Here is a 71,500-nt window from a genome sequence, read left to right on the forward strand (position 1 = left end):
CGAAGTCATCCCGCACATGCCTGCAGCGGGGCTCGAAGTAGGGTACCCCCAGTCTTGGTGTGGTGCACTGAAGTCCCATCGGACTAAAATCGGACACCCGGCCTATTTCTTACACACAGTCAGTAAAACCAGCCCACATTAATACGCGAGGAAGAGCCACCCGCTAGTCTAACGTAGTAAGATACCGCCGCAACAGTTGCCTCCGTTAATTTTACAACAACTGCAACTACCTCCTGATACGAGGTGCACCAAGTTTCCAGAGAGAAGCATAGATTAGGGAAACGCGTGTCAACGTACACCGCCGGTTTTCCTGGAGAGGAATCAGTGTACACACGCTGGTCGTTCATCGATGGTGACGCGTAACCACTGAAGCCCGGAATTGCTGGCAACACATTGGTCTCCTGCAGTAGCATGGCCCACACCTTGAGCTTGTGCAAGCGAAGACGGGTTTTTATTTCACCCACTTTAGTGGAGAGGCCTCTACAGTTCCACTGGAGCACACCAGAAAAGCCGAAACGCGCCATCTTTGGTTAGTAGCCCAAGCGTTGCAAGAAAACAGATGTCAGGTTGGATAACTTGGTAACCATGAAGCGGAACAGGGATGATGTAGAGTTACCTGGCAATGTAACAGGCACTCTGGGAGGAGCGTTGAACGAAGCTGGTGGGCGGGACATGCTCGGTGCTTATTCATCATGTCTAGTGGCGGTGCCAGATCCCGGTGCATGTCTACGGCGCGCAAGAAGTTCACAGTGTTTGTCGGAGCCTTAGACCTTTGCCAAAACGCGTGCGATTTGGTCACCAACTGCTACCATGTCATCGTTCGGAGGTTCCGAGATGCTAAGCGGTTTTGTAGCCTGCTGGTTCCGGCGATCCTTACGCACTTTATCGCTATAAGTCTGCTGGGTAGCAGTTTCTTGCGTGTGCAGCACGGGCCACTCGTCATCATCCGACTGGAGAGCTAAAAACCGGTTGGAGGTCTGCACAAGGGGTGTATTCACATTCTAAGTCATTTGCTTAGAAAACGCACGACGAGTCTCTTCTGTTGCCTTCTGCTTTGTGGAGCAATTGCGCGATGTGATGTAGTGGTAGTCGGTTTTGCAGAAGCCACAACTGCACACCGCTGTGGCTCCCGGCGCAGGTTCCACTTGATTTGCGAAAGGGCAACATCTAAGCATATGGCCACGTCTGAAGCAAGTCTAGCAGCAGACAGCGGTTGGTTTGTATAGCCGAGGCCTTAAAAGGCACCCATAAAATGCACCCATAGGCTGGCGATGTCGGTGAGCCTTGCAGGGTGACGATGCAAGAGCGCCCATTTCCCTTATAACGTGGTGGGACCACTCGGTGGGTGGAACAATAAAGCTTACGCTGAACGGTCAGTAACATCGACGTTGTAGACATCATAACGTTGCAAGTCGGATCAATTAGCAAGATACACCTGTACCGGCACTGAGACCTCGCTGGTAACTGTAATGCACTGTAGCGTATGCAGACGTTCCATGGCAGCCAAGGTCGGGAGCCACACAGCAATGGTATTGGACTTCTTTCTGGCCGTAAAGTCTTTTTCCTTTAGTTCTGAGACACGCATCCAGATTTGCCTACAGAATCCTGGTCGGCATATCTGTAACGTTTTTCGTTTCCAGAGATTTGATAGTGGCTTTGTAACTCACTGAGCCGTAGTTAGACACAACTGGGCGGTCTGTGGTACGGCAGGAACGTTCGCCTTGTGAGCCGCCGCTGGCCGAAGAGGAACCCGTTGCAGCGTGTTCCGAAGGGCGCTTTTGAGAAGAGTGTAAGGAAGGTGGCACAATTAGTGGTGCTGATGACAGGTCTATTGGAGTGCTCGGCGTCTCCTGTAGTACTGGTAGAGGTCGATCCAAAAGTACACGCTTAGCAGCCGTATCAGTGTTCCGTTCAGTGGGTAAATCACTCACGAGCTGTTGTACATCTCGAGAAGGAAAGGCAGGCGCCGTATCCGATGAAACAAAGGCACTATTTTGGAGGTCTGGCCCATGCTCAGGGGGCAGTTTTACTGCCGGGAATGCTAATGAGGCAACCGGCGCAGGCGGGACTGCCCCTGCCAGCACGCCACCGGAGGCACTAGGCCTAGAGTAGATGCGCAGTTCACGTCCAGGAATAACTGCGTGACATTTGCTCTATGCCACGCAACTAGGCGGCGACTGGGCGTCCTCTTTAAATGCCGAAAAGGTTTAAATCCTGAAAATGATTTAAATGCTTTTAAATGCTCTACAAATCTCTTTAAATGCTGAAAACGTTTAACATGGCGCTTCGCACCAAGAGAAATAAAGCGTAAAATTGGCGAGAAGGGGGGGAAGATGATCGTAACGAAACAAGTGCGCAACATCAAATTGCGTTGGTTGTTCTTTTGCTTTGAATCAAATGCTTGCTTCTTAACCCAGATGTCTTGTACACATAAGAATCTCAAGTTTGCCGCAACGCACTTCATTGCGTTGATCCTGAAAGGCAGCACGCACTACGATTGCGATATACTAGGTGTTTCAGGGAAGCCAGCCGCTAAAAATAAAAACAGGTTTTAGCGGCCATTCCTCGCATTTAGCCGTTGCGTGTTTTTTGCTTCCTTATTTGTGTGAAGCCTGCTTGGTTGCGGGCTGGTGTGTGGGCAGTCTGCCCAGGGTCGTAAACACACACACATAAACCGGGTGCCCCAGCTAAATGTAACCGAGCTTTTGAAAGGACGAAGTCTACTATACTCGTGGACAGCTTTTTGTGGCTAAGCTGTGGAATCTACGGGCGCCGCCGCCAGCTGAAACGGCTCCCTCTCTCCCTCAGGAGGGCGTGATAAAAGCACGCTTGCGAAAGCCTTGCTCCTCGCCCACGTAGCTGCCACTGCACAGCCACAAAAAGTTGTCCGCGAGTATAGCCGCGTGAATCCAACTGAGGGTTTTTCAGAGTCGCGTGGCTTATTCTGCAGTATTTTTCTCTTTCTTCAAAGTTAAATAGGTATCTCTAATAAGCAATTTTTTAATTATAGACTTGAGGAACAAAGCGTCAATGCAAATGTTGTAAATAGTCTTGAAACCACGCCGCCGGATCCCACCGGCGGCATGGTTGTTTTTTCTGCTGCTTTATAAGTAATTTTCTTTAAGCGATTTATTAATTTAAGGATCCCACCGGCGGCATGGTTGTTTTTTCTGCTGCTTTATAAGTAATTTTCATTAAGCGATTTATTAAAATAAGTAATATTATCCCACTGATAAGCACAACACATTAAAAAAAAATAAAGTTCCCCTATGCACCTTCGTTTCGGTGACTGTTTGCTCCCTTCATAAGTTTGTCAAACGGGCCCCTCATTTACTTTACCTTCTCTGCTAATATATATATATATATATATATATATATATATATATATATATATATATATATATATATATATATATATATATATATATATATATATATATATATATATATGGTGACGGCAGTCGAAGCAGCGATGAAGACGGACAAAAGGTCTTCTAAATGAAAACTTTATTGGGCTGACTTGCACCCAAAATGGACTGAATCCCTCGGCGGCGGCGAAAGGACAAGCGTGCTCGGCAGAATGCCCGCCGCTCTCGGCCGTGCTCAATTTAAAGCTTATAGCGAACTTTCGAGATAAAGCGTGCAAAGTTACTAGAACATTCCAGAACAACGTATAACTTGCGATGAACTTGTGTGGTGCGGTAGATTTTAAGAATGAATAAACACTGCAAATGTTCGCGGCAAAACTCCCCTCTCAAAGAAGCATCGACCCTATGCATTACAACAACTAGTGCGACTAGTAAGAGATAAAATGGATCTAGCGAAATTAGAGCATGGAAATGCTGCGTCCTTTAGCGCGCATAATACGGTTTCAGACGGACTACATGGACAACTTCTGGTCGCAGGCGGCGTCGCTGGGATGCAGTCATTGTGTCAGGGATGACATCATAATCCAGTTCACTTAGCCGACGAAGAACCTTGTACGGGCCGAAATAGCGGCGCAAAAGCTTTCCACTGAATCCACGGCGGCGAATGGGTGTCCAAACCCACACTTGGTCTCTCGGCTTGTATTCCGCGTTGCGTCTTCGTAGGTTGTAGCGTCTGGCATCGAACCGCTGCTGATCTTTGATCCGTAATCGGGCAAGCATTCGAGCTGCTTCTGCGCGTTCAAGGTAGGCGGCAACGTCAACGTTCTCTTCTTCTGTAACGTTGGGCAGCATGGCGTCTAGCGTGGTCGTGACCTCCCTGCCATGGACGTGCCTAAAAGGCGTCATCTGAGTGGTCTCCTGCACTGCGGTGTTGTAGGCGAAGACAACGTAACGCAGACTGACATCCCAGTTAATGTGTTCGGCATCGACATACATGGCGAGCATATCGGCGATGGTTTTGTTCAGGCGCTCGGTCAGTCCGTTGGTGTGCGGGTGGTTAGCAGTTGTCCTCCTGTGGCTGGTTTGGCTGTAACGCAGGATGGCTTGCGTTAGTTCCGCCATGAACGCTGTTCCTCTGTCTGTGATGCCTGTTATACTCAGTGGCACAGGCAGGGGCGTATTAGTTTACATTCTTTTTTGGCTGCCCCACCATAATTTTTGTCCATGATGAGCACATCGGGGGTGCCGTGTCTAAGAAGAATGCACCCCACGAAAAATTTGGCGAATTGTGCTGCTGTTCCGCCTGGTAGGGCTTTCGCCTCAGCGTAGCGGGTGGGGTAGTCGGTCGCTATGATGATCCACTTATTTCCAGACGTTGCCGTTGGAAAAGGTCGCAGCAAGTCCATGCCGAAACGCTGAAAGGGCCTTGAAGGCGTTTCAATGGGGTTCAGAAATCCTGGTAGACGTGAGGGAGGGGACTTTTGTCGCTGATAATCTCGGCAGGTTTCGGAGAGGGCGAAGGAGTCTCGTACGTCGGATATTTCGTCGAAGAAAGCAATCGTCCTTCGTCTGTTAATGTCCCGGTATTCTTCGCTGAAGTTAGTCAGCGGAACTTCAGCCTGAACATTGCGGAAATGTGCGATGCCTCTGGCGATGCTGATTCCACGGTCTAGAAGCAACTGCATGTTCCCCTCGATGATGGCTTCAGCGTTAATGGCTTTCGTGGCGCGTACGGTCACAATAACGCTTGAACGGGGTGGGATGCTCACTTCTTCCTCCAGGAGACTCAGGGCAACATGATTTTCTCGAGTTTTCATCGAAGCGATGGCTTCGTCCGTCGAAATTGTGATCAGCTTGGGTCCCAGGTCGATGATCGCCTGATGTTTATTAAAAAAATGCATACCCAGGATCACTTCGCGGGAGCATTGCGGCAGCACAACAAAGGTCGCAGGATAGGTATGTCCTTTGACAGTCACTCGCGCTGTGCATCGTCCTGATGGCGTAATGAGGTGGCGCCCCGCGGTGCGAATTTTTGGGCCGTCCCAAGCCGTTGTGACTTTTCTCAGATGCGCAGCGTATGATCCATTCATCACCGAGTAATCGGCTCCTGTGTCGACTAGAGCAGTAACTTTCCGGCCGTGGATAGTCACTTCTAAGTCGGAGGTCCTGGCTCTTGCATTGGATGTCGCTCTCGGCGTCTGGTCACGGCTTCGTCGCGTATGCGAGTCGCGGGTTGGGCGTGTCGTCGAAGCTTTTCTTTCTGGCGGCGTCGTTTTGACGGCCGTTTGCGTCGTGGTTGGGGTTGTCATTTTTTGCGGCGTCGGTGCAGCGAGTGTCGGTTCTTCATGCGGCGTCGCGGGAGCAGCGTCTTCATGAAGCATGGTCGGTGGAAGGTCTTCGGCGTTTCGCTCGTGAGCAACCTCACCTCGAGAGGTTGCTGCCTTTAGTTTCGCCTACGGGGGCTGGGAGTCCTTCCTCGTACCGCGTCTGCGTAGTTGTGGCGTGGCAACGCAAAGCGCGAGGTTGATAGCGATGGTGAGAACCCAAAAGCGATTCGGCGTGTGCTCCTCTCGGCGCAGGAACTCGTCGATTTCCTACGGACGTTGGCCGAAGCTTGGTCGTGAGTCGTTAACGGCAAATCCTCGAAGATTGATACGTCGGTACGGGCAGTGACGAAGAATATGGCCGGTCTCACCACAATGGAAGCACAACGGCCGGTTGTCGGAAGTCCTCCAGGCGTCACATTTCCTAGGGCTTGAGCGTCTACCGTAGGCTGGGCGGGCGGGGGGAGAGAGGTGCCGATCGGGAACAAGTTGTTCATGTCGGGCAGAATGCAGGGGTTGTCTTTGGGTCTGAGGAGCCCTTACTGCAGCGGCGTAGGTCATGGCCTGGGGTCCTGTGGCCTTCGGAGTGCCAAGTGCCTGTTGCACTTCTTCCTGTACCACATCCATCACTGTCGCTGCTTGTGGCTGTGGGGAGGATGGCAGTAATCGGCGTAGCTCCTATCAGACGATTTCGCCGATAACTTCCCGCAAGCTGTCCTTTGTGGTGGCCGTGGTGTCCGAGCGGATTGCACAGGCCGAGGAAGGGCGATTGTACTGCCTAGCTCGGACGTCGAGGGTCTTCTCAACCGTGCAGGCTTCTTGCATGAATTCTTCCACTGTTTTTGGCGGCTGGCAAACGAGGCTGCCAAAGGATGGTTCTATTACGCCGCGCATTAAAAACTGAACTTTCTTTTCCTCGGTCACCTGGGGTCGGCGCGGCGAAATAGGTGCTTCATCTTCTCGACGTAACCGCGGACGAGCTCATTCGGAAGCTGGATCCTGGGCTCGAGGAGTCGTTCGGCTCTTTTTTTCCTCACGACACTGGTGAATAGCTATAATCGTTCTCTCTTGAATAGCTTACCTGTCGTTAGGGACGACTCGTAGTTTTCGTACCACGTGCTGCGGAGCCATCCAATGAGAAAAACACGTGTCCAATTTTTTCCGCATCATCCAACTTGTTGAATGACGCCACGCGCTCAAATTGGTCCAACCATTCTTCAGGGTCTTCGCCTAGGGATCCATTGAAAGTTGGCGACACCCGCGGCTGCTGCAGCATGATCGGTGTCGACATATTCAGCGAGGTTGCGGTTCTCGTAGCAGCGTCTTTTCGCTGTCTGCTGCGTTCCGGCAGGGTCCCGAACTCAGGCTCTTCTCCCTGGAGATGTTGGCTGGCTCGCTCAGCTGCTGGCTTGTCCTCGGGGGCGAAGCGCTGAGGGCTGGCTTCACGACTTTAAGGGGGCATCCGGAACATGGAAGGCTACCCCGCACTCCAAAAGATGTCACGTAGTGGTGACGGCAGTCGAAGCAGCGATGAACACAGACAACAGGTCTTCTAAAAGAAAACTGCTTATTGGGCTGGTTTGCGCCCAAAATGGACGGAATCACTCTGCGGCGGCGAAGCGACAAGCGCGCTCGGCGGTCGTCGAACGGAATGCCCGCCGCTGTCGGCCGTGCTCAATTTAAAGCTGATAGCGAACTTTCGAAATAAAGCATGCAAAGTAACTAGAACATTCCGGAACAACGTATAATAAGCTCTGCCTGGCTGCGATCAATCGAGATAAATCTAGTCGCAAACAAAGCGATAATGTTGTGTAGCGGCAGATTTGAAGAATGAACAAACACTGCAAATGTTCGCGGCAATATTTTCTTTTGTCACATTGAATGGTGCACCTGACTTGTCGTAGGTGCGATTTAAGCATTATGAAGTGTTATTAAATTCAACTAATGTGTTGAAGCTTGAAAGGCTACAGAAAAAAATAGTACGAATATTTGGAAACGTTGAATACACAGAACCTTCTTCACATATCTTTGCTTCGGTTAATTTATTGAAAGTAAGAAATATATGCGAATACAAATTATGCAGGCAGTATCGATTAAGTGTCCAACTAGACAGTAGAGTATTTACGGAAATGGCAGAATTAAGACCCAATTATCCCACCTACAACACCAGAACTCCAGAACGATGGAAAGTTCCAAAATGTCGCACTGCCTGTGGACAACAAGCGCTCCGGTATAATCTTCCGCGATTATTGAATGCTGCAGAAAAAAAGGTGCTGATATATTCAATATGTCTCTTCCAAATATGTACAAATATTTTGCTACTCATACTCTTTTTTGTGAATGAATGCAAAGTTCTATCCTTATATTCAATTACATTACGTTGTTTCATTTTCGAAAAAACATTTTTCCAGGCGTCCAAATCCAGTTCTCGATTGAAACTCTTATTTAGGCTTATTTTATTGTCTGATGCGATACAGTGCTATTTTTCTTTTCTCTTTGCAACAAAAAATGTGACTGTCTACTGCCCCACTCTGCTGCTGTATACACTGTAAGGGGGCGGAGGATTTTTCAAGCCGCAAATGTACGGCTTTTCCCTCCACCTCCTTCCACTTCTTGGTGGAGAATAAAACTTGTATGTATGTATGTATGTATGTATGTATGTATGTATGTATGTATGTATGTATGTATGTATGTACGTATGTATGTATGTATGTATGTATGTATGTATGTATGTATGTATGTATGTATGTATGTATGTATGTATGTATGTATGTATGTATGTATGTATGTATGTATGTATGTATGTACGTACGTACGTACGTACGTACGTACGTACGTACGTATGTATGTATGTATGTATGTATGTATGTATGTATGTCAGTGAGTTATATTTTCGTCTGTTGTCGTGGTGTTTTGGGATTTTTTTTTGTAAGTTCACTCTCTAGCATGGCAACTGATTTGCACTGATTTGCATGAAATCAATTCATGCAGAATTGATTTCATCGCCTGACCACTTTCACTCCATTTCCTAACATGTAGCTTTCTAGCTCAGTGTTTTTATAATGCCGTTTAGAGATATTTTCTCTGAAACCACAATGGCGTCATTGGAATGGTTTAGGGAATAACAGATGGCGCTTGCTCGCCATATTGGTAGATTTTATTCTCTGTTACCGTTAGCATGCATGATATCACACATCATTAATGAGAAGTATGTTGGCATTTTATAAGGATCATTCAGCAATGTAAACTGATATGAAATGTACTGTTTTTGTGTGAAGTGCACACTCGCACAATGCATGCCGTTCTGAGAAGGAAATCCTGAGGTGGCTGAGAACCTGTTCGTCGAGGGAGGATGACTACTCAGCAGGCTCACCACTGCGGTTCACTCTACAATGGTCCTACTGTCAAGATTATGGATGTTCAGCTTAAGCTGCCGTATGCTTGCGTACAAGCTATTCCTAGGAGTTAGTGTCGCTGTCCGAGCCTTCCTCAAACTGGTTTATAGTGATTCGCAGGCATGAATTTTTGATTGTTTCCTCTGAACATTTAGGAGGTAGATGTAACTGCAACTGAATCTTATTTCTGCAGCACCATAACACCAATAAGGCAGGCATGGTGCAGTCGTTCTTTGGATGGTAGTAAGGATTTCATTGCCGAAGCTTCTCGCACTTTGTGGATGTCTTTGTTCTGACAATAAAATTGTTTCACATTTCTACAGTATTGTGTTTTTCGAGTCAATAAATATTTTTTGTTGACGCACAGCCTGTCTACTGCTATGAAGAGCTCCAGTAATACAGGTAGGGGTGTAAGAAGCGCCAAAACGCCAATGGCTCGGCGGTAATAGCGTGCAAGTCGCCTCCACACCTTTAGGTCACTTTTTTTCATTTTCGGGACGGTTCTTTCGCGAAACACTCCGCGTGCAAGGTGTATGAAAACACCAAGACTCCCTTCTGGGCCGGGTGCAAGGGTGCGGGTTATAGACACCTGAAAACTGCTTTAAAGGTGTATTATTTTTTCAGTGTAGTTCCTTCTTTACTGATTGTTGGCTACCTCTGTGCTTTAAAGCAAGATTCTCTCCATATTGAACTTCCTTATATTGGCTACCTTGCACTTGTGCGTTAACTTTGACGGATCTGCAAGTTCTGTTCGGTCTGTACGGCTAGACTCTTTTATGCTTTGGCGTTTCTTAATCGGATCTCGTGCTTCGATTGCTTGCCGGTATCTTATCGAACCATTTTACCACCTACGTCTGCTGTGCACTCCATAATGATAGCTATCAGATTATCGTTCATTTCTCCATAAAGTCAGCAGTAAAATTCCAGTAAGCAAGGATGTCAGGCAGGGTGTCACAATCTCGCCAATGCTATTTACCGCCTTTTTGCTGGAGGTGTTCCAAGACCTGGAGTAAGAACAGTTGGGGATAGGAGTTAATGGCGAATAATTAAATAATTTGCGATTCGCTGATGACAATGCCTTGCGGAGTCAATTAGGCGATGAACTGCAAAGCATGATCAATGAGTTAGAGAGGCAGAGCAAAACGGTGTGTCCAAAAATTAACATTCATAAAACCAAAGTAATGTTCAACAGTCTCGCAAGCGAATAGCAGTTCGCAATTCGTAGGAATGCGTCGGAAGTGGTAAAGAAATACGTCTACTTAAGGCAGGTAGTGACCGATGATCCGGATCATGAGAGGGAAATAACCAGAAGGATAAGATTGGGATGGAACATGCGGCAGGTTCTCTCAGATCATGATTCCCAGTTTACAAATATCTATCTAGAGAAAAGTATACAAAAGCTGTATCTTACCGGTACTCGCCTATTAGCAGAAACAGAGGCTAATGAAAAAGGGTCAGCTTAAGTTAAGGCCAACGCAGCGAGCTATGTAAAGAAAAAAATATAGGTTTAACGTTAAGACACCGGAAACGGGCAGAGTGGGTGAGAGAAGAATGGCGAAATAATGGCATCCAAGTCGAAATCAAGAAGAAGAAATGGGTTTGGGCAGGGCATGTAATGCGAAGGCAAAATAACCGCTGTTCCTTAAGGGTAACGGAGTGTATTTCAAGAGAACGCAAGTGTAGCATGGGGGCGGCAGAAGGTTAGGTAGGTGGATGAGATTAATAAATTTGCGCGGATACAGTGGCCGCATCTGCCAAATAACAGGGTTAAATGGAGGGGCATGGAAGAGGCATTTGCCCTGCTGTGGGCGCAGCCACGCTGATTATGGTGTAATTGTTATTAGATGTTGGTACAGTGAGCGCTACAAATAAAAAGCGCAGAAACTCTGACGAGCGCAAAGGCGAACGCGAACAGTTGTTGAAGCTGTAGTTCATGTTCAGGATTATTTCCCTTCGTTTTCGCGGTTCTATTATCGTATAGAAGCCGGTTTGAAAGAAAGGAGGCGAAAGACGGGAGTTGCGTGCTAGCTGTTTTTTGTCACTACAGGAAGGATGAAGAGGATGACGCAGAGGCCAGGCCACCGGTTCCAGTTGAGCCACAATCACTGCCACGTGCAAAGAGACGAAAGTTTTAACATATGTAGGAGGAAAGATTCAAAGAACAGACTGTCGTCGCAGCAACCTCGCCCACCGAAGCGTCGCTGATTTGCCGAGCACCCAGAGTCATAAACAGCAGTGCCGTCTTCTCCTTCGTTCTACGGTTGTTACCGGGCGAATTTCCGATAGGCTGGCCCCGGGAAATGGTCGAGTCTTTAGAAATTAGCAGTACGGAAGGCTGCGTGAGTAAGGCATCGATAGCCCATCTCAAAAAAACAATAACTTCATATTCTTCGCATTGGATAACCCGCTTTTGTTCTTCCTGGTTTCTATTCTATTCCACTAAGTTCTGATATGACTCTGCTTGTGGCTATCTTTGATGCAATATTTACTGTACCTATGTGACGCTCTTTTTTTCCCACACGTGTTGCTCTGGATATTGTACGCTTGCGCCCTTTCTCCTTTTTTTAAATCCGAAAAGTGTGCCATGAGGCTTAAGCCGAAAAAAGGGGAAGGAATGCGGGAGATAGAAAGTTAAAAGGAGTGAAGACTGGTTGCGTTTAGGTAGTCGCAGAGGCTGCCGATGAAATGATTGTTCATAGTCCACTTCACATCGTCACGTTCGCGGTTCCACCTGAGGCCCACCTCCCAGAGGAGCCATTTTCTAATAGCAGCCGTCGCTGGGCACGTTCACAACAAGTGCCGCACATCCAAAATGTCTGGTGCAGCGCCACCGTGAGAGCACCTGTCAGTAGCTGGCAGATCTTTTGCACGCCACTGATAACGGACAGATGGTGTCAGAGCTGCCCCTGCTCGAATCCGGTGCACGGATACCTCCTCCTGCCGAGTAAGACTACGGGGGAGAGGGTGCGAACACGGAGGAATTAGAGCGCATATTCGCTGGCACAGAACTTCGGAATTGGGAACAAAAGACAGGAACGGATCTGGGGGAAGAGGGGAAGGTAGCGGGTCGTCTGATGGTTCAACGTGAGTCATAACATGCGCTTGAATGTTAAATGGCTTGAAGTTCCAATGCCAGGGGAGTGCATGTATGCGCGGTATTTGGATCCAAAGCATGGCCGCGAACCCAGTCTATGCGCAGAGTACATGAGTACTTTTCCCAGAGCACATGAATTCATCGTGTAATCTGGAATGTGCGTCGAACAGCCTTAAGACTTTTAAGGGCGGTGAGGGAGTCGGTGTAATTATGAACTGTATTGAATGTGGGAACGAGTGGAAGGGAAGCAATGACATTGTAAATGGCTTGAAGTTCCAATGCCAGGGGAGTGCGCGTATCCGCGGTATACGTCGCGCGAGTGTTGAGATGTGGATGGGAGAGACTATACCCCCCATAGCAGTAACTCCCCTCTCTGCAGTACGTGATGCATCTGTGTACAATATGCACCCTTCACGCAGATGCGCGGCTGATACCGACGAGGAAACAGTGGGGCGATTGTCGGTGAGCTGAGAGTACGAGCACGGAGGAAGTGTCTTTAAACGATGAAGTTGGAGAGACTGTTTTCGAGCTTTGATTGCCACCCGTTGGTCGACGAGTTCACTTAGCGTATTAAGTTCGGCGAACTCCTGTAGCACAGGTATGGGTGTTAAACGATCCATATATGTTATGGCGCGCATAGCATCACGATTAATATCTTCAAGGCTATTATTCCTATGCTATTAAGCCTATTATTAAGTCGCACTGTCTGTGGGTTAGACGTTGAAATTGTGTCTGATTTTCTATCCGTGGTTGAAAGATAGAGCGCACACGCTGGCCGGTCGTATAAGCAAGCGCGCCACCAGAGCGCATAGTTATGCGACGAATCAGTTTACGGGTGGCTGTCAGCCACTTCGGATCTTAAGGTGGTGTATCGTTTCTGAAAATACAGATCCAATTTCGCACTCGTGTGTGTGTGCGTGTTTCTCCCTCCCGTCCTGTGTTAATCTGTGCAAAGTTTTCCTGCATATGTCGCTATACCAACTGGTCCAACGTTCTGCTCTACAACAGTATACTTCCGCACAGCTCTGGTTCATGACAAAAATGGCGCGGCTGTTCTCCGCTCGGTGCTAGTGTTCGCGTCGTTAGGTACTTGCCCCGAGTGCATCTTATGCTTCCCTAATAACATTTTTGGCTCACAATATTACTTTTTTTCTTGACGGTCACTGGGAACGATGGCTAAAGCATACAAATTATTAGCAGTGAAACTGAAATGCTACTAGACTGCTCTATTTAACCCCGTTTCCGTCAGCTCTCGCTGAGCGATGGTGAAAAAAACGAAAAGCTTAAGACAACGATGTTTAATGCCACAGTTGAAGTAGGCAGGGAAGGAAAATTACTTTTGTTGATTTTATTTCTTGGTATAAATATTAATTCTGAAATACCAGCTTGTTTTACACCACGCTGACACGAAAGGAGCACATTAAACGCTATATGTGAATATGATTTCGACGAAGATGTCATTTAGCGGGAGTACAAATTTGTCGTTGAAGCGAAGTGGCAGTGACCGCGGGCAGTCTATATCTTAGCATGCGAAGCCTCCGGTTCTCGTCTGATTCTCCGAAATGATTTGCATATTTTCGCCTAAAGACACCTCCACTAGCTCCGAGAGTGTGAGGAAACATAGGCGAATCGGGCAGACTCCGCCTAGTTCTTTACCGCAAATCGATCCTCAGGCATGGATGGATCGAATGTGTGTAGTGTAAGACCAGCTAACAAACCGCGTCATCATGCCTCAGTCTATAACAAGACCTCAATTCACTGCTGGTCAAGACCCCTTCCTTGACCGGATCCTTAACGCTGTCGCATTAACATCTCCATCAGGCGCGGGCTTGAGTGCAGTGGCACCTGTTCTATTTTCGGTATTAGGGTTTAAAAGCCCTCCCGTGCTCGTGATTTACTTTAACTTCTTTTAGGCTATTTTTTCTTGAATTGTAAGTTTATATTCGATCCGTCGGTATTTTTTGATTTTCGAGGTCCCTGCTCTTCATGAATATGCACTAAGCGTGCATTCTGCTAAAATGCATGGCACACTGGCACACGATGGTGCAGAAATATCGTGAAGAAACTAGGAATAAGTACCGTAATGTGACGATGTTGCACGCAGGGGAAGGTAAGGTATCGCTCTTATAGCTGCCTAGTTGAACTGGAGTTGACGGCTGGTAAGGCGAACCATGCGGCGAAGTCACCAGCGCAGTGAGTGCTAGGTGGGACAGGTGGTGCAGGAATGGTAATTGCTTGAGGTGAGCAACATGTATCATTTAAAAAGAAGGTGTGGCGGACGGGATTTAGGGATGGAGCGTGGCGATCTCTTATGTCACGTCGGTCACTTAGCGTAAAATGCGGTAAGGGCCCGTGTAACGATGCAGAAATTTTTCGCACAGCCCCACACTACTCGACGGGAGCCAGCGTAGGACGAGGGAGCCTGGAGAATAGGCAGCGTCATGGTGGTTACTTTCGCCGCGCCTTGGGAGGAAGGCAATCTGTAGGGAGCAACCTGGCGGGCGGCGTCTTAACGGGTAATGATATCACGAGCATAAGTGATGAAGGATTGGGCAGCGGGCAGTAAGGTACTGAAGGGCAGTAAGAGGTATTCATCTTTAAGCAGCTCGAAACACAGGACAAGAGGAAGAAACATGAGACGACACGAGCGCTTTTCTAACAACTGAACTTTTATTTTAGAAAGTTTAGATATATAGGCACCAAAACAATAACCGAAAAACACAAAAAACCCAGAACATAAAATCGCGATAGTCCGTAAACCGTACGTGTACGCAGTGGGAGGTTAATCGCCTCATTTTAACAAAGCACAACAGCAATCTAAACACAAGACATGCACTCAGCTATCACCCTGTCGCCACACATTTCCCAAGAGCGTGAATCTCTTTTTCCACCAGATTGATAGAAGGCGAAGCGACACAAGATTCAGACTCGTGCCTTATCAGAAATGCTTCAACTAAATCCCTGCAGGTGCGGTCTGGGTGACTAAACAAGATATTTGTCCTGTCCAAATGGGGGAAACAGTCTTTACATTTTCAGCAGTGCACACCTAGGTTAGACGAAACTGCCCCTTTTACTGAACTTCGATGTTCTAACAGCCGCTCGTTTATACAGCGGCCTGTCTGGCCGATGTACATCTTGCCACAGGAAAGCGGGACAGAATAAACCACTCCAGTGTCGCAGTCGACGAGCGGTTTTTTATGTGTAACGGTGCACCTGGTCCTCCCTCGGTCATCACGGCCCCCAAGCTTCTTTCTTACTGCACTGCAGACTGTGCTCAGTTTATTCTTAGCTGTGAAAACTACTTTTACCCCGTATCTTGGCCCTACCTTCTTCAACCGGTGTGACAATCCATGTAGGTACGGAATCCCGACTATTCTTGTCAGCGCACCGTCTTTTCCTTTTTCTTTTGCGAGACTATCGACCCTAGTAAATATTCTTTCCGATATTTGAGCCAGAGCCACATCAGGAAAACCAGCGTCCCTAAGCCTCTGAACCTGGCCCTGGAAGCTAGTCTCAACCCTGTGGGAGCACGATTTACGCAATGAAGCCTTGAGACACGAAGTCGCTTTCCCCGCCTTGACTAATTTTGAGTGCTCTGAATTGTAACTTAGGAGCGGCTTAGCTGTTCTAGGGTTATATTCCCAACACGTTCCTGTTTTATGGCTGATGACTTTTAAGCTGATGACTTTTTGGCTGATGACTCTTAAAAGTCATCAGCCATAAAACAGGAACGTGTTGGGAATATAAACCTAGAACAGCTAAGTAGCTCCTAAGTTACAATTCAGAGCACTCAAAATTAGTCAAGGCGGGGATAGCGACTCGCAGCGCCTCCCCAGAGCACGCACGAAAAATTTCGTCCACCACTCGGGGGAGGAAGCAGCTGTCATGGCCGTTGAGCAATTGACGCGGGGGGAGGGGGGTGCATAATAGAGTAGCACGTCGTTGAGAAGGAAGTCAGCACGTCACTAGCGCAGCAGGCCGCGAGGTCGCGCGTGATCGCGTACCGTGTGGTATAATCGGTGGCGACTGCGATTCATTTGTTCCCCGAGGTGCACACGGGAAAGGGCCCAAGTAAGTCAAGGCCATCACGAGAAAACGGCTCGATCGGAATAACAGTCGGCTGCAAGTGTCCCGGGGGCAATATGTAGGGCGTCTTCGGCTGTTGACAGCACTCCCAAGCTGCACTTAGCGTTGGACGGAGCGATAGAGGCCAGGCCAGAGGAGCGCCGGCTAACCCGGGCGTACTTGCAAGCCAAATCAAGATCCCCTGCCTTCGGAGCATCACGCAACTCTTCGAGGATGGCAGAGCGCTGGTGTTGGGAGACCACAACCGAGAGCTCAGCGCCGTCAGGGCGCATGATCTTGTCGTATAGCACGCTCCCGTTTATTACCAGCGTAGCAAAAGAAAAGTCATAACGGTCAGCGCTGTGGCGGTCCATGATGAAGCATAAGTTTGGATCCATGCGCTTTTCATCGGCGATGTGGCAGAAGTCCGAGATAGGCAAAAAACAGGCGTCAGACCACAGACTGTAAAGGACGGAGGATCGACGAGATGACGCAACAGGCTTGTCTGCATCTTGATGAAGCAGGCCGGATTTGCGTACGACGAAAAAGGTATGCATTTTAAAGAGCAACGGCCAGCGCCCAAGGCGGCCATTAGTGTCCTTGAGGAAAGAGAGCCAGCACAAAGCATGGTGGTCGGTAACAACTAGCCTAACAAATAATGGCGGAATTTCGCAATGACCCCAACCAGGGCCTTGCGCTCCAGCTCTGTGATGAAATATTTCTGCCCCGGTGAAGAAAAGAGGCGGCCTGTATAAGAAATCAAGGAGTGGTGGCCGCGTTGCTACTGAGCAAGAATGGCGCCAATGCCATGGCCGCTGGCGTCTGTGCGAACTTCCGCAGGGGCGGAGGGGTCGAAATGGGCTAGTACAGGCGGGTTGCCTGTACCCGGCAGTACAGGCAGGTGCAGGCAGTGAGACTTCAGAAAACGTCAGCGTGGTGAGGGCCCGAATAGATGGGAAGGTCTATCTTCAGCAGATTGGTGAGAGGGCGTGGGACTTCAGAGAAGTTGGGTATGAACAGGCAAAACTAAGAACGCAGTCCTGTAAAACTGCGCACGTCACAGGACAATCGTGAAGTGAGATTGGCACCGAGGGCGCGAATTCTGTCGGGATCGGGCTGAACGCCAGCAGCATTAACCAAGTGGCCTATGACTAAGTTCGTGGCGCAAAAACTACATTTCTTTGACTTAAGCTGAAGTCCGGCGCGGCGGAAAGGCGCAAGGATGGACGGAAGTCGAAAATGTGCCTCTTATATTTGAGCAGGAAATCAATCATGTTGCCCAGGTGGCATAGCCAAACTGTCCACTTAAAGCCCCGAGCAAGGAGCCTATCATGCGTTTAGATGTGGCAGGGGCGTCAAAAATGTCCAAAGGCATTACTTTTAATTAGTATTCACCATCTGCAGTGAAGGTAGCGGTCTTCTCAATGTACCTTTCGTAAACAGAGATTTGCCAGTAGCCGCTCCGAAGTACGAGGGAAGAAAATTAATGGCCTCCGTCTAAACAATCCAGGGTATCATCAATTTGTGTAAGAGGATAGACATCTTTTTTGTTTATCATGTTTAGTTGCCGGTACCGCCAACTCTTTATTCTTAACAAGCACGGCAGGCGATGCCCAGTGGCTGTTCGAAGGCTCGATAATGTCGTTGGCCCACATTATCTCGATGTCCCGCTGGATGACGTCCCGCTCAGAGAGCTACACGCTGCGGCCGCAGCTGTACAGGACTGGCATCACTGGTGTCAATCCGGTGATTCACATCGGACGTGCAGGATGGGTACAAAAGTCAAAATATAACTGTAGGAAACCAAAACGTGGGGAAGATCCTCAGCGTAATCGGGGTTTTGATCTAGCGCAATCATCCTCGAAATAGCAGTTCAACCGGAAATGGGTGATTATGGGGTTTGCGAGACACCAGAAGGTGAAGCAGGCGTTAGGTCTTAAACGGTGCAGTCGACCAGAGGTGACAAACCAACGAGCAACATGTCTTCGCCAAGATCTTGGGATGACCAGCTGAAGTTAAAGCCGGAAAGGAAGTGATATTCTCGGTGGCGCGAATGATGAGGTGTAGGAGAATGGCGTTATGGTGAAGAACAAAATCGGCAATGGTGCAAGCGACCTAGTCGCCGCCAGAAAAAGGCGGCAGAGAAAGGTAGAGAACAATAAGGCGGTAATCGAGTGAACTTCGTGAAGCATAGGCGGGTTGGCCTGGAGGGGACATCAGAGCATAGGGGAACGTCCAGTCCCAAAAGCTGCTAGCGGGAGCAGTCGATAAGGGCAGAGAGTACTGCTAAAACGTCCACACCGAGAATCACGCCGTAAGGGCACTGGTTAAGTACGGTGGACAGAACCGGGATGTAATGCCCTGTAACGATAACTCGAGCGGTTAACATTCCAGTAATAGCAGCAGTACTCCAGGAGCAGCGTCGGCCAGTTTCTCGAAAAGATGAAGATGGGAAGGAGCTGCGACGACGAACAGGGGCACGAAAACGGCGAGCTTGCGGGGAAGGTGGGCGGCTGGACCCATGAGCAGGCGGAGTGGTCTGTGAGTGTGGTGGCCGATAGCCAAGGGATGAACGGCTAAGGCCATAGTCGCCACAGCGATCAATGAAGCAGATTTGGCGCTGGGGAGAAAACAACGGTTGCGGCAATGGCGAGAGATGTAACCGACCCACGAGCATGCGAAACAGATGGGCTGATTGTCAGATATACCCCACCTCACAGGATTGTAGCACCGACAACGTGTCGTCAAGGTGTCGGGGGGTATAATGGTAGCGATCAGAGGAGGGACGGGACTTTAAACTGTGTTTTTCAGGGTGCGGCCAGAGGGCTTGCCCATGTTTACAACCTACTGTTGAACAGCCAGAATTTGAGGTTTAATAGCCAGCGTGTTGTCCGGCAAAGGTGCGGTAAAAGCAATGGGAGTCATACTTTCAGGGTTCGAAAGCCGCTGCAGGGTCGGCAGATCCTCGCATGAAAAGCTGGAAGCCGAGTTTGGTAGACGATCAAAATAGGGCGCCATTCTCCAATGTTTGACCTGTTCGAAGCGCCGGCACATCTGTAGAATGCAGTCATCTGTGCACCAGACTTTACAGAGGGGAAGCTTAAGGCGTCGTCATCAATGCCTTTTACTATGTGCCCTCCTTTATCTGCCTCGGACCTTTACCCATCAACTTTTTTGCACAGGGCTAAGGCGTCCTGAATAGTCGAAGTTGTGGCGCGAGCAGCGAGTTCCTTTTTAGCGTGGAGCAAGATTCTCGAATATAGTTTCTAACCATATGCGCCCGGTTCCGGCAAGGTAAAATATCACGCTCGCAAACATGAGCGTAGCGTCCCACCCATTATGCTTGCTGACAAGCTCATAAAGTTAGAGCCAGTCCTCCGTATTCACGTCGTCAGAACCGCAGAACTTGCCCTCGTCATGGGGGTTGGCCACTCCGAGAGTCTGTGCTGTGACGTGGATGGAGCCATCGCTAATAGTCGTGGGTAGTGACGTTGATAGTCATCGTGGAGCGGATGTATTCCGCCGCTGACAGGCGATGAAAGAAACGGCGTCTCGTTTCGCCTCTGACCACGACCTGCAATGCCGTAACGACGGTTCTCACACGTACATTCGCGGGCTGTCTTACGGCAGTTGTCAGGACTTGGCGTTTACGTCTCAGAGGCTTGCGAGACACGTCCGGTAGTTTTCCGACGTATAAACGCATGGAAGTGACCACATCCCCACATATATTATAGTTCCTGTTCTCGTTGCATGCAGATCTGCCGAACGTTTGCAACGAATAAACTGGTCTATGTTTAATACCTTGATTCAAGAAGCCTGCAGAGAAGACATTACAACATGCATTGAAGAGCGCATCAAGGAGGCTATTGAACACGCCAGATGCTTCTTCACTCCAAAGCCAAAGCTCACAGACTATTATGTGGAGCTGCAGTGCCTCCGATCAATTCGATGAAGTGCAGAGAGAAGATACAGGCGCACAAAGTCGCTGTACGACTTAAGGGATGCAAGGCGCACACAGAACAAAATCCAGCGCAGAATTCAAATCTTGCAGGCTGACCATTGGAAGGCATTCTGTGAATCACTGGATCCTGGAAAGCCTCTCTCACGCATCTGGAGTGGGGTGCGTGGTTTGCGAACATCTCCTCTGCAGCTCCAACCATTCAAGTCTCTCGCAGTTCACCAAAGACATAACGAAGCGGAGATTGGTGAAGATTTTTGCGCAAGAATAGCAGGTCCCAGGAACCAATTCACAACTCTGAATTGCAGCGAAGTGCCTAGATCTAGGGATTCGCGAATGGACCTTCTTTTGTCTATGGAAGAGCTAGACACCGCCATGGCCGGTTGCAGACGGTCTTCATCGCCGGGGCCCGATGGAGTAACATACTCTGCACTTATCAACCTTGGTCAGGAGGCTCGACGTGTTCTTTTAGACCACTTCAACTCATCATGATGTGCGGGTACAGTTCCGGACGTGTGGAAATCAAGTCGTCTGGTTCCAGTCCCTAAACCAGGAAAATCGCCGCTTGACCTAGCATCGTACCGTCCAAACGCATTGGCTAGTTGCGTCGGCAAACTCATGGAAAGGATGGTACTTGCGCGAATTGAGTGGTATCTGGACCGCTATCAAATATACCCAGATGTAATGTCCGGATTTCGGCGGGGACGTTCGTCTGTTGATAGCATGATTGACATTGTGTCATCAGTTTAACATCAGAACCATCTGAATCCCTTGACCACGGCGTTCTTTGTGGATGATAAAGGGGCGTCTGACAACGTCACTCATCAAGCTGTTTTGGGCTGTCTGCAAGCTGCAGAACTTGGTGGTCGCATGTTCTGCTGGATACGCAGTTATCGATCCAACCGATCACTATTTATGCATACTGAGGACGGACCAACACCTTCACATTACACTTCCCGTAGGGTCCCACAGGGTAGAGTACTTAGTCCGACGCTTTTAAATTTTGCGCTTGTCGGTCTTGTCGATGTACTACCACAGTCGGCGAGAGTGTCAGTCTATGCAGACGATATTTGTATCTGGGCATAAGGAGTTACGCGACCACAAGTTCGAGCAAGCCTTCAAAAAGCGGTAAGCATTCTGCGGCCTATCTCCGCCTGCAAGGCCTGGAGATTTCTACTGAAAAATGTTCTGTTGCTGCCTTTACACGCAATAGCATGTCCCATTACCCCTTACGCCTAAATGGGTTAACAATATCCTACAAAAGAAGCCATCGCTTCCTTGGAGTAATCATTGATCGCAATCTAACATGGAGCCCCCATGTCTCGTACATGAAAAGGCGCCTGACATCGATCGTTCATGTTGTCTCCTTTCTCGGACGGAAGCCGAGAGGACTATCAGTTCAGTCGATGCTCCAGCTGTACACCGCATTATTCATGGGATTCCTTCGGTACAGTACCCGTGCACTAAGAAACCTGAGGAAAACGAACATACGGTGTCTGCACAGTTTTCAAGCTCAAGATCTGCGGACGTGCCTAGGACTGCCAAAATGCGCGTCTACAGCCGCAGCAGTACTCATTGCCCAGGAGACTCCAATGACTGCCTATGTCACAATCGAAGCCTTGAGAGCGCATATTCGTCACCTCGCTCGGATTCCCGCACACCATCTTGCCAGTCTTCCTGCTAACCGACCGAGTACATTGTTTGCGAAAATTATTGATGCCCATCGCGACTTCCTACAAACAAAATTTACACCAGCGTCTAGACCGTCGACTCTATGGAGTCTGAACCAACCTCGTGTGCTTCTTTCCATACCGGGCATCAAAAAGAAAGCTGATTTGTCGTCGACAGCACTAAAACGGACCACTCTAGAATATTTGCATGAGGAACACGGACACCGACTGCACGTATACACCAATGGCCCAGTTACCCATTCCAGTTCCTCGGGCTCCGTAGTCATCACCGAAACGGCCGTAGTTAAGAAAGTGAAAACATCACACCGAACTTCATTGACTGGTGCAGAACTCACTGCTATTTGTGTCGTCATTGAGCATATCAGTGAAGAAACACCCCAGTAATGGTCTGTTTTTACTGATACAAAGGCAGTTCTCCAAGCGTTACAATATGCTCTTCGTCATGGGTCCCATGAACAACTTGCCGCGGAAATCCTAGAGCTCCACCACACAGCCATCAACAAAGGACACGATATTGTTTACCAATGGCTGCCGCAGGCAACCACCGCGCGGACGAGGCCGCGCGAACTGCTCACCATGAGGGCGATTGTGTTTCCATCCCCACCTCGAGAGCCAACGCAGCGGGTAGGCTTAGATTACTGTCGCGGGACATCGCGCTTAACACGTGGAATTCAGGCCAATTCTAGCATTCACGTTTAGAAACCTTGCACCCAGATCTGAAGCTCCGGCTTCCATCCGGCCTACCACGACGTGAAGCAACTTTGTTGTGTCTCCTGTTGCTTGGTGTAGCTTTCACCAAGCGCTACTCCTTCTTAACAGGCATGGCTGAGAGCCCTGCATGTGACATCGGCGGGTGTGATGAGACTATAGCCCACATTCTTTGTGAATGCCCTGCCTACAGCGCCGAAAGGCTTTCTGCCGTGCACTGGAGCATCTATAAACCTGCGCCCACTGACGGAAACGAAGATTCTCGCCCACTGGCCGCGGCGGTCGTCGGCGGTGAAAGCCTCCGAAGCACTGCTCCGCTTTTTGAGGACATCTGGCCTGCACGACAGGCTCTGACTTGACTGAACGCTGTGACTTCGCATAGTGGCTTTAATTTCCTGCAACTGTCTTTTCCCCTTCATCTTTCTCTCCCCTCACCCCTTTCCCCTTGAGCAGGGTAGCAAATCGGCTATTTTTCTGGTTAACCTCCCTGCTTTTCCTCCTCCTCCTCCGTATGGCCTTTCGAGTACGTCCGTATGCCCTTTGGTCTGCGAAACGCTGCTCAGACTTTCCAATGCTTCATCAACGAAGTCCCTCGTGGCCTTCGTTTTGTGTTGGCGTATCTCAATGATCTGCTGATTGCCAGTTCTCCGTCAGAGAAATACCCTTAATACCTGTGCCTGCTCTTTTCACGCCTCGAATAGCACGGTCTTGTCGTCAACCCGGCCAAGTTCGTTTTTGGCCTCAATGCCACCGAGTTCATTGGCCATCACGTAACAGCGCAGGGAATTCGCCCTTTGGAGAGCAAGGTGCGCGTCGTCCGCGGCTTTCCTCGCCCCAACTCGCTTCGCAAGCTTCGCGAGTTCCTCGGCCTCCTAAACTTCCACCCACGTTTCTTGCCGGGCATTGCCCACATTATGCTGCCCCTAACCGATCTCTTAAAGTCACCGCATGGTCTTCACACTCCTCTCGAGTGGACGTCAGCTGCAGAATCCGGCTTCCAAGCCGTCAAGAACACCCTTACCGACGCTACTCTGCACCTGCACAAGCTGGCCGAAGCCCTGTTGCGTCTCATCACCGACGCATCTGGTGCAGCTGTAGGCGCCGCCCTGCCACAGCTTCAGGACGACTGCTGGTGCCAGCTGAGTTTCTTCTCCCAGAAGCTCAAGCCCGCAGAAACACGCTGCAGTACTTCCTGCCGTGAGTTGCTAGCTGTCTATCTCGTCGTTCGACACTACTGTCACATCTTGGAAAGAGCCGTTTCGTTAAGTGCTCACGGACCACAAGCCCTTAACTTTTGCTTTTGGTGTGAATCAAAACTAGTACACTGAACGAGAGACACGGCACCTGTGATTTATTTTAGAATCTACGGCGGATATGAGACACATCGAAGGACCCGTGAACAGCGCGGCTGATGCGTTCTCCCGTGTCGCTGCTCATGCATCAGGCGCGCTTGACTTCGCAGCGCTGGCTGCCGCACCGGCGTTACAGTCAGCCTCAAGATCTCCAGGCCAGCCCTGGCTCTCTGAGCATGTCTCCAGTGTCCCTGCCGTTCTGATCAGACGCACTTGTGTGTGTGTGTGCGCGCGTGTGTGTGTGTGTGTGTGTGTGTGTGTGTGTGTGTGTGTGTGTGCGTGCGTGCGCGCGCTCGCGCGCGTGTGTGTGTGTGTGTGTGTGTGTGTGTGTGTGTGTGTGTGTGTGTGTGTGTGTGTGTGTGTGTGTGTGTGTGTGTGTGTGTGTGTGTGTGTGTGTGTGTGTGTGTGTGTGTGTGTGTGTGTGTGTGTGTGTGTGTGTGTGTGTGTGTGTGTGTGTGTGTGTGTGTGTGTGTGTGTGCGTGCGTGCGCGCGCGCGCGCGCGCGCGCGCGCTCTTCCGGTTCATTGCAAGTGCGCGGCGTCCTGTGGTAAGTTTTTGTAAATATATCGCTTTGAATTTCCTTCACATGAGTGTTTAATCGTTTTGTTTGTTCATCGGCTAATTGTAACATTAATCTTAAGCGTCGTTTCTAACAATCGTATGCGGCGTTTTCCGTGGTTTTCCACGGTCTTTTGTACCGACCGTGTTCCGCCGCCAAATCTTCGAACAGCTGCACAACGCAAGCCATCCCGGCATATGTGCTACGCAGTGGCTCATGACGTCTAAGTTCGTCTGGCCAAACGTGTGTCGATGGGCTCGTGAGTGCTTCCAATGTTAGCGTGCCAAAACAACGCGCCACAGGCAGTAGCCTCACCACCATTTCCGGCCCCCCGACTGTCGTTTCGACCATGTTCACGTCGACATTGTTGGCACTCTTCCTCCATCACGCGGCTTCCAATACATCCTTACGTGCGTTGACCGCTACACACGGTGGCCCGAAGCCTTTCCGCTGCCCGATATCACGGCGTGTGCCGTGGCGTCCACTTTTGTCAGTGGATGGATTTCCCGTTTCGGCTGCCCCACTGTACTGACGACGGATCGTGGCCGCCAGTTTTTCGCGCCTTGTTTCGCGCCCTGACAACACCTCTACTTGGCGTGCGCCATGTTCACACCACTACTTATCATCCCTCCGCGAATGGCGTGGTTGAACGCTTGCACTGACAGCTGGAGGCTGCCCTTGTTGCACGCGAAGCTCGCACCTCTTGGCCTGATTTCCTTCCTTTGGTGCTCCTCGGCCTTCGATCAGCCTTTAAAGAAGATCTTCAGTGCACGGTGGCCGAAATGGTCTACGGGACTGCCGTCCGTCTGGCAGGCGAGTTTTTCGTTTCGGCCCACACTGAGGACATCTCCCCTCCTGCCTATGTTGAACTACGCCTGCTCTTCAGGCGCCTGCAACCCGTCCCCACACGTCCATCGGCTCACAAAGTTTTCGTGGGCAGAGACCTCGCCACGTCCATGCATGTCTATGTGCGTCTTTTGACAGCGTAACATGGGTCTCCCGCATTGGATACATCTTATATTGCAAGATTGTTAACTTTCTAGTGTTGCTTTAGCTCGTCTATTCTTTCACTTAGCCCGCGGTTTTCGGCCGTCTGTTTATCGTTCTCTTTTACTTTCTTCAAGTTCACTTCACGGCTTTTCTATCTCATTCTTCATTTCTTTTATGCCGTCACAGGTGTCAGTGCACTTTTTCACGCTTTCTTTCAAAGAAGTAATGTCAGCCCTCAGTTTCCACTACAGGTTTGATTGCTTTTATAAAAGTATCACGGCACGAAATGACCCTTTTTTGAGCCGCATTGTTTCTCTTGTACCATATGCCACACCCTATGAAACTAGAAACAATGGAATGTTTGCAATACCCAGATGGAGAACAAACAACGCTTGTGCGATGTTAAAATATATTCTTCCGAAATGTCTGAACACCTCTCTCTATAGCAATTTAACAAAAATGATTTCCTCTGCACTTAAGGAACTGTGCATTGACTAGGTTGTATTTTGTTACTTTGTTGAATGTTTTTGCCTGTCATGTCTTTTTTTTCTTCTTTCTCTAACAATGTCTAACAATGTATAATGACTCTCATGTGTAACTGTGCCTGCTAATGCTGCCAACTTCTACAGGTAACGAAGCTTGTCAAGCGGTCATTGCGAACCGCTTTTTTTTCTTCACCCATAGTTTTTGTGAGACAAAAGCTGAAATAAACTTGACTTGATCTTCAAGCGCCTTGCTGATATCTTTCGCATATTTGCTCATTACTACCAGAGAAGTATGAAACTCAGACTAGCACCACGTTCAGAACACTAGTCAATACAAAGCAAATCGAGCTATTCAACAGCCAGTGCTGTGTTCGGCAGCGGAGCACAGGCAGCGTTCTGTATCGCGGAATAAACATATAAACCTCGCCTGCGACAGCAACAGAATCTCTCAGTGCCGCTTGTGCATGCGCTTTTGTTCAGCTACCAGCGCATACACACAGAACTTCCGAACCGAGGCACGAGGACGCGTCACGGAATCACTGCTTTCTGTTTTTCACATGGCTTTACACTGGCTTCATAATAATAGCCTACTAGTAACGTGACAAACGTGGAGGTCAGGCCGAGGCCAAGATGTGGCTGTTTGAAGTGGTTATTGTTGTCCTAACAGTTAATGGCACATACCGGCACTAACATATCGGCCAAGAGTGACGAGGCATAGGAAAGGTGCCGTGCCGTTACGTGATTAATGTATAAAATAAGAGAACAAAACAAAACACAAACAAAAAGCATATGATGACGAGCGTCTGAAAACAACACGGGAAGATCCAATTAAGGGAGGGCATGGGTTGGAAAAAACGCTGAGATAAATAGAGGCAGAGAGGTTCATACTGTAAAATTTAGCAAGTTAATTGATGAGATTAAGTAAAAAAAACTTTCCTGTGGAACAAACAGGGCTGTTTGTTCTGCTTTTGCGCCACCAAGTACGACGGCGTAAGACCGGACTGCTAAAACTAATGTCATGATGCTGCATGGGCTCCTCCAACAACCTTTCTCTCGAAGAGGCCAAGTGGCGACAAAAAAAGCCAAAAATTATCTAAAGATTTGGGTTCATGGCAAAGTGCACGCGAAGTGCGCAGAAAGGAGAAAGCGCCAAATAGAATTTCAGAGGATGGATAGGGTAACGCAGCCTCCTTAGAAAAACTTCAAGGTGCCGTGTTCGATAGAATTTTCCGCGCCAGGAATGTTAGAGATGTTGACAATTTGTGGACGTTAAAATTGACCCGTTCTGCGCAACTAATGACGCACGTGTCCGAAACCTAAGTGTTCTGATATGCGCTGTAACAGGGAGCATTGCAGCTCCCCTGGCAGTGGCGTTGCCGCTGAGGCACGCTTTTCATAGGTTACCAGGCAAATCAATTGCCGTTGCACTACGGTGACGAGGTGCCAAATGAAATGTGCAAGGCTGAAATGAGAGGAGGCAGTGAAAAGACCGATTTAGATTGGAAGAGTCAAGAACCAATGCGAGGGGAGAGCACAACGTTAAAGAATCTGTAATTACTACTACAGCGAGAAGAGAAGGGTCTCTCTTGCGTAGAGCAAGCACTACTGCCAGAAACTGCTTAGAAAATGTGCGGGAAAACCAGAAGATGCACAAAACAGAACAATATTGAGTTGCACAGAATATTACCGCACCCGCATTTTCTTTATATTGCGAGGCGTCGGTAGCTATCACAATGTTAGTAGGTAGGCCCCCACAATGGTCTTCTAATAACACATTCAGAATACGGGTGGATAGGGGGTAAATGTTCTGCATTCTCGAGGACAAACTCCTCAAAGGCGATTTGAACAGGAAACTCCCTACTTATCGCCTGAACGAGGTTAAGAATTTGCAAATTTAAAATTTCGTTTATGGTTTACAGAGATATAGCTTGTGGGGATGGCCATCCAGAACTTCATTTAGTCTACGTCCTCGTTCACGTAATCACGTTCGATTTGTGGGCTGCCAAATGCATGAAGGAAAACGAAATGACCAACCTGTCTTACTACCTTAACGGTCATCATCACCTTAACGGTCCTGCTCTTATTCTACTCATTTGCCTTTCACTGATTCGTAGGTGTTTTTTTGTAGTAAAGTCAGTGTATTTTCTCATAGTTTACACATGTCGCCCATGTTTCAGTGAACAAAATTTCTTACGCCTTGGGCTTGCACCTTGGGAAGAAGAGAATAGCGGCACATCCATGCTGTCTCACGGCCCACTCCAGTGAGCACATTCAATGGCCAATGTCAGCAGCGCCGCATCAAAGGTGAAAAGCCCTGTTGTCTCCAGCGCCAACCATATGGCTTTCCCCGCAAAGAACTTGGCAGGCGCGACGGATGAGGCCACTGCATGGCTCAGCGATGCACCGCAGCACTCGTATCCAGGAGCTTCGGCCAAGCGGCTTTGTGAGTACCGTTTAATTTCAGACTACGACGCCTGGAAGGAAATGTAGTTCCCGAAACTTTTACTAGCCGTCCTTGTTTTCGCTCTGTTTGGTCTGGAAGAAGCTGCCGTCCTTGAGACACGAAGTCACCATTAAGAATCCGTGGATATTTTAGCGTGCCTAACCAGAGCTTTGTGGTATTTGCATCTACGTGTAGGTGGCTTACTCCATCACGCGCACGGATACAGAGAACGGTTATACACGGGCTATGGATTCTAGTTTGTCATAACTTCACTCGGTGTTGTATTAATGATGTTTCGCTGCTTCCTCTTCTGCCTCAAAATGGAAGATAAAGCATAACGAACGCTTTGCTTCGCCGCTAGTGTGTTTGCTGCTCTCTCGATTTCGGTCTCATTTCGTGCTTCTCGTTCCTGTTCGGTTGTTAGGTCTCTTTTTATCCCGATTTTTGCGCAAATATATTCGATTTAATACAGAATGTCCCAACTCGCCCAAACGAAAGTACTTATTGGACATATATCTCCTTATTATACTTCCTTGTGACCACAAGGTAGATAAAAGAGAACGAAATGATGAGAGAGGGTGTGGCACCAAACATGGGCGATCGTTCATGAAGTGCACCGAAGGTGTGGTCTATGAAATCCCCCTCTCGTGCGGCCGCTCCTATATAGGGCAAACTGGACGCTGCGTTAATGAGCGAATCAGGGAACATGAAAGAAATGTGGAGCAAAATAAGGAAGGGCCAAATTTGCCTAAGCATATAAGGTCTTGCCCGTCACGCTCTTGTGAGCCATGTTTTTCTGGTGTGCGAATTTTATCAAGAAGTAAAGACACAAAAGCCAGGGAATTAATCGAAGCATTCTTTATTGCTAAGAAAAGAAGCATGTGTGTCAGCGACACGTCCATATCGTTGTATAGGGCAGAGAACGATTTTTTCACGCGTTCGCTGTCATATCAGATTGGAACATGATGGTATTCCTTGCGTGTCAGCTGGTATATATATGTTTGTCGTGCCTTTGAATAAATCAGTTGTGAGGGCGCTCCGTCCCGTTTATCTACCTTGTGGTCTGTCTGTTTTCGCGCCTGTAATCCAAAGATGTACCAACTTGCCCAGCAAGACGTTCTTTTAAACTTCCTTGTGAAGCTCAGATTTCCCTTAATTTTTCACAGTTCACCTAGTTATTCATAAAGTTTTCCCTGCTATTACTATAGGATTCATTCTATAGTTCCCAGCTCCTCCGTCTGTTACTTCCGCATCTTCGCTGCCCATCAATTACAGCGTTTGGCGCTCTCATTTTCACAGATCTCAGTTCAAGAATCCTACACCACCTTTTGTCATGTCTAACAATCCCAATTAAAAATACGTGGGTGGCCTCTAAAACTGTGTGCGCGTCGCAGCCGCATTTTCCCTAAGCCTTATAGCATTCCAATTAATGCTGTATATATCCTCAAACGGAACAGCAAGATGAGCCTCAATCGTTATAGTCCTTGAGTTGCATATGTAGTCAGGTCCAGTTCTATGCGGCGGCCTGGCCATGTCTTGGGACCATTACCACCTTCGTTGCATGTATTTGACCACCACCTTATGGGTGGCTGCGGTCTCACTGGGAAGTCAAGGAAGGAGGTTGGTAGGTTTACATTAGAGGTGGTGGCGATGTACCACACCAGGGCAGCGGCAGAGTCTTGTCCTGGTCAGTGTGCGCGCTCTTGTTATTCTCTCAGAGGGCTCTTCTGCAACGGTTACGCATTTGCTAGCATAGCATCGTCCTTCGAAAATCTTTTTATAATGACGACAGGACTTTTGGCATACAGTAGTATTTTACAGGTGTAGGTACACGTCGGATTCCCGAGGGAAATCTAGCAAGTTGCAGTGCTGGGCTCCGTATTCAATCTTTTACATCCGGCAGTCGACCTGGCGTTGTCCGCATGGGGGCAGGTGTTCATGCCGCAGGGAGTTGCAGGGAGTGGCGGGTCTAGAGTATGTGTCTGGTCTCCACCTCGCAAATAGTAGCGAGGCCTATGAGACAGCAGCCGCCGCCGGGGGCATGGAACTATGCCGACCACGACCACGCTGCCGCAGGGGTGAAGGATGCAAAACCTCTTCCCAGCGCGGAAGGCTCGCATGGAGATCGGTGTCATACGATGGGAGAAGTGCTAGCGTGGCTCACTGAAGCTTTTCTTTTGTAGTGATAGGTACATTACGGTAGCATTTCGAGCCTTCAGCGGGGCGGCGCCGTGGCAGTGGCGGCACCGCCACCCTGTGGCTGCGCCGCCACGCTGTCGCGTAGTTCGTCACGTGGTGCGGAGCATCTGCCGGCAGTGCGGTGCCGCGGCTGATCACGTGGTTCGTCACCTGGTTGGTCATGTGACCAGCCACGTGGTGCGGAGCAGCTGCTGCTGCCGGCGGCGCGGCGCGCCAGCGAAACCGAGGTGCCACAGCTGTGCGCATGCGACGTGTCAAGTGGGACGAAGATGAAGAAGGAACTCCCAGCGAAACAAATCGGCGAAAGACTGACTTTGCAATTAAACTGAGCAAGTTCCACTCTGTCAGCTGTAGCTATCGCGTCACTCCAGGAATAACCAGAGCTAAACCACCGCCAATTTTTATATGAGGAGCTCTGTATCCGAAAAGGTGGGCCGACTGAACGGGAGAAGGAAGTGTTGGGCGCCCGCTTCCTCCATCCTCCAAGTCTTCAGTATACAGGACATTTAGACGCTTTCATTTTACACATACGGGAGGAGAATTTCTGAGATAAGCACCAGACCTGCTGTGCCGAAATGTCGGAATTGAAAACACGCCGCAGACAGCGGTTGGCCCTTGAGGAGTCTGTAAACATGCCAGTGTGACTTGTACAGGGCAGTAGTGGACAGACTTCTATCCCAAGACTTGTGGGGCGGATACTGACGAGCACGAGAACAGTATACGCATTATTACGAGCACCTGTGTACACATGCATAACGCCTTCCGAATGGCGAACACATTGTCATGTGATGCCGACCAAGCGGGAGAGCAAACGTATAAGCATTTTGCTATCTCTTTCAACACATCATGGCTTTGGAGTTGCTCGCTGAGATCAGGCAGCGGACAAGACCAACTTATTTCTTAACATCGCCGCAAGGTTTTCTTTAGTCGCTGAATATTTCTGCCTCCACCGGTATTCAGACATTGTCTGTGCTGCGCATGAGGCGAATGCACTAGCTCTAAGCCATCGGAGCACAACAAAGAATTTAATGGAGAATAAGCTGCTTCGAGCAGATATTCGCAGAGCGAGAGGAATGATAAACCTGTTCAAGCACTTTATTCAATTGAGCCTGAAAAAACAACTACATCACTCTCTAATACACTCATGTTTGCAGTATGGGAACCACCACCAAAACATACCTCGAATCAATTTAGACCGCATAAAAGGGCGGTAAGGTCCATTTGTAACCTTTATATCCTTGCGCACTCTGCGCGGTTTTTTAATAAGCTCAAACTACTTGCCATATTTTACCTATTCATACATAAATTATGGCTCGAACCATTTCGTCTCAGACAGACCACCAAAGAAAACTTTAGCAAGACTTTCGCCATAAAAGTAATGTCATACAATTTGAGGCATGATACAATTTCCGTACCACTAATATGCACTAACTACGGAACAGGGGCTTTGAATTTTCAAATGCATATCATATTAAACATTCACCCGATTGTCCAAGAGAAGATGGAAACGTGTCATTCTGTCCTGAGTATTAAAACGCATGTGAAAAAATATTTTTGTCAACCTTATGTACATGAGATCATCATATGTGTTATTTTCCTTAAAAGGGTTAGAGGAACCCTTTCGTATCGTTTGTTTGAAACTGGTTGTTAGATCACTGCGTTCTCATGTACGGATCATCGTATTTTCTCTCTTCTTTTTGAATGAAATTCCTATTTGCTGTGCTGTTGTTTTCTATCCTTCTTTGTTTTATTTTTTTCCCGGAGAGTGTTAGGAGCGTGTTGAGTGTTGTTGCTTTTGTCAGGCAAAAATATTGCCTTTTGCTACAGCACCTGAGGCTACTGAACGTCTCAAAGAACTAATAAATTCATACAAACAACGTGGCGTAAATTTGAAGCTTTTCTTTTTTATTATTTGCAGACCCCTCGACAGAGACCTTCGGTGAGCCGGCCGGCTGTAGCAGCCCCAGGGAGCCCGAGTCCGACTTTGCTCTGCCCCTCTCAACGCGGGAGACGGTGGAAGTGTCCCGTTTTGGTCCCCGGATGATCTCGGCCGCCTCCTGTGTGCTGGCGGCGACGCGCTCTCTGGAGTCCCCGTGCAGGCTGTCGCCATCTTCCGACGACGAGCAGTGGATGCTGCCTGCGCTCGACAGGGGTGAAGGCGGTCGCCCCACGACACGGATCCCTTCGCGCAAGGTGCGCGTCTTTCTCTGCGATAACGAAACGCGCTTGCAAGAAAGCCGTGCATTGCTTTAGCAGTGACCGCAGCGCGGCAGTGCGGCTGAGTGGGCATTCCTCAGAAGCCGAAACGTTGCTTTGAATGGAGGCTTTTAGGATAGCGGAGACGTACTACGTTAAAAGCATACCGGACGTCGGCTGAGCACACACAGGGGCTTCGCCCCTTGCAAAGCGCATGCTTAGGAGGAAGCTGGTAAACAGACATGCGTCTAAACTAGTGCGTCTTCTCTATACTAAATGTCTCTGATACCAGTGCATACCCTCCTGCGTACACTATCAAACTTTCCAAGACAACATACACGAATCTGATGACTGATGCATGCCAATTAGAAGTTGTTGCATGCTAATATGAACCAGAATCCGAAAAAAATGATTGCTTTTCCGGAAATGAAAAAAACTATAACAGTCTCACTTCTTAGTGGACACCTAAACCACGCCATGGCGGAAGGAGGAGGGTGGGAGGGAAAAAAGGAAGAGAGAAAGTGGTGCCGTAGTGGAGGCCTCCGGAATAATTTGCACTACCTGGGATCGGGTGCGAACCCGACCGCCGCGGCCGCCTTTCTATGGCAGCGAAACCCCAAACGCGCCCGTGTGCTGTGGATACTCAGGACGGGCATACTCCTCTAGAACATGGTGGAAGAATGGCACCTCGGCTTGCTACTGATTTCATGCGACAGCCAACTAACAATCCTTCCCGCACACGTGTACAGACGACATAATGGCACAGTGAACAAATCTTAGATGTACAGCCAACGGGCCCCAGACAACCAGTGCGCATAACAGGGCCCACAGCTTGGCTCGACAGTTCTTTCGCTTGTTAACTGCCGGACAAGTCGGCCGCGCCCCGCGCAAGTGTGCTCGTATACATGAAAAAATTGGGCTGCACTTTGCGGTGAACTACAAAATTCATTGCCCGTTGAGCGTAAGTATGCTCGATACTCGGCAAGGAGGGGTCCGCGACTAACGCCGCTTGACGATCTGATCCCGGAGGTCAGCGTGTTGCAAATTACTCAGTCAGGTTTTACTCACTCGCTTTCGAAGACACAATCTGCGTATTGGGCAAACAGTAACACGTGAGCGGGATCCCTGACGCTACACTATCACTTTTGTTTAACTTTCTATCTTGAGCTTTGTACCAGCCAGCACAGTGAGCTTATTCTGTCTACTTGCTTTAATCCCGCAACAACTGCTGTCGCCGACCAGCCCTGCATGTCGTGTAAAACAAAGAGGAGAGTGTGGTCTTTCTGAAACATTTGAGGAAGTGCCAGGTTGACTATGGAAATGTGCTGGTGGCACGACGCCCATTTCTTCGGCTTCACCCAGTGTTTTCTCGTGCCGAAAGATTTAAACGCTCTCTCAGTACCCACAGCTCTCGCGACACGAGAACTTGCTTTCGCCACGGAGCAGCCATATTTTTCTTAGCGCGCGGAGGTAAGTCACACACTCCGAATCTATCTATTAAACACGCTGAATGGTTGCTAAACTTTTCATACTAGCTGTAGAGCGGATTCTATAAGCCATCGGATTGCTGTTTAAAGGCGACCGCCGCTCGTTAACCTTAATTAGCAGAGACCACGCTCCCGTTCGGTAAAACTTCTTTGCTTAAGAACTCTGCCTGAGCTCTCGGCGTCCCTGCGCACGCCACGAGTGATATACAGTAGCATACAGCTGATGGGAATAACGGTGCCGGTCCTCAAAATAGGTACCCGAAATCAACCAGAGATCTGGGTTTTAAACACAATTCATTGGTTCCGAACGTTGCATCGTCTCTGATCATACATTTGCGCTCTCAGTTGGCGCAGAGTGCATTGCATTCGCCGCCTCATTCATGGCTCATCTGTTTGGCATACCAAAAGCTGTGCCAAGCATTATATTATTCTCACTTAAAATTTTACTGTTGGAGCAAGCTTTTGTTAAAAAGGTGTTATATACGGTCCCTGAGCAGGTCAAGCTATATAGGATGTCTTGGGAACCCGTCAGAGTTCCGTGATGAGAATGACGCCGACAACACAAGTGATTGCAAATTAAATGGGAACGTTTTGATGTCGACGACACAGGTAAGTGGCAGGGTTAAATTTTACCTTGTCGCGCTCTGCGCCTATTTGCGATCAGGATTGTGAACGCGCCATCCAATACCTTGACTTGGCCGGTGACCTACGCTTCTTTCTAACCTTTTAAACCTAACCTGGTAAATTTTCATCACACGCTTCAATAATTAAGTGATATGTTTTATTTTTTTTAAATAAGCTTTACATCCGTCAGCGTTTATTTGCTTTTCACATTAACAGGACTTACGCGGCACCGAAGACACCAATCTGTGTCCACAGTTTAACGCTCAAGGCTGTCACACCTTCAACATAGAGCTGAAAAAAATTTATTGAGGGAGGAAGTATCATTTTTTAAGAATCTTTTTCCGATGCCCTCTCGTCATTGCCGGCCGCCACTTGCAGCATCAGTTCCGGTAGCAGCCGGAGATTTCAGCGACGCCCATGCAATCACAGCCGGGACACTAATAATCTCAACAACGGTACGGAATGAACCGTGAAAATGATCCTAGCGCAGACTCCCTAAACGCAGGCTTCCCTCGAGGCGAATGACCTGAGCGATGTCCATCGCCTCTCGGGTGAGCCGTCGCCGCCGCGGCTCTCGGGGCTTGCGTGCGGCCTCCTCGTAGCGGGGGCCGTGCTGTGGCTGGTGTCGGCGCTGCTTGCCCTCGTCGCCTGGCGGCTGGACAGCGAGCCTCTCGGTGCCGACCTCGTATACAACGTGTCCTCGCTGGTGCACCGCCAAGAGGGCCTCGTCTCCGCCGGAGGAGAAGGGCAGATGGGCGCCGAGGGCGAGGACTTCGCCAACGGCTCCACAGTGGCTCGGAACTTGTCCACCGTCACGGCGCACCCACCTGCTCAACCGCCGAAAGTCGGCCTCGTCTTAGGGCCGCCGTTCTGAACACTACGTTGAGCTTCGCACGCATTATTGATCATGAAACAAATTGTGACGATGGAGCGATTAAATGACAAATGGTTTTGCAGTATCTATAAACACTTATTCAAGAAAAAAAATTTTAGACCAGCGCTCAAATTAGGGCATTGTTTTTAAGTTCAGTTTCGGTTCATTTGAACAAACTAGGTACTGCAAATTCTGCCCACTCCCATATTCCTTTACCGCACAGTGTGTCCCCAATATAAATTGTATTTATAAGTCGATTATTTATTGATGCAGAGCTGCACCTAAAATGCCCCAAATTTGTCCCGGTTGTGTACCTTCTTGCATGGGGATAATGTGGATTAAACTGGCATAATTAGATCAGAGATTAGGGACCATTCTCGGCAAATTTAAAGGAAAACTACTGCACCGCTTAGTCGTGTCGAACTTGCCACTAGTACGTGGCGGTGTTTAAGCGACTCTGATACTATTTCCTGGGATGGACAGGACGCTCATTCCAGCTAGCTTTCTTCTGGCACACACAAATTTTCAAACGTTTTCATCTTCATGAGGGGACAAAATGAGCGCACCTATTAAGAATCGGAACCATCCGAGTTGCAAACACACAGGCTAATGCGTAAACCAGGCAGGCCACCATTAGGTTAGGCAGCGGTGGCCAACTGGTTAAGCATCCGCCTCGTATGCGGGAGGTGCGGGGTTCGATCCCCACTGCCGCCGGGTACCGACCGGTGATACAATGGGTACCAGCTTTCCCCCGGACTGGTGCACGGCTTATATGGGGGGAAATGCTTGGTAAATGGGCAATTGACCCCACCTTGAGAAGTTGAAAGTACGTTGTGCCGTGGCGCTCTTTAGTCTTAGACGCCCTTCCGCCAAAAAAATCATCATCATCATCAGGTTTTCAAAAAATAGGCTTAGTTTTCCTCAAGACCACTAATATATGGTTCGTCCGTGCGCCACATTTTACATTGGCGTCTTCAGTGATTATTGTTGTCCTGTTCGGTTGGTCATCCACTGTATTCTATGCAAACCTCTCCATCGGTTTTAATAGCATTCCAGTTGAAGAACATCGGCTCTCTCGTCCCTACTTTCTCTCGTCTCTTTCTACTGTAAAAGCGCAAGAACACAGTAAACTAAGATGCATTTTTTCGGCGGCTGAGAAGCAAAGTAAGTACCTCTTCTAATCAGTGCCGTCCACAGAATCTCATTTGCGTGGAAACAGCTGTGAATATTGCTTTGCAAAGTTGGCTGTTGGGTTAGTCTATACAGCAGTTTAAAAACTGATAGCCCAGGTGCAGACCATGGAGGCAAGTGCACCAAAAAACGCTACTCGCAATTAAGCTTATTTATTTAAGGTGAACTGCCCACCTACGCAGAACAAAAGAAGCAAAACAAGAACACCAAGATAGAATATGAAGGAGCCACATGTGCGCGTCGTTCCATATAACTATTGAGGATAGAGGTTCCTATATTATATTGTTACGTACTCAGCAGGCACTGAGTGAGTCTGGGGTGTTTATTTAAGAGATTTAGCGACGGGGCGCAGAGCTCAAACCGATCAGACCGACCAGCTTCCTTTTTTCACTACGCTTCTGATCTCCTCTCCTTCGTCGTCTACGCAAAGCACGTTACACTTCCCCCTCCACAGACGAAGCCTCCCACGGCGAGCTAAGCAGTGCCCCGAGGGCTAAAGCGTTTGAGCCGAGCAATATACACCACATGGGTCTTTCGTGAGCATCGGCCGCTGTCAGTAAGGCGTGAGACGACGAAGTTCAAATCACTGATGCGCTCAAGCACAACCAAAGGGCCAGTGTAGTGGGACAGAAGCTTCTGACACAAACCGCGCTTCCGGAGCGGCGTCCACAACCACACTCGGTCGCCAGGGTCATAGGAGATAGGCTGGTGGCGAATGTCGTAGCGGTGTTTAGAGCGCTGCTGAGAGTCCAAAATGCGGACGTACATGGCTAGCATAGTGGTGAGCGTGCGGTTTGTGCGTTCGACGAGGCCATTCGTTTGTGGGTGATACGGTGTCGAGTGACGAAAATTGCATTCGCAGCGACGAAGAAGTGCTTCGACAACATCCGCAGTTAACTGGCGTCCACGATCACTGATGAAAACGCGAGGAGGTCCATGACGGGGAATGAGAAAGTGCAGGAGAAAATTACACACATCGGAAGCAGTGGCAGACGGTATAGCTGCTGTCTCACAGTATCGGGTTAGGTGATCAACACAGACGATCGCCCAGCGGTTGCCATTCGCAGACCGGGGAAAAGGGCCTAACAGGTCGATGCCCACTTGCTCAAATGGAGTGGTCGGAGGTGTGGCAGGGTGCAGCTGGCCTGGCGAACACGATGCAGGGATCTTGAAACGCTGACACTGGACACAGCTGGCCACGTATTGTTGAATCGTTTGACGCATTTTGGGCCAGTAAAAACGTTCTTGTGTGCGGTGAAGGGTCCGGAGAACTCCCAAGTGGCCTGACGTCGTATCGTCGTGCATCAGTTGAAGAACAGGGATTCGAAGGCTTTCCGGCACGACGAGAAGGAACCGTGCACCGCCGGGCGTGGAATTCTTCTTGTAAAGTAAACCAGCGAGAATACAGAAACGGGCAGCAGGGAAATGGCCGGCGGCGTCGAAGAGTGCTGTTAACGTCGTGTCCTTGCGCTGTTCAGTCTTGAACTGGTTAGCATCAGGAAACGTGGGTGAGACAGAAGCGAGGTAGTCGTCGAAGTTGTCGCCATCGCAAGCAGTCGTCGGATGCGGCAAGCGCGACAGACAGTCAGCGTCGGCGTGTTGACGACCGCTTTTGTACACGACAGTGAAGTTGAACTCTTGTAGCCGCAAAGCCCAGCGGGCAAGTCGGCCACATGGGTCACGAAGATTCACGAGTCAACAGAGTGAATGATGGTCGGTGACGATGCTAAAAGCATTGCCGTACAGGTAGGAACGAAAGCGTTGCACAGCAAAAACTACCGCGAGACACTCTTGTTCGGTAATTGTGCAGTTTCGTTCCGACTTGCTCAACGACCTACTGGCATAAGCTATCACATGCTGACCTCCGCCGTGGCGCTGGATGAGCACACCGCCAACTCTGACACCACTGGCGTCGGTGTGAACTTCGATGGGAGCCGACGGGCAAAAATGGCGCAGAATGGGTCCCGACGTCAGGAGAAATTTCAGATGGCGGAAGGCAGACTCACAGTCAGGGGTCCACTGGAATGGCACGTCTTTTTGTAGGAGGCACGTGAGTGGGAAGGCGACGTCGGCAAACCTCGGAACAAAACGGCGAAAATACGAGCACAGCCCTAAAAAACTGCCAAGTTCCTTGACTGATTGCGGCGCAGTGAAGTTGGTGACAGCCTCAACTTTCTGGGGATCCGGCCGGACACCGTCCTTATCAACCAAGTGACCGAGGACAATTATTTGACGTTCACCAAAGTGACACTTCTTAGAGTTAAGGACCCGGCCCGCTCTTTCAATGCAGTTGAGGACGATAGCGAGGCGGCTGTTATGTTCGCTAAATGTCTTTCCAAAGATCACGACATCATCCACATAACACAAACAAATCTGCCACTTCAGGCCACGCAAAATAGTGTCGATAAATCGTTCAAATGTGGCAGGTGCATTGCATAGTCCAAAAGGCATGACATTAAATTCATACAGTCCGTCAGGTGTGATAAATGCAGTCTTTTCTTTGTCGTTCGGGTGCATTGGTATTTACCGGTACCTTGACCTTAAATCAACCGAGGAAAAATATGAAACGGAGTGTAGACAATCGATGGCATCGTCTATGCGTGGGAGCGGATACACATATTTTTTTGTGATGACATTTAGGCGACGAAAGTCTACGCAGAACCGCCACGTATTATCTTTCTTTCTCACGAGGATCACTGGGGCCGCCCAAGGACTTGAAGATTCCTGGATAACTCCTCGGTTTATCATGTCATGAACATGTTGGTCTATTATCTCACGTTCGGTTGGTGATACGCGGTAAGGCCTTTGTCGTATTGGAGGTGCGGATCCAGTATCGATCACATGATGAATGCAAGAACGGGGAATGGGTACTAGAGGGTCTCTGGAAAAATCGAACACTGTGACATGCTTCGAAAGCAGTCCCACCAAAAGGCGACGCTCGGTCGTGGAAAGGGACTTATTAATCATGGCCTGAACTTTGGACTCTTCACTGGGGTGCCCCGGTTCTTCAAAAGCGTGATCACTGAGCGCCGCAACGGAAGCCGACAAGCCTTCCTCGAAATGTGCAAGCTTCATGCCACGAGGTAACACGGCGGGCTCTTCCGAATAGTTCACTGTCCACAGCGTGGTGTGGCCGCCACTAGTTACGCGGACTACGCAACGGGGCACGAGGACACTCTTCTTAGCACACGTCAGTGCAGTGGGTTCCACCACGGCATCGAAGGCATCACACAAAATTTTCGATGAAACAACCGGCACAAATCCGGCAGACATCGCCGGTACAACTGTGTCCTCTGACACAGAGAACGCTCCGAATTCAAGAGAGGAGCTTTCCACAAGAGCCGACATCAGAGTTGCGTCCAACGAGATCCCTCCAGTACGACAGTCTAATGTGGCACCGCACTGCTGCAAAAAGTCAATTCCAAGTATAACGTCATGTGTGAAACGTGACAGCACAGCAAATTCAGTCCTGAACACTTGACCACCGATAATAACGTTCGCAGAACAGACACCAAGGCGAACTAATGTTTCACCCCAACACCCCGAAGCACCACAGCCTGATCCCAACCAAACATTACTTTTCGACCCAAACTATTCTTGAAGTTCAAACTCATTATAGATACTGTCGCACCGGTATCTACTAACGCCATAGTTCGAATTCCGTCGATAAGCACTTCAAGTTTGTTCTTTAACATAAACACGGGAAGAGGGATTGATGATATCGACTCGCCGGCGGCCTCACCTCCATCGGCCGCGCCGTCTACTTTCCCGAAGGAGGCGAGTGGCGTCGAGGAGATGGTGAGCGTCGTTGACGTGAAGGTGGTGGTGTCAGGCTGCGGTCGGAGGCAGGCGAGGTGTTTCGCAGCAATGCCGCACGGTATCTACCCCAAGAGGATGTTGGCGTTGGGTGCTGAACGTCCGCATCGGAGTTGAGGGAAGTGTTCGGCCACAGGCGATGGTCTGGTTGCATCGGGCCTCGTCGGCGGCAGTATCGGGGTATATGTCCGGTCGTGCCACAGCGGTAACACACAGGTGGCGGGCGCCAGCGATCAACGTATGATGCTTGCCAAGCGTGGTCAGAACGTTGGTTGTAATCATCTCGAGGCTGTTGTCGCGCCAAGTCGCCTGTGTAGGCACGCCGTCTTCCCACAGACTGGTAGGCAGACTGTACCTCGCGGGGTTTCTGATCGGCAAAGTTCTGCGAAACGCCAGCTGGAACCCAAGAAGTAGATGGTGTTGCGGGCTCTGCCTGCAATGCGCAACCATCTTCCTGGGCGTCATCCCGGCGCACAGGGTCTTGATACCGGAGGAGTTCCTCGCGCGCAATTTGGCGAATCATGTCAGCCACTGACACTGGAGCAGCGACGTCAACGCTGGCGATGGAGGTGACATTCGCCAGGCGCCCAAAATTCGGCACAATACGACGAAGCTTCAAAGCCTCGAACGCTCTGCAATGCTTGATGACGTCGGCCGTCGACTTCAAGCTGTCTTTGCTAATAAGGAAGTTGTATACATCTTCAGCAATTCCTTTAAGTAAATGTCCGACCTTATCTTCTTCAGACATCCGCGGGTTCACTAGCCTGCACAACTTTACGATTTCTTCAATGTACATGGTGCAAGTCTCACCAGGTAATTTGGCCCGTTGAAGCAACGTCTGTTCGGCGCGTTTCTTTTTGGCAGAGCCGTCACCAAAACATTTCTTTATCTCTTCTATAAAACGTTCCCACGTGGTAAGAGAGTCTTCATGGTTATCAAACCAAATCAGCGCTGTCGCTTCCAAAAAGAATACGACGATGGCTAGCCTCACTGTGGCATCCCAGCCGTTATAGCGACTCACCCGCTCGTAATTAGTCAACCACTCGTCGACGTCTTCATCGGACCTTCCAGCAAATCCAGGTACTGGGATCGATACCCAGCACCTCCACCACAACTGTTACATACTCAGCAGGCACTGAGTGAGTCTGGGGTGTTTATTTAAGGTGGCGGTTCCACTGCCGCCATCTTGCGAGTAGTTCAAATTCTGCCACCAGGCTACGACACTGATCCATGACTGGGAAAGTGTCTACACGTCTTGCCCCTGAGCGACCCGAGACTGGTTCTGGTTGAGATGTGTTTCCGGTCCTTTCTTGACCCGCGCGCTGCGTGAACGCTTTTCTGTTGTTGCTGCGCCTGCCTTCAGAGGATTACAGATGAACCATGGCAAACCCGGCTGCTTGTCCCCGCCGTGCGTGGGGGGAGTTGTTGGCTGGGGTGGTTCGGCATGCTTCTTTCTCTGCCTGCTCCTTGCTGGTTTTTCCACAACCACACACGGTAGCCTTCTGCGGCTATGTAGCCAAGGCTAAGCATAGAGGGAAGAAGGGCCTTGTCGTCGCGAGTGGAGCTTCCTTTGTTCGGGTTATGGTTGTGGAAGGGTGAAGGGAAAAAGTTGGAGAGCCGGGACAAAGAGGGTACCGTCTTTGCCCAAACGGCATCGGAGGGGGAATTATCTTTGTTCGGGATAAGGATGCGCGGCACGGGAACAAAGGACCGCTTCCCTCCCTCTCTTGTTTAGCCTTGGTTCACTTGAGGGTATGTGCCGCTTCGTTCTTGCGTTGTACCCGACTACAGACTTTTCTATTTTCAATGTCGATACATATATTAGTGTTGGCAAAGAAAAAGAAAGGAAGAAAAATAATGCTGCCCAGCACGCAGTAAGCGAAAAGGGAAAGCGGACGACAAAAATAGAAAGGTGTGATATCATGCAAATTATACATGCTTTTTTATGTCCCAGGTATATACTTCTGGCGTTTTTTTTTTTTTGCAATGAACCTTATAGTTGAAGTCGGTGCCTTTCTTGTGCTCTTCTTTCTGCCCTCGTCTTTTGCGCGTACAATCACTTCGTCCCTGTTGATGCATAGTAATATTAGTAGTAGTCGGAACACTCCTGGTCTAGAGTGTAACCTGCCAACTCGAGCGCTGAAAAAAAAATATTTTTTTAACAAATAATGTTACATCTATGATAATACAACTGTAACAAAGACAGCTAGACAACTTCAGACAACGCTCGACGGATGCTTGTCCAACCATAGAATCTAGGGTTGGTGAAGAACAAGGTTTAGAGAAGTGGGCAACTGTCAATTTCTGTTTACCGCTGAGATGAATCGATATTGCACAAGAGACGTGAAATTGCTACCGAGAGGGTTATCACCGCAGCGTGTCGGAATGAGTTCGCCTCAGAAAAAAATATTCGTCGTACATGCGGCGGCATCTTGCAACCAATTCGGGACGGTCAATTTGAACAGAATTTTGCCAAGGTTTACAAAAATGCAGTATAGATGCATATCATTCACGAAGCGGACTAAGTCTAAACACTGAACGAGGAAGGGGGGGGGGGGTGTCAAAAAAGGGGCCAGCTATAAAGGGATAGTTCTGTAAGCACTTAGGGCGTCCCCCTCCCCTCTCCCGTTTGGACCCTGAACTGTGTGCTCTTATTTATGTTAGACGTACACCCCCCGTCAAAAGTATACGGCCCAAGGGGTTTGCTTGTGAGGCCTGCTGCGTGCCTCGTTATGCATGCTCAGCGACCGTGACCTCTCGAGAGAGGAATAGCATCGCTTCCTCAACCCTCCCTATGTTTGGAGTGCTAGATGTGCTAGGGAGCCCCGCTAAACAGCTTAGAAGTAAACCCCTTGGGCTGTATACTTTTGACGGGGACTGTACGTCTTTCTTCTTGCATCCAGTTTGCCTTATTAGGTTGCTTACTGCCTTTAGAATTTTCCATCGCGTGCTGAAATGTATATCTTACTCGCCTTGCGTAGATTTGCCCCGATTTGGGGTTGGTCAAAGATAGAAAAAGCGTGCGTGCGTGTGTGCGCGTTCACGCACGCGTACCTGGAAATTGAAGCGACAGCTGTTATTTTCACACCGTCCGTTGTCAGGCAACTATAACATCCTTGTAGTCATTTTTTGATATTTTTTTCCCGCGATATTTTATTTGACACTGAAATGCGATGTCAAGAGCGGCACGCTATGGAAGAACGTTGGCAGCTGCTTCCTTGTCTTGCTTCAGCTTCTCGTAATAATGCACGCGCTAAAAGCAGAGTGCATGCCTTTGTAGTTTTCGAAAAAATATATTGGGCGGACTACTGTCCATTATTTCAATGTAACCGGAGTGTATTGTCATATTTATTGCACAGGGAACACGCAAGAAACGTGTGTACAGTCATGAAATTTATGAGCGTGAATACGGGAGCGCATGGCAAGTATCCTCAAGACCTACTTGTGGCGACACGCGGCGGCTGCTTTTATCAACGTGGTGGAAAGGGCTATGCCGCCTTGCCTGCTTCCAGCAAGCAGAAGGACACACATCCCTTTCCACTTTGTTTATGAAGGCGACCGCCGCGTATCGACAAGAGTAGGGTTCGAGGCTATCTGCCACGCGCTGCTGTGTTCACGCTCATAAATTTCATGACTGTACTTTCGTGTTGAGCCCGCCCTTTGGTTTCATGGGTTAGTAGCAAATCATTTTGAGATGGGCCAGTTGCCATGCATTCACACATTCGCAGCAAAATAATTCGCTTACGATTTTTATTCCATACAACACCGTCCATTGCGTGCGACGCATTTTTTTTTCAGCAAATACTAAATGATTAGACGCACCGACCAGATCGCATTCTGTCCAGATCGCATAAACACTAACCTTTTTGTGATAATTATGCAGGTTCAAGTGACAAAAAATGTTCATGTGCGCAAATACATTTTTTTTTTCCGGAACTAAGCATTCCTTTATTGCTACACAATTTCCGCGTAATTTCGTAAGCAGGAGCACACCAGAATTACTGTAAATTTGTTGAGTTCAGCTATGTTTTCTTTGTGAGGTCGGAATTATGTGAAAAATGAGCTTTATAAAATTGTTATTTTCAGTTCCTACAGCGAAGCCGCAGTGTAATTATGGCCATGGAGTAGCGGCAAAGTAACGTGCGATCCTTTTTTTCGGCAATGGTAGGTAACGTAGGCGGTAACGCGTTCTTTTTTTAGCGTAACGAGTAACGTATTTAGTTACTTTTTTTCGATAACGCCTACAACACTGGTTGTACCCGACTTATAGATCCGTTCGATTCGCCTGTACCACATGAACTGGTTCCCGCGGCACTCCAGCTCACATGGCTTCATTTCAGCGGTGAAACACGGTGCGCTCTGAACCACGGCATTCGTTTGAAAGTAGTGCGAGTGTAGTTCAGGAAAACTGCAACCCTTCTCGGTGGTTAGTGCCGAAATAGTGCAGCTGCAGCCGCCATGAAGGCAGATGATATGTTTGCGCGTAGTGATAAACGGCGGAGACTCAAGTAATTCCACTCGTCGACAAGCTAGAACACTGCTCGAGTTCTCCAAAAAAACGGCTACACGTAACTGACATCACTGTAAAAAACAAAGACGTGCATGCAGCATGATGCACGTCGACACAGTTCAGTCGCGTTGTTTCGCGCCAGCTGTCACGAGGTGCACATGCACGCATCGAGGCTGGTTCATGGCAACATTTTATTTTAATGTGCTCTTTGAAGATTTCTTCACGAGATACGAAATGTTGGCAGCCGCTGATGTGGGGTGTAAACAGAAACAGCTGGCGGCAATTCACTGGCGTCACCAAGGCTAGCAGACGACCAGGCCTGCACTCGACCATCCGTTTTGGAAGCAGACAGTGCCAAACTGCGCTCAAACCACGGTGAAAGACATAGCCTACTCTTACACCGTGGCTCAAACTGCCGGAACTAGCGCTACACACTCAGGGGCACCGCCGCACAGCTTTGCCGAAATGGTACAGCGAGTGCAGGCGAATCGAGCGCTCTCCAACTTCCCCTCCACAGCGCTAGCCGGAACAACGAACAACCGGCGGCACGAGGCAAAAGCCTGTCTCCTTTCTTCTTCAGCAATGCCAAAGCTGTCCTCGAAAAATAAGACGACGCCTAGAATGCTTTTCGTAGCGTCAGGGAGAGGCGGGAGAGGCGATGGAGAGCGCGCGGCAGCGGCGGTGGCCCCGGCACGCTAGCTATGCGCCGCTACTGCGCATGCGCAACTGGCGAGCGCGGCGGCGGCACTTCTGAGTCACCGCCGCAGCGACGACGGCGGGCGCCGTGTGACGTCACTGCTCCTCGCGCATGCGCAGTACCTCCTTTCCTCAGCTCTGCGAAATGGCTAGGCGACTCGCGTAGTGTTGCTTTCGCAAAAAGCAACCCAGCAAAGCAATATGGTGTAAATCTGCTCGGAAGCTACAGAGGGCAAAATGGAAGGGAACGTGCAAATATCGTAGAGAAATGTGTCCCTCTCGTGAACACTTCCTGATTTTAGGTGTTTGGCAGCGCCACACTTGTCATTTTTCTGAACTGGGACCATTTAGTACATGTGCGCTAATGTAGATGGCGATACTTACTACATTTATCGCATGTCGCTGCGTTATTGCTATTATTGTTTGTAATTTGTGGACTTTGTAGTCGATAATTTTTACAAGTTGAATAAAAGAATAAGAGCCCGATATTTTAAGAGTATATTTACCTGTAAAATAGAAGCTGCGGAACGTTCCGAGAGCTTGTGCCCTTCATAAGCACAACGAAAAAGGTAGCTAAAATCAACATTTTTTCAACTAGACAGTGCACGTTCCCCAAAAGCCGTAGAGTAAAGGCGATGCTTAGCAGCGTAGAGCGCAGTACTAAGTTTCTTCACGCAAAATCTCAGAATTGTGAAGTGCTGGTTAACTGAACAGTATTGCATTCCGTTTTTAAATATTTCGAAAAAACGCTAACTTTGATCAGGATTAACTTTTAAACTAAAAAAGGCAGATGAACGAAATTTTCAGAATAGATGAGCGATTTGACGATCTCAAATTGTACAAGAAGTCGCCGCAGTGCAATGCATATCTCAAAAGTTATTGCAGATTATATTGTTCTGTTTTCTATGCTTTTCAAACTAGCGTGGCTAATAAACTAATCTATACACGTACTTCTAAATGCTTAAATATGCGCACTAACATCACATCTCAAAGTATTTTGAAAGATATTTGTCTAGGTGCAAGAGGTTTTTCACAATTTTGCATTTCCTGAGACAAGCTGAGCTCAACTGCCAGTTTTCATCTTTGCGTTTTCTTTTACAGTTGAAACAAATTTGCAGCTACCGTTAAAACAAATGCATCTTTTGAAAGCAGACAAAACTAGCTTTTCGTAGATATCTGAACCATATTTATGAAGCAAACGAGCGAGGTACAGTCGACGTACAAATATCACCAAAAATGGTTCCCGCTCACCGCCAGTGTGGGACCGCCACCTTAAGAGATTTAGCGACGGGGCGCAAAGCTCAAACCGATCAGACCGACCAGCTTCCTTTTTCTCTACGCTTCTAATCTCCTCTCCTTCGTCGTCTACGCAAAGCACGTTACAATATAACTACAGGTGAAGGCGAAGCTTTCGAGCTGATTTTGGCCGAAAAAAACGCGTGCAATTCACACATTGCACGTGAGCAGGTACATAGCTGTGTAGGGAAAAGCAGGAAAAGGAAAACTTTTGCAGAGTGAAACGTTTCCAGAGTGAAAACTATTTAGTCACGCAAGTCTGGGTCGCTATTTGAAGTCGGTGGTTTCAGGTTGCAGTTCGGCGCAGCATAACTTTTAACTGGAAGGGCGGCCCAGATGTCCAAACTATAAAGTGCCTGCGGGGGTGGCTGGGAGCTTGTGTCGACAGTAGCGCAGTGCCTCAGTGACGAGTGAACAGGAACAATATGTGTGTGTATTGTTAAGCTAGGCGCCAGATATCGGGACAAGGGCGTTTGAGTATGCGGTGACTGCAGAGGCCACGTAGTGAGGAATGTGTGCGCTTGTCATAAGATTCGAGAACAGCGATTGTGAGGAAGGAAAAATGGAGATGGCGACGGTGTCATAGTGTTTTGAGCCTCTTTATTCGACGTTTGCGGTGGGAGCTGACACCTTTAGGGTTGTAGTCCTCCCACCAAGGAAGAAGGCTGCTCGGTGATGTGTCCCGAGTCAGGGCATGCGCGTGTTCGTTCCATTCCCCTTCCAAGTGGCAGGGGCCCAAATCAAGAACGAAGGTCGAAGAACGAAGAACGAAGCTATGATGATGTGGCGGTCAAGCATATTGCGCTTGATAAAGTTGTATGACAGCGCGCAAGGAGGTGGAGTGCCAGCAGGGTGTGGTCTCTTTTTACCTCCCGCACAGATTTATTTATTTACAACGGGCAAGTCGAGGATATCTCCCATGGTGGTATATTCCGCGAAAATTCCGCATTTTTCGAGGAATTTGTTCTAGTTTAGGAAGCCGTTCTGAAGCCATTATTAGCGGTCCATAATTGAGTCATCTCTTCTGTCTCGTTTTGTGGACAATTGGACCGGTCGGCTACCACTCGCAGTCCACCTGCGGCTTCACTTTCGTGACAGTGTCCACAAGAGCATAGGTACTCCGATGTGTCACGCTTGTCACGCTACTAATCCGCGTGGAATCAAAAGTGTTTTTTATTCAGAATGTTTACCATTAAACGTAATGAGAAAGGGGAAGGGTATATGCGAGAAAGTTAGAAAGAGTGTAGCTATGCCTCGCTTAAAATGTGGCAAAAGTTGTGGATAAAGTGATTATCAAGTGTCCACTTGCGATAGTCCTTTTCCTTTGCAGTAGAAGAATACTGCCCCACTGCTGACATCCTGCCGGCGCAACCGCGCGGATGAATTCGTTTCTTTGCTCCTGGTTCCTAATTACTGCTGTAACGTCATCTTCCCCTGGCACCCCTGTTGCTCTGCAAGCTTGTCCTATCATGGTATACCTGCTCTCAGCAAGTCTGCCGTTTGTCGGTGACAACAAGTGAATGAGTTGTTTGTTTAATGCAGGAACCCCAGTTTTTCCGCTGCATCTACTTTTTAATATCTGCGGTTCCCATCATCCACTAGTCTTGCGGGTAAATAATTGTGGATGGCATACCATGGGCACAGCTGGCAAAGGACAGAGTTAATTGGAACGGCATAGGGGAGGTATTTGTCCTGCAGGGGGTGAAGTCAGGCTGATGATGACCATGATGGGTGGCATTTGAGCCTTCGTGTGGGCAGCGAAGTTCAAGTTGATCCATGCTAACTGCAGATATTCAGAAGAGGCGAAATCTTAGCAAGCATAACTTACCTGGCACAAAGTGGAATAGAATTTTTAAAAAGCTAGGGGGATTCCCTGGAATATCTGACCAAACCTCTTCCCACCTCGGGTTATCGATCAATTTTGTTTCGCGCTACCATATGCTAGCCGTGCCGGTTAGTTCAGTTGGTAGATCAACTGCCCCACTGAAGCGATGGTCCTGGTTTCGAACCCCTGACCAAGACTAGTTTTTCTTCTACTACACAATATTTCTGCGGAAGCTGTGTAGCTTTCTTTGTGGCCGTGTGGCTGCACTTGTGTGGATGCCAGTGAGTATATTATTACTTTGGTTTTCTGCATATTAATTTTTCTGCTCTGCCTGTTCAAGTCATTGATCAAGCTTGCAATCCATCCTCTGATTGACTTAGCGAGGCAATTTTGTTAGTACATCGCAGGTTACTAAGGTATTTCCACTAATTGTTATCCCCAACGGTTTCCAATCCAGGCATCTGAATACCTCCCGTAAACAGGCAATGAATTTTGACTCCCTGCCTGCCATCATTTATTATCCAAATTTTATTGCTGACTACACTGACGCGCACCCGCTACCGCACCGTTATGAATCTGAATTTGCAGATAAGGAATATGAAAAGCCCAGCTGCTCAAAACATTACGTGCTAAGATCTTTGAGGACTGCAAGAGGTCGTATAGACTTCCCACAGGGAGTTTCACTGCTTCCTCTCAAGCCTAATTTTTCCATAGCATGAGAAAATAAACCGTGAATGAACTGCAAGGTGCTGAAAAATTGACTGGGAACGATTGTTGCGAAACAATGCGGGATTGTTTTCAGATAAACACGCCACGTAAGGCAAAAAGTTCCGATCACAGGTTATTGGCGCATTTAACCTCTTTCTAAATGCCGCAGCCGCAAGCAGTACAGAAGCTGTGTTCAGCAGCAGACGCGCATAACCACCGCGGACGGGATACAGCTTGGGTAGCGCTGATGAGTGCTGCAGAGTTTGCAGCATAACCTCTCACCAGACAGCAGGGCGCAGATTCGCACTGCTGTCGCTTTCTTTACGAAACACTCCATGCAGCGTAACGTTATAGTTTGCTTTTTGGGTACCTTACCGGTGCTAAATCTTTCCATGAAGTCTCAAGCGGTGCATCTTGCTTGAAAACCAAACCAAACTGAATCCAGCAGTGCATATACCATACCAAGTGTTTCAGGCAAGACTATATAAGTAATTGTCAAAAATAGTTTTTTTAGTAAAAATATGTCTTTCTCGACATATTACTAGTATTGGCGGATACTAGACAACCGAATAACCACGTAAGTAGTCAAGCTGTTTAACTAATTTTTAATAATAAATTTTGAACTTTAAGAGTTAGACGCCTAGTTGCAAGCAGAGATTTCTAGCCGGCCATTACCAATAGCCATATTCGTTTTTAGAATTTAAAAAAAAAGCGATTTCTCTTGGCACTGTGGCTAGACAAAATTCGGCTATTTCGACTAGTTACGTGCACTGGAGGGGCTGCTTTGCCTGCATGCTTGGAAAACCACATGTATTTTGGCAAGATGTAGACAGATTTTGTTGAGCCACAGCCCCGAAGATAATCGCGTTTTCGAAATGCTGAAATCTGGCATTAACGACCGGCTGGAAATCTCTATTTGCAACCAGTTGCCAAGCTGTGACCGTTAAAAAGCTAATTATCATAAATTAGTTCCCAGTTTACTACTTACGACCATTCACTGGCTTTCCGTTTTCCGCCAATACTTGCTGTGATGACCCCCCATAATGCGCAGGTCCACACGGGACGGAGAGGCAATGAGACACCGTATGGCTCAGTTTAAACAAACAGATATATTCAATAATTACACATGATTATGATTATACATCAGAGGCTGGGGCGTCCGAGCTTACGTGCCGACGACTTCGTGGGGACGATGGAGGGGCTCCGGAGTTGAGCTCGATCGGTTGCTGGCAGAAGCTGCACGCCGTCGGGCTTCGGCGCTGAAGGCCCCCCTTGGCGAACGATGTCGTCCTGAGAGTAGCCTCTTCCGTGCTCCTTGTCGATTTTTATATCCTCTTATCCCCGCACTACTTAGGGTGAGGACGCCCACGCCGGAGTGGGGGGGGGGCCTAGGGCTTTCACTTGGGCGCACAAACACACCACCGCACTTATGGTCTCGCCCCCCTCACGTGTTGAGTCCGAGGGAAAGAAGGTTGTCGTCGAGGTAGCGTCGGCTGTGGTAAGGCGCGCTCTGGCTGGTTGACGGTTCCCGCGGGTCACAGACCTCCGTTCTCCATCAAATGACACTCGCCACTCAAGGCCGGAACGCGAGGTCACTAAAAGGCCGGGAAAGTGGTCCCTTGTCCTGGGATGTGCTCGGAAGGGTTGATTGATGAAGCCCGCCGTCTTGCCACGGGGCCAGGCCCGCCGAAACGAGGCCCCTTTGTCCCCGGGACGGCCACAGCAATTGGGGAAGATAACGCCCGTCTCCCCGCGGCGGCGGCGGCGGCGGCGTTCGACTCGTGCCGACACTATGAAAAGGGGGTCCGGTTGTGCTTAAACCCCTTCGTTCTGGTCGTTCACACTCAACAAGTATGGCTCGGTAATTGATGATGCCGCTGTCACCTGGGTCGTCTCCGTGCGGTCCACGGCGGCAGGCCCGAAAGCAATCCCACTCAAGTTGCTTGCGGCCATATACAGTAGAAACATGTCTGCTGGCTGCTTCCAAAACGAGACCGGCTGTCGCCGTTCTCCTCTCTTCCAGCTGAATTGTTTTCCCTTGAGTGCTTTCGCCGCCACTGGGGGCTCCGTCTACGCCGCGCCGTCGAACGCGGACCCTCGTAGCACACACAAGGAACGTCACACTCGCTCACCCTCCAGAAGAATGTTCTCCGAACATTTGAGTCCATGCAGCTCCCCTTGTCTTTCTGAATCGCCTCGCACAGTGCGTCCGACAAAACACTTTTCGCTGCACTCAACACCACTGCGCAACACCATATGCCTCCGCTGTCATAACTGGCGTCTCCAGGGGCAGTACTGATCTTCTTTTACAGATAAACATGAAACTCAGCACCCAAGCCTCTCATTTCTAGTCCAAACTGGACGAAATAAATTTACCGCAGTTACAAAGGAGCTCCCACTTCTAGCACGATCACGGCACAGACAAAAATATAGATAACGAAAGGAAGTAGGGCAGGTTCTGCATGCGCTCCGCATGCTCTCCTGTGAAGGCGATACTTAATGACAGAAAGGTTTAACTACCAACTCCGATAGCTTAACACATAAGCACACAGCAATGTTATGAGCTGCAGCATTACACAATTCTAACGAGTTCACAACTCCGCTCTGTTTACGCCATTAGTCCGACTTAGCTTTCCGATTTCGCGGCGGATATCGGCCTTCATGAGTCATACTAAGTAAGTCTGTGACCCTTTGTCTGCTTTGGGACTCGCGAGGGCTCGTGGCAGGAGCCTCTCCTGGCGTTATCTGCGCGGCAACCTCGCGCGCTTCTTCTTCTAGCAATGCATGAAGTAAATCCGGTGGCATTCCGGCCGTCACCTCTGGCGCCTGCCGAACAAATGCAGGAGAGGGCGTTTCTTGCGAACTATCTGCGCGCTCCGCTTCACTTCTGTCCCCATCAAAATCCGCGCTTTCCGTTTCCTCATTTCGTGAATACTGAACCGGTGCCGACTTGAGGCAATTTTCGTGTATCCTTATCAAGCGCCGGTTCACGTCTCGGACTCTGAAGTTTACCGGAGAAAGCTTCTCGACAACCTCGCACGGTCCTCTCCACTTCGTCTGGAACTTACGAGCTAGCCCAATCTGCCTTTGGCAGTTTTCAATGTACACGCTGTCCCCCACATCAAACGGCGCGTCTCTAGCACTGCGATCGTGCACCTCCTTCCTGCGCTTCGCCGCTTTCTTTAAGGCCTCCTTTGCGATGTCCCTCGCCACTTGCAAGCGCGATTCTAGCTCAACCTTATAGTCGTCCAGTGAAGCGTATGGGACACGACGGGGGCCCTCTGGCACTTCACTAGGCTGGTCCGGGTCTCGGCCGTAGAGAAGAAAGAATGGCGATTCGCCCGTGCTCTCGTGTGCTGCGGAATTGTAGGCAAACATTGCATACGGGAGCCACAAGTCCCAGTCCCTCCGGTCGCGCGAAACAAAATGCCACAGGAACCCGGCCACGGTTTGGTTCAGTCGCTCCACCGCGCCGTTGCAAGCCGGATGGTACGGTGTTGTCTGCTTCTTAGCGATCTTAAGCAGCTCGCAAACTCTCCTCATTAGCTGCGACACGAAGTTCGTTCCCCGATCTGTCAAGAGTTGCCTCGGGGGTCCATGTCGGAGCACGATCTGTTCGACAGATGCTCTTGCAACCGTGTCTGCCTTCTCATATGGGAGTGCTACCGCTTCCGCGTATTTTGAAAGGTGATCGACAAATACTAAAATGTACTTGTTTCTGGAAGTGGTCGTGGGCAATGGGCCCATTATGTCCATACCTGTCCGCTCGAAGGAAGCCGAAACCTCAGGGAACGGCTGAATTGGAGCTGGTCTTCGTCCCTTGGGTGTTTTTCTTTCGAGACAGGAATGTCACTTCGCACAGTAGTCTCTAACATCCTGTCGCATGCCACTCCAAAAGTACAAACGCTCCACACGCCTGCGTGTCTTCGCTACGCCAGAATGACCGGCGCATGGCGCATCGTGAAACGCGCGAAGAGCCCTTTCTGTCCACGTCCACGACCGAGGTATGACGACTCTCTCCCAAGCGGTTTTCTCTGGTCTCCCTTTCCTGGTTGGCCTCGTGCGCCGACACAGGGTGCCGTCTTTGCCAATGAAATAACCTAGCTGTTCGGGGTGAGACGGTGCGCCCTCTAAGCTTTCGATTATTCGCTTCAGGTCAGGATCTTTGCACTGCTCTGTGCGTAATTCGGCGGGGTCGACTACGGGGACAAACTCATCTATAGCTGCCACGGCAGCTGTGCGGCTGAGTGCATCAGCATTCAGATGTGTCTTTCCTGACTTGTGCTAAATTTCAAACCAGTATTCCTGCAGGCGTAGATTCCATCTAGCGAGTCGCGAGCTTGGGTCCCTGACACTCATCACCCATTTCAGAGGATGGCAGTCTGTGACTAGCTTGAATTTGCGGCCGTAAAGGTAGCATCTGAAGTGCTTTACTGCCCAGACAACGGCGAGGCACTCCCTTTCCGTAGCTCCGTACGTTTGCTCTGTGGGGCTCATCTGTCGGCTTGCAAAAGCAACGGGATGTCCTTTGCCCTCGATAACCTGAGATAGCACGGCACCAACTGCGAACTTTGACGCATCTGTGGCCATAACGAAGGGCAAATTAAAATCCGGGTGGCGCAACAGCGGTGCACTCATTAGCTTCCTTTTCAGGGCACCCAAAAGCATCCTCCGCGTTTTCGTCCCAGCGAAAGGCGACATTTTTGGCTGTCAAGGCGGTGAGCGGCTGAGCGAGCTTGGCGAACTCCTCTATGTGCCTTCGGTAGTAACCGATCAGGCCGAGAAACTGCCGGACCTGGCGGACGCTAGTCGGGGATGGAAAATCCGTGACAAACCTTAGTTTCTCAGGGTCCGGTCGCACGCCGTCAGCTGAAACAACGTGCCCGAGGTATTTCACCTTGTTTTTGAGGAATTGGCACTTAGAGGGCTTCAGCTTGAGACCCGTTCCTCTTAGTCGCACCAAAACCTGCTCAATATCGCGCAAATGGTTCTCAAAACTGTCACTGTATATGATTATGTCATCCATATACACGAAGCACAGCCTCCCCAGAAGACCTGCCAGGATAACATCAGCGGTTCTCTGCCAGACAGCAGGGCTGTTGGCCAGACCCATCGGCATTCTTTTCCATTCATAGTGCCCTGAGTGCGTGTTGAATGCCGTTTTCTCGGCATCAGCCGGATACATTGCTATCTGCCAGAATCCCGCCGCCATGTCCACTACCGTGAAGTACCTGGCAGAGCCCAGCTGAGAAAGCGTCTCCTGTATATTGGGGATGGGGTATGGATCGATGCGAGTTACGGCATTTAGTTTTGCGGTAGTCCACTACCAATCGATACGAGCCATGTGGCGTTTCCACCAATAGTGCTGATGCTCCCCAGGGTGACTTTGAGTGTTCGACAGTGCCGCGATCAATCAGGTCCTGCACCTGCCGCTCCATCTCATCACGTTGGGAGTAAGGAATCCTGTACGCACGCTGGTAAACGGGCGATGAAGTGCCGGTTTCTATCCTGTGCTTTATAACGCCACAGCAGCCCAAATCCAGATTGGACGCGGCGAATACCTCCGAGTAGTCGTTCAGCAAACCAGCCAGAGCCTCCCTCTCCCTGTATTTTACGTGAGAAAGATCGAACGACACCTTTCGAGAAGCCGAAGGACTAGCATGCTCTACAGTTGCGAGTACCGTATCGGTGGGCTCACGTTTCTCTATCGCAGAGGTGAAGAAAGCCAATGTTTTGTTCTTGGGAAGGCTCAGTGGCTGCTGGCTACAGTTAACCACCCGTAGGGGCACTCTGTGGGCGTCATTAACTGTCACGAGGCACGCGGCTGCCTTCAGGCCATTGCTGAGAGAGTCGACCGGCTCAAGCACTCCCACGGCGCTGCTCTCTACATCTGAAGGCACAAACGCGTACAAAATGTGCTCCGACCAAGGAAGGACGACCGCCTCATCGACCTGCCTAACGGCAACCCGCGAATATACCTTCTCCAATGATCCCACTGTTTGACGGGTGTCAATATCGGTAATGCGAATCTCAGCCCCTCTCCTGTTCAAAAACAGAACTTTTGAGCCGCCCGCATTAACCTCTTCCTCAGAGAATGAGACTACTACCTTCCCTTTCCTCAAAAAATCCTGCCCTAATATACCTGACACTCCGTTTGGCAGAGACACCAGGTGACACAGGGGTGCTCCAATGCAATTCCGCCGAGAGAGAAGTGTAACCGGTAGAGTCCACTTATGCCAAGAGGATCCCCCGTTATGCCTACAAATTTGGTTGCCATACCACCAGACGCTTCCAACACCTCGCGGTCCCCCTTCCTTCGAAGCGTGTTAAAACTGCTCTCATTAAGCAATGTCACCTTTGACCCCGTATCTATCAACAATTCTATGCAAGAACCATTTAACTTGCAACGCACAACAGGGCATGCCTCGTCGGCCACACAAACTACCACCACCTCATCATCCACTGCTCCCTCCCCACGCTCCTCAGGCTGGGGAGGACTATCTAGTTTTTTGTCTCGGTATCTGGAGCCCCGCTGTAGGCTTGCTTAGGGCGTGTCTCGCCTGCTTCTCTTTGTGGCTCCCCACGGCGCACGTTTTGGCAGAACCTGGCGATGTGTCCGCGACCCTGGCAAGCGAAGCATACGATTTCTTCAAAATCTCGCATACCGCGCCTGTAGCTTTGTGGCGGTCTCCGGTTTCCCGCGAATGGGCGCTATTGAGCGCGCGCTTCAACCTGGCGTTCCACCTGCTGAGATAGCAGCTGTTCTAAGCGATCTAACCGCTCTGTCAAGAGAGGAACCTCAGGGTTGAGCACCGCTCTCTCTATGACGCGTACTCTCGCTGCGGCTGTCGTTAACGCCTCATTTCGTTCCTCATCCAATGCGGCCGCCACGGCTTGGTCGAAATTGCTCGGCTTGCGCGAGAGCACGAACCGGCGCACGGGGTCTTGCAGACCAGCCACGAACAAAGCGGTCATTTCCTCTTTAAGTAGATCCTCCGCGTATTTCTTCCTTAGCTGGTCCCCTTCCTCCTCCCTGCTTAACGTATCGCGTGCTAGGCGCTGAAGCCGCGACGCAAACGTTTGCACGTCCTCCCCTACCATCTGTCCGGCGTCACGGAACCTCTGTACCCGCACGTGACGTGGTTCAGTGCCGAAATGCTCATACGCGAGCTTCTTAAGTTCCGCAAATGATTTTGTGGGTTTTACTTTTTCGTCTCGCCATGCAAAATCATGAGCAGCTTCTGCCATCTTACACCTCGCCATTCCCAGCATTTGAGCATCGGACCATCCACCCATTTTCCCAATCTCTTCTAGCATGGAAAAGAAATCGCAGATTGGAACCCCTGTCTTATCTCCTGTAAACGTCGGAATGACGCTTCCTAATGCCAGCATGCTTGCTCCGAGCGACGGCTGTGGAGTGGGAGCTCCCTCAGATATAGACATATTTTTTTTTTCACTCAAGCCCTCCGGTGCCTCAAGCCTCTCAAATGGGGGTAAAAGTCCCACAATCAGTCCCGTGATTCCCTTTTGATTACAATTTTGAAGTCATGAATGTCGCAGCATTCAGAGGACATTTGCTTTTGAGACCCCACTTCTGACACCAGTGTGATGACCCCCCATAATGCGCAGGTCCACACGGGACGGAGAGGCAATGAGACACCGTATGGCTCAGTTTAAACAAACAGATATATTCAATAATTACACATGATTATGATTATACATCAGAGGCTGGGGCGTCCGAGCTTACGTGCCGACGACTTCATGGGGACGATGGAGGGGCTCCGGAGTTGAGCTCGAACGGTTGCTGGCAGAAGCTGCACGCCGTCGGGCTTCGGCGCTGAAGGCCCCCCTTGGCGAACGATGTCGTCCTGAGCGTAGCCTCTTCCGTGCTCCTTGTCGATTTTTATATCCTCTTATCCCCACACTCCCTAGGGTGAGGACGCCCACGCCGGAGTGGTGGGGGGGGCCTAGGGCTTTCACTTGGGCGCACAAACACACCACCGCACTTATGGTCTCGCCCCTCTCACGTGTTGAGTCCGAGGGAAAGAAGGTTGTCGTCGAGGTAGCGTCGGCTGTGGTAAGGCGCGCTCTGGCTGGTTGACGGTTCCCGCGGGTCACCGACCTCCGTTCTCCATCAAATGACACTCGCCACTCAAGGCCGGAACGCGAGGTCACTAAAAGGCCGGGAAAGTGGCCCCTTTTCCAGGGATGTGCTCGGAAGGGTTGATTGATGAAGCCCGCCGTCTTGCCACGGGGCCAGGCCCGCCGAAACGAGGCCCCTTTGTCCCCGGGATGGCCACGGCAATTGGGGAAGATAACGCCCGTCTCCCCGCGGCGGCGGCGGCGGCGGCGTTCGACTCGTGCCGACACTATAGAAAGGGGGTCCGGTTGTGCTTAAACCCCTTCGTTCTGGTCGTTCACTCTCAACGAGTATGGCTCGGTAATTGATGATGCCGCTGTCACCTGGGTCGTCTCCGTGCGGTCCACGGCGGCAGGCCCGAAAGCAATCCCACTCAAGTTGCTTGCAGCCATATACAGTAGAAACATGAAAGGGGGTCCGGTTGTGCTTAAACCCCTTCGTTCTGGTCGTTCACTCTCAACGAGTATGGCTCGGTAATTGATGATGCCGCTGTCACCTGGGTCGTCTCCGTGCGGTCCACGTCGGCAGGCCCGAAAGCAATCCCACTCAAGTTGCTTGCAGCCATATACAGTAGAAACATGAAAGGGGGTCCGGTTGTGCTTAAACACCTTCGTTCTGGTCGTTCACTCTCATCGAGTATGGCTCGGTAATTGATGATGCCGCTGTCACCTGGGTCGTCTCCGTGCGGTCCACGGCGGCAGGCCCGAAAGCAATCCCACTCAAGTTGCTTGCACCCATATACAGTAGAAACATGTCTGCTGGCTGCTTCCAAAACGAGACCGGCTGTCGCCGTTCTCCTCTCTTCCAGCTGAATTGTTTTCCCTTGAGTGCTTTCGCCGCCACTGGGGGCTCCGTCTACGCCGCGCCATCGAACGCGGACCCTCGTAGCACACACAAGGAGCGTCACATTGCAATACTATGCCGCAAAAGCCATATTTTTACCCAAAAAAGCCTGCTTTTCAAACTTGCTCAGTCATCTCTGAAACACCTGGTATTTTCGAAGTTGTCGGCAGCGTTGCCGTCGCTTTCTCATGCGAGCTTGCAACCTATATGGAACGTGTACTCCGAGAAGGCCATCTTGGATGAGCTTTGCCTCTTAGAAAAGGACGAAGAAGAAATATCCGAGCAGAGATGGCCGCGGCTCCCAGGCCACTCCCGAAGGGAATCCTCCGCGGCAGCAACCAGCAGCCCCTGACCCAAGCCGAGGCCGCGCCTCCTGTCGCTGAATGCGGGGGCCCCGGCCTTGTGCCCCTGGGGGGTGCGGCTCCAGCAGAACCCGGGTTCGACCTAGCCGACAGTAGTACCCAGGCGGCCTTGGCCTCGTTCGCCCTGTGCGCGCTCTGCGGCCTCGCCGTGGTGGTGTCGGCCGCCTCCTTCTACTTGAGTCGCGCCGCGGCAAGCGGGAAGGACGACATCAGGACGACCTCTGCGGCACTCGTTACTGTCACCGACACCAAGGCGGCCACCGCCAAGGAGTCACCGCAGGCCCGCGTGGCCCATGTCCAGCCGAGGAGGACCAGCGGCGCCAGTATTCCAACAGACGCCGAAGAATGGACCTCGACGGCTGCCGAAGGTGTGTCAGAGACGCACAACAGGCCAGGACACTAATATCTGCTAGGCCTGGCGGCTGCTTACAATTCTTCCTATACACCCGAGTGAGATTGCTCCGTGAAGGCTCAGGCCCTCTTGCCTTCGTTTCCGACCCATATTGTCGGCGACTCGCTTTTGGTGCTCCATGACTATCTTTTTTTTTCTTTCTTTCTGACCGGCAACATTATTGAACCGCGCGCATTAATTCCGTGATTCTTTTTTCACTTAAGACTGCCTTACGTGATCCGCGATGCGTTGATTAAAAATATAACTGTTTATATCAATAGATCGATCTGTGGCGGAAATATTAGTCACTCCTCAGAGAACTAGAGTCTTGAGTGCTCCCTGAAACTGTACCTGCAGGCGAGTGTCTGAGAACGAATTGGACTTGATTGGAGCTTACATCTCGGTAAGCAGGCCACCTCTAGAAATACAAGTGCGAAGGCCATGTTGTCACGGCGATGCAGCGCTAAAACACAACATAAGGCGCTTATAGAATTCATTGCACTTGTAAGATTTCGCCGCCACTTCATTTCTTGGGATACGACATTCTTGCAGATAATCGTTGGTATTTTTCGAACTTTTTTTCATAAACCCTTGCATCTCCTTCTCTTACTGCGTCAAGAACGCCAAGGTTGGCCATGGGCATAACTGTTGTCTCACTTGCTCTTGGATTGTGTGGCATAGCTTTGTATGATGTTAAGGCAGCAATGAATTTTTTTCAAACCTGCGATGACGCCTTCATAAGGCTTATGACACTAATGTTATTGCGCAATTTGTTGTAGCTGACTTTCGCTCTGCGTTCCCGAGCATTATCCCGATGAGTAGAAATTTAACTATAAGGAAAGGAAAAATGAGGGCATCATTTTGGCTGATGTTTGTGTTGTTATTAAGTTGTGAAATTATACAATTTAAATAGCAATGTAAAATCATTGATTACATCTTCAGTATGTTGTGTTGTGCGGGGTTTTACGGCACATAGTCAGCTAAGGTCATCATGCGCCAAGCCCAAGGTATAGAATAAGTTTCCTGTAGAATGTTTGCAAATGGGAATTATTGTCAATGGTGTAGATGGCCTAAAAGATTTTACTGTCTAATAATAACAGACGAGAAAAAATTTCGAAATGGCTAATTGTAAAAGCCTTAAAAAGGTCAGGTAGCCTCAGCGGCTGTCTTTGGCTGGGCAAGGATCCTGAGGCTCCCAACCAATCAAATAAAAACCTCAGCCTTCTCTCAAGAAAGAGGAAGTGGATGCTGAGGTTTATCATTATATAAAGCGAGCCAGTGGTTCAAAATTTACAGCCTTTTAAGTACGCCTGCTTTTCCTAAAAGCTAAAAATAGAAGGTATGTTAACAATGGCATTATCATCTAAGAGCAGTGTTGGATGAAAAGGGAAGCATTTTTAATGAAATTTAGTAAAGTACTTTTTCTTAGTTTTCCAGTTTCACACGAGAGAATTAAATGTGGTTAACCATAAGTTCATCTCCGCATTCTTCGCCAACAGGCTTGTCTTGTATTGTTAGCAGGAAGTTGTGCGTATGGTGCGTGTGGCCTATTAGGAGACGGCATAATATCACTTCCTTGAAACGTTCCTGGTGCACACACTACTGAAATTCACCAAAAACGGTTTTACCAAGTGTAGTTTATCATTTCCTTCACTGCTCCAAGCCGACTGCCATTTTCTTAGTTTCCTTTCTACTCAATTCATGCACTCAATAAAGGCTATATTTAATTTTAATTTCGTTGCCACGAGCGTTAGCAGCACACAAATCTGCTCTCTCGTTGCCTTTTATTCCGATATGAATCAGGATCCAGCAGAGTTATATGTTTTGTCCTCGAGATATGGCTGTTACTATATTGTGTATGATGTCAGCGAGTATAGGAGTGATTGCGTTTCTAGAGTGGAGAGCTGTAAGCACACTTAAGGAGTCTGTGTAAATAATACTGTTTGGGAGGTTTTCGTTTACTATTTTTATCTATGGCTACGCAGAATGCGTAACTTCCTGCAGTGAAGATGGATGCGCACTGCGGAAGTCGTACTCTTTTTTCCGAATTACCTCGCACCACTTCGCTTCCTATGTAAACATCTGTTTTTGAACCAGCAGTGTAAAAGTCCGTAAAGCTACTGTATTTTTCATCGAGTGCAAGGAACTGTTGTAGCATATGTTGTTGTGGAGTTTGTATTTTACGGAAGTGTTTAAGAGTGAGATCACAGATTACAGGAAAATTGTACCATGAGGCAGTTTACTTCGTCTTCTAGCAACGCCAGGTAATGTACCCTGTACGCCGAGGTTTTGGCAGATCTCTTCAAAACGCAGGATAGTGGCCTTATAGCTAACGGTTTATTGTCAAATAGTGTTCTAGATGAGCAGTTTCTGACTATTTGGGGACAGGTGTGTTTAGGTAGTGAACGAATTTTTAAAATGTACTAGAATGTGAGCGTGGTTCTTCGGTCTGTAAGTGATGGTTCGTTGGTTTCCACATAAATACTTCTTATGGGTGACGTCCTCTATGCACCGTTGGAAAGACGCAAAGCTAAACTGTGAACTGATCCAGCCGTTTAAGGCACGATTGACTCACTGATCCATAAACTATGCATCCATAACGTAACGTTGAACGAACTACTGAGCGGTAAATTTGCAAAAGACAAGTCCTATCGGAACCGCAGTGACTTCTTAAAAACGATTTAAATATTTTTAAAGTCTAAAGGCTTTGACTTTCAAATTCTATATGTATCGGAAGAAAGTGAGGTTTTTGTCTAAAGTTACACCTAAAAATTTATGTTCTTGTTTTATTGTGAGAACGGATCCATTCATGTACAGGGTGGGATCGGGCTGCAGGCCTCTCCTAGAGAGAAAAGGACGGCAACTGTTGTGGGGAAAACTTAAAACCATTTTTATCTGCCCAATTACTAATTTTGTCTAATGTGAGTTGTATTTGTCTTTCACATATTGTATGTATGAATGTTTGAATGCTTTCCGGACAGCGTTTTCCAGCCGGACAAGATGGTCCGCCGTTGAACAAGCTTTTCTGAAACCGCACTGAGTGGAGATCGAGCATTTCTCGAGATTCAAGGATAAACATTAACCAAATATTCACTACGCTTTAGAAGGACTTGGCAAGGTAGCTGGTAAGCACTATTGGCCTGTAACTAGTAGAAGAGGTTGGGCGTTTTCCAGGTTTCAGGAATGGTACAAGTGCTTTTTCCAAGCCTCGGGCGTTTTCCCCAACGCCCAGATTTTGTTTTAAAAATTTCAAGAGTGCTTCTATCGAAAGTTCTGCCAAATCTGCTAACATTTGATATTGTATCTTGTCAGGGCCTGGTAGAGTCTGTTCCCCATTAGTTAATAGTCTCTGGAATACTCTTTGGAGGTCTGTTTTTCTGCTGTGCTTTTGTACTTTAAGAAAGTGTCAATGTATTGTACTGAACTACAAACATGGAAGAAGTGCTCGCCAGGTATGCCAGCCTGCTCGAGAATATTTGTTTGTGCATCAGGGAGTGTCAGGAAAGGAATTGCAAACTGGAGAACATGCCATCAAAGTTTTGGAACTTGCTCCCACATATTTTTTATGTAGTGCAACTCCTTATGGAAGATATATAACCTTGCCATTAAGCTTTCTTGGCATTACGACGGATATATCGAGCTTTGGCCTTCGCCTTTTTAAAATGTATTAGGTTTTCCAGTGTAGGGCATCGACAGAAAATTCCCCATGCTTTGTTTTGCTTCTTTTTTGCAGCTCTATATTCGCGTGTGTACCACACCTTTTGATTTTTTCACACCATTTTCGAAGTCTGGGGAATGGCTTGGTGAGCAGCGGCAATGATACATTTTATGAAAATCTCATTTGACTCGTCAACATCGAGGTCGTCCAAAAATATTTCTTCCAAAGCGGCATTTTGTCGGAAGAGCACCAGTAAGCCATGGCCAACTTCCAACGCCGTGATTTGGTTAAAGTGATTGATAGTAAGGATGTTAGACTGATAATGACAGGGCGATAACCACTGCTATAAGGGTTGTCAAGAACATCCCATTAAAAATCAGTAAACACACCTGGTGAACACAAAGACACATCTAGGCAGCTCATTTTGCCACTGCTTGGAGAGCAGGAAGTGTGTTTGCCCATGTTCAGGAGGCAGACATTGTTTCACTTGAAAGGGGGTTTGTACACAACTAAGTCAGAGGAAAGAGTTCACGGCGGGCGACACAAAACGACGAGCAGGACAGCGAGCAGCGCCGACGGCCAGTCCAAAAAAACCAAGCGATCTCGCGCAGCACGGCGAAACTTCGTCTTTCACCGGCGCCTCGTCTTCATCGGCGCTTGGTCAATGATCTGCCTATGCGGCATCAGGCGAGGCCGTCATGGTTCGCTACAATTGCCCCGGGAACGAAGAGGAGCCACCCTGGCGATCTATGGCGAGGACAAGATGAGCGGGTCGTGGTAGGTCTTCAGGCGGCTGACGTGAACGGTTTCTCGGCCGCGATGGCGCAAGTCCGAAGAGGGGTTGAGCGGCTGCACGATGTAATTCACAGGCGACGTTTGCTGGACGACGCGATAAGGGCCGTGGTATTCTGTACGGAATTTGGACGACAATCCTGGTGGTGAGCCTGGAACCCAGAGCCAAACTAGAGATTTTATCGAAAAAACGTGTTGGTTGCTATTGTGACCGTGACGATGCTTTTGGCGGCCTTGGGATGCCGAGGTAAAAGCGCGCGCCAACTGGCGGCATTCCTCCGCATGCTTTGCGACTTCGGAGAGGGGAGCCCACTCGGAGGCGTCAGGAGTATATGGCAAGATGGTATCCATCGTGGACGACGGCTCACGCCCATACAGCAGGAAGAAAGGGGTAAAACCGGTGGTTGACTGCGTGGCAGTGTTTTACGCGTACGTCAAGAAAGGAAGGACAGCGTACCAGTTGGTCTGATCCACTGCGACGTACAGCGTGAGCATGTCTCCGAGAGTACGATTGAATCGCTCGGATAGCCCGTTAGTTTGGAGATGGTAGGCAGTGGTGGTCCGATGTACCATGCGACATTCGGTAAGCAGAGCTTCAATGACGTGGGAAAGGAAGACGCGGCCTCTGTCGCTTACAATCTCGCGCGGCGCGCCATGGCGAAGAACAAAATGATGCAGCAGGAACATCGCAACTTCGTGGGCAGTAGCAGCATGAAGGGCGGCTGTCTCGGCATACCGGGTGAGGTGGTCGACGCCGACGATAATCCAGCAGTTTCGAGAGACCGTACAGGGAAGCGGGCCGTAAAGGTGAACGCCAACACGATCGAAGGGACGTGCCGGGCAAGGGAGTGGTTGCAATCGGCCGGTCACACGAGGAGCCGAGATCTTCCGCCGCTGACAGGCGATGCACGATCAGACGTATTTCCGAACATAGGCGTACATGCCGCGCAAATATTAGCGTTGAGAAAGTCTTTTGAATGTTTTCAGAACACCAGTGTGCGCACACTGAGGGTCGTTGTTGTAAGAGGCGCAAATTTGAGATCGCAGATGGCGGGGAATTGTGAGAAGCCACCGCCCACCATCAGGCATGTAGTTTCGGCGGTATAGAATGCTGTCCCGGAGGGCAAAGTGCGGAGCTTGACGCCGTAATGTACATGAAGGCGCAACGTTTTGTGACGAAGACACGACGTCTATTAGGGAAGCAAGCCACGGGTCTTTCCGCTGCTCCGCAGGCATATCAGCGATGGTAAGAGACGAAAGCACGGGATCTGTCGCCGAGGAGCAGGCAGCGTCGTTAGGAATGGGAACCCGAGACAAAGCATCGGCGTCCATGTGCTTACGTCCGGAACGGTAGATGACGCGAATGTCAAACTCTTGAAGGTGAAGAGCCCATCTAGCGAGGCCACCGCATGGATCTTTAATAGACGATAACCAGCAGAGCGCATGGTGGTCCGTAACGACGTCAAACCGGTGACCGTACAGATAGGGCCGGAATTTTGTTAGTCCCCATACAATAGCTAAACATTCCTTCTTCGTGACGGAATAGTTGGATTCAGCTTTGGTGTGCACGCGGCTCGCATACGCAACTACGTATTCTTCAAACCCATCTTTTCGCTGCGCCAAGACAGCCCCGAGGCCAACGCCACTCGCATCCGTATGGACCTCGGTAGGTGCTGTTGGGTAATAGTGTCGGAGTATTGGCGGCGAAGTCAAAAGATGGCGCAGGGTAGTGAACGCTTTGTCGCACTCGGCCGACCAGCCCGACATGTCACTGTTTCCGCGAAGTAGCTTCGTCAGTGGCGCAATGATCGACGCGAAATTGCGTACGAAGCACCGGAAATAGGAGCACAAACCTATGAAGCTTCGAAGTTGCTTGAGCCACAGAGGTTTAGGAAATGGCGCCAGAGCACGGAGCTTGGCCGGGTCAGGAAGAATGCTTTCTTTGGAGACGACGTGTCCCAAGATGATCAACTTCCGAGCGGCGAAGTGGCACTTCTTGATATTCAGCTGCAGGCCGGCCTCTGTCAGGCAAGTCAAAACCTGTCGTAAGCGTGCGAGGTGCGTGGTGAAATCGGCGGAAAAGACAACAATCTCGTCCAAGTAGCCGAGGAATATCTGCCACTTGAACTTCCGCAAGATGTCATCCATCATCCTTTCGAATGTGGCGGGTGCGTTGCACAGACCGAATGGCATCACACTGAACTCGTAGAGGCCGTCGGGTGTAACAAATGCTGTCTTTTCTCTGTCAGGTGCAGCCATCGGTACTTGCCAGTAGCCGGAACGTAGGTCAAGAGAAGAAAAGTACTCAGAGCCTTGGAGGTGTTACGTGTCGCCTACGACGCGCGGTATAGCCGGCGCGGATGCAACGGACGCCGCGGCTTCGTTCATCGCGGCCGCAACGCCTCCCGCCAAGCGCGTCCAGGCAGGTTTCAGTGCCACGTGTCGTCGTGCGTGCGTGCGTGTGTGTGTGTGTGCATGTTGGTGCCCACGCTTGTCAAAGCGCGGCAGCCGGGGAGAGGAGCTCCCCAACTGGGAGGCGAGGAGGTCTGACCGGCGCCGGCCTGGCGGACGCGCCCGTCACGTCTGGACATGTCCGTGCGTCGCCGTCTTGTGCGACTCATCCCAAGCCGTTCCTTCTTGCCCTCGACTCCGAGGGTATAAAAAGACAGCTGCGCCGGACGCCAAGTGGGACTTCGATTTCTTCCTGCGAGTAACGTGGTCGCCCTGACCGGCTGCTCTTTTGCGATGCCAGAATAAACAAGTTGTTCTGTTGCCAGTCGACTCATCCTTTGCCGGGACCTTCGGATGTTTCCAGCTTTGCCCCAGGCCGCCAGGCCAACGCTCCCCTTGGGGCTTGCAACCCTTTTGCAACAACTGGTTGCCAGCGGTGAGATCCCGACAACGGAGGCCAGCAGCGAAGATATGCGGTCAACTGTATGCTGAGCAGCACAACGACCATCCTGGAGCAGTGCAACGAGCCCTGTGTGATGACTTGTTGCCTGCAGCGGAACGACTGCGCTGAATTCTTGGCTGCGAGGTTTGGTGAGTGCGGGACTTTCTTCTTCTGAGTTTTGCCAGGCTTTTGTTAGTGTCAGAAACAGAGCTGGTAATTGTGGTTGTCGTTGCTGCCGGGTTAGTTTGCGGCAAGACAATAGTAGGCAGTAGAGAAAGCAGCATTCGGAGCAGCCATGGATTTGAAGTCGTTGCGCAAACCGAAATTGCTGGAGCTTGCAAGAGAGTTGGGTCTTGATGTCTCAGACAAACTCAGAAAACCGGAACTGCTAAGGGCGATTCTTGAGTTGGAGGCTGAGGATGACGAGCTGTCGGAATGCCTTGAGACCATTGAGGAGAGGGAACAAAAAGAAAAAGACGAGCGCGAACGTAAAGAACAAAAAGAGAAAGACGAGCGCGAACGTAAAGAGCAAAAAGAGAAAGAATAGCGCGCTTTGGAAATGAAGCGTCTCGAGGTAGAGATGGAACGCGCTCGTAATGGAAGTCAGGCACACGGTGCAGGAGAACGAGTATCGTTCAAAATGACTGACCTGATGCGGCCGTTTAAGCTTGGAGAGGACATTGGTTTGTTCCTGGTTAACTTTGAGCGAACGTGCGAGAAGCAGGGGTTCTCTCGGGAAACGTGGCCACAGCGCTTGCTCACTTTGTTACCCGGCGAGGCGGCCGACGTAGTCGCTCGCTTGAAGAGAGAGGAGGCAGAGGATTTCGACCAAGTGAAATCGAGTCTGCTAAAAAAGTACAGGCTGTCAGCGGAGGCGTTCCGTCGGAAGTTTCGGGAAAATGAAAAAGGCAGAAATGAGTCATATACAGAGTTTGCCTACAGGCTTATGTCAAACATGCAGGAGTGGCTCAAAGAAGAGAAAGCGTTTGGTGACCACGAGAAAATTCTGCAGTGTTTCGGGCTGGAACAGTTTTATAGTCGATTACCTGAGAACGTGCGGTACTGGGTCTTGGATAGGCCAGACGTTAGTACAGTGGCTAAAGCCGCCGAGCTAGCCGAGGAGTTTGTGACGCGTCGGGCTCGCGGAGCTAAGGACGGTCAAAAGGGTGAATTTGGCTCCAAGTCTGAGAGGCCGAAGTTCACACCCATGAGAGCAAGGGGGGACACGCGTAGTGCGGATGCGAGTGAAAGCAGTCCGACCGAACGTAAGGAGACGGCGGCAGCCGAAGCCGAACGCAGAAAGCGGTTCGAGGCGAGGCAAGCGCGCGTGTGTTATACGTGCCAGAAGCCGGGTCACTTTTCGGCGCAGTGTCCAGAAACAAAAACAAAAGTCGTGTTTTTGTCATTATGCAGCACTGACGAGAACATGAAGCTTCTCGAGCCTTACATGCGAGACTTCCTCGTGAACGGGAAAGAGTGCCGAGTGCTTCGTGATTCCGCAGCTACAATGGATGTAGTTCACCCCTCTTACGTAGAACCCGATATGTTCACGGGCGAGTGCGCATGGATCAAGCAAGCCGTGGAAGCTCACAGCGTGTGTCTGCCCGTAGCAAAAGTGGTTATTGAAGGACCTTTCGGAGCAATTGAGACGGAGGCCGCAGTGTCATCTATGCTGCCCCCCCAGTACCCGTACCTATTTTCGAACAGGTCCGATCACCTCCTGCGCGAGAAGGGTTTTTTGTTTGGTGAGGCTAGCGTTCAGGCCTTAACCAGATCGAGAGTTCGGGAGCTCGCTGCAAAGGCGGTAGTTGCGGGGCCGACGTTGTCGAACAATGAGAAAGGGTCGGAGGCGCAGCAAGCTGATATTCAGAGCACGTCCGAACTGAATAAAATTGAGCCTGTAGCGCTTAAGGCACCAGGTACTGGAGAGGAAACGCCCGACACGGGAAAGTTAGAAGAGCTATCTGCAGATTTGCTCATCGCGCCTACGTCCGATGGACTTAATAGGTTGCTAAAAGTCAGCCGGTCGGCTTTGATAGCCGAGCAAAAAAAGGATGGCAGCCTAGAAAACATGCGCTGCAATGTCAAGGAAGGTATCGCCAAGAAAAATGTTCGTTTTGTGGAAAGAGGTGGGGTCTTGTACCGGAAGTATCTAGACCGCAGGGGAGTCGAATTCGATCAGCTGATCATGCCTCAGTGCTACCGTCAGGATCTGTTGCGCTTGTCGCATGGCGGTTCGTGGTCCGGACACCTAGGAGTTAAGAAAACTAAGGACCGTCTCTTGCAAGAGTACAATTGGCCAGGGTGTTTTCGTGACGTAGAAACCTTTGTGAGGACATGTGACACCTGTCAGCGGGTTGGCAAACCAGGGGACAAATCGAGGGCGCCGTTGAAGTTGGTGCCTATCATTACGGAGCCTTTTAGACGGCTCGTTATTGATACAGTGGGACCTCTGCCGGTAACAGCCACGGGGTACAGACACATTTTGACTGTGATCTGCCCAGCGACAAAGTTCCCTGAAGCAGTGCCGCTTAAAGAACTCAGCTCAGTTGAGATAGTCAATGCACTACTGTCCATATTTGCGCGAGTTGGTTTTCCTTCGGAAATCCAGTCAGATCAGGGCACAGTGTTTACTAGCGCTTTGACGACAGCCTTTCTCGAAAGGTGTGGGGTAAAGCTGTTACACAGCTCAGTGTACCACCCACAGTCGAATTCCGTTGAGAAGCTCCACTCCGTCATGAAGCGCGTGTTGAGAGCGTTGTGTTTTGAGCAACAAAGTGATTGGGAGCTGTGTCTGCCTGGGGTGATGTTTGCATTAAGGACCGCGCCGCATGCGGCTACGGGGTTTTCGCCAGCTGAGCTGGTGTACGGTCGCTCGCTGCGGTCTCCGCTTCGCATGCTTCGAGACTCGTGGGAAGGCAGAGGCGACGACCCAGTCGTGGTCGAGTACGTGCTTAGTCTCCTCGAACGCTTAAGAAGGGCACAGGAGTTGTCAGGTGAAGCAATGGCAAAGGCCCAGCAGAGGGCCAAGGTTTATTATGATCGGACAGCCAGGGCCCGTCGTTTTGAGGTGGGCGATGAGGTAATGGTATTGCGCACATCGCTAAAAAACAAACTCGACGTGCAGTGGGAGGGCCCAGCACGGATTGTTCAAAAACTGTCGGATGTTAACTACGTGGTGAGTCTGCCAGGAAAGCGGAAAGCACAGCAAGTTTACCACTGTAATCTGCTCAAACCCTATAGACAACGGGAAGCAGTGGTGTGTATGATGGTAAACGTTCCCGAAGAGCTTCCGGTCGAGCTTCCGGGACTAGGCTCAGTGACGAACAGGGAAGACACTGATCAGGTCATTAGTGACTTCCTCAGTAAAGCACCGCTGTCGCCTGAGCAGAAAACCGAACTACACCAACTCTTACAAGAGTTTCAAGGTCAGTTCTCTGAGAGGCCTGGTAGGACTTCTGTCCTTACTCATGATATAGAACTTACCTCCCCAGAGCCTGTACGATCCAAGGCGTACCGGGTGTCACCCCGCCAGCGCGATATTATGGAGGCTGAGGTAAAGAAAATGCTACAGCTCGGTGTTATTGAGGCGGGTGAGAGTGATTATACCTCCCCCTTGATTTTAGTTGAGGTACCGGGCAAGGAACCTCGTCCTTGCGTCGACTACCGCAGGCTTAATTCCATCACTAAGGATCAAATTTATCCGATCCCTAACATCGAGGAGCGCCTTGAGAAAGTTAGTAGCGCTCAGTTTATTTCCACCCTAGATCTTGTCAGGGGTTATTGGCAGGTTCCACTTACAGAAGAGGCTAGTAGGTATGCGGCGTTCATTTCACCAATGGGAACATTCCGTCCTAAAGTTTTGAGTTTTGGTTTGAAGAACGCGCCATACTGCTTTTCAAGCCTCATGGACAAAGTGTTGCGGGGACAGGAAGAATTCGCTTTACCGTATTTAGACGACGTAGCGATATTCTCCGCCTCCTGGTCTGAGCATATGGCACACTTGCGGGCAGTGCTAACCCGCCTGCGCGAAGCGGGCTTGACAGTCAAGGCTCCCAAGTGCCAATTAGCACAGGCCGAGGTTGTCTACCTCGGTCACGTGATTGGACAGGGTCGTCGCCGCCCCTCTGAAATAAAGGTGGCCGCTGTGCGAGACTTCCCGCAACCGCGCACGAAGACCGATATTCGGTCGTTCTTAGGTGTCGCCGGCTACTATCAGAGGTACATCCCCAGGTACTCCGATATCGCGGCTCCCCTGACGGATGCTCTAAGAAAAACAGAGCCCCAAACAGTCGTCTGGAGCGAGACAAAGCAAAGAGCTTTTAGCGCCTTAAAGAGCGCCCTAACAAGCCAGCCTGTGCTACGATCGCCAGACTACACAAAAGGGTTCGTTGTTCAGTGCGATGCTAGTGAGCGAGGCATGGGCGTTGTACTGTGCCAAAGGGACAATGGAGAAGTGGAACACCCCGTCCTGTATGCTAGTCGTAAGCTGACCTGTCGTGAGCAGGCGTACAGCGCCACTGAGAAAGAGTGTGCGTGTCTCGTGTGGGCCGTTCAGAAATTGTCAT

General features: G+C 49.7%; 2 protein-coding genes across 2 annotated transcripts; one reads left to right on the top strand and one right to left on the bottom strand.

The window, feature by feature from the left end:
- Nucleotides 1-28,241: 28,241 nt before the first annotated feature.
- Nucleotides 28,242-35,862, top strand: LOC144119134 (uncharacterized). Its single transcript, XM_077651835.1, has 3 exons — nucleotides 28,242-28,431; nucleotides 32,549-32,823; nucleotides 35,443-35,862. The coding sequence occupies exons 1-3, from the start codon at nucleotides 28,263-28,265 to the stop codon at nucleotides 35,809-35,811; spliced, it is 813 nt and encodes a 270-aa protein (XP_077507961.1). The 5' UTR covers nucleotides 28,242-28,262; the 3' UTR covers nucleotides 35,812-35,862.
- A 4,900-nt stretch (nucleotides 35,863-40,762) lies between these two features.
- On the bottom strand, nucleotides 40,763-45,153 carry LOC144120108 (uncharacterized). The gene is made up of 2 exons (XM_077652558.1): nucleotides 45,144-45,153; nucleotides 40,763-41,901 (listed from the first exon to the last, which is right to left on the bottom strand). The coding sequence occupies exons 1-2, from the start codon at nucleotides 45,151-45,153 to the stop codon at nucleotides 40,763-40,765; spliced, it is 1,149 nt and encodes a 382-aa protein (XP_077508684.1).
- Between the last annotated feature and the right edge of the window lie 26,347 nt (nucleotides 45,154-71,500).

This window comes from Amblyomma americanum, chromosome 2 (assembly GCF_052857255.1).
Source record: "Amblyomma americanum isolate KBUSLIRL-KWMA chromosome 2, ASM5285725v1, whole genome shotgun sequence".
Taxonomy (NCBI): Eukaryota; Metazoa; Arthropoda; class Arachnida; order Ixodida; family Ixodidae; genus Amblyomma; species Amblyomma americanum.

Excerpts from the sequence above, each read along its gene's own strand:
- LOC144119134 (XM_077651835.1), top strand. The coding sequence starts at position 28,263 with ATGGCCAATGTCAGCAGCGCCGCATCAAAGGTGAAAAGCCCTGTTGTC. Across the intron at positions 28,432-32,548 it reads AGCTTCGGCCAAGCGGCTTT|ACCCCTCGACAGAGACCTTC; the intron begins GTGAGTACCGTT and ends TATTATTTGCAG. Across the intron at positions 32,824-35,442 it reads CACGGATCCCTTCGCGCAAG|GCTTCCCTCGAGGCGAATGA; the intron begins GTGCGCGTCTTT and ends CCCTAAACGCAG.